The 72089-nt window shown below is 40.2% G+C and overlaps 2 protein-coding genes across 3 annotated transcripts; both read left to right on the forward strand.

Moving 5' to 3' along the window:
* The first annotated feature begins 7027 nt into the window (after window positions 1-7027).
* Window positions 7028-17899, forward strand: LOC125467017 (uncharacterized). 2 transcript variants are annotated; one of them, XM_048562321.2, is made up of 4 exons: window positions 7028-7266; window positions 11185-11362; window positions 12241-12296; window positions 15365-17898. In XM_048562321.2, the coding sequence occupies exons 1-4, from the start codon at window positions 7110-7112 to the stop codon at window positions 16273-16275; spliced, it is 1302 nt and encodes a 433-aa protein (XP_048418278.2). In that variant the 5' UTR covers window positions 7028-7109; the 3' UTR covers window positions 16276-17898. The 2 variants fall into 2 exon arrangements, with proteins under 2 accessions (XP_048418278.2, XP_059494953.1); XM_059638970.1 differs by lacking the exon at window positions 7028-7266 and adding an exon at window positions 7877-7965 and having other exon boundaries at window positions 15365-17899.
* A 14205-nt stretch (window positions 17900-32104) lies between these two features.
* LOC125467035 (placenta-expressed transcript 1 protein-like) lies at window positions 32105-43121 on the forward strand. Its single transcript, XM_048562368.2, has 4 exons — window positions 32105-32332; window positions 37390-37579; window positions 39173-39231; window positions 40850-43121. Exons 1-4 carry the CDS (start codon window positions 32176-32178, stop codon window positions 41095-41097), a joined length of 654 nt encoding a protein of 217 aa, XP_048418325.1. The 5' UTR covers window positions 32105-32175; the 3' UTR covers window positions 41098-43121.
* The last annotated feature ends 28968 nt before the right edge of the window (window positions 43122-72089 follow it).

The following is a 72089-nucleotide window of genomic DNA, read 5'->3' on the forward strand; positions in this document are numbered from 1 at the left end:
TGTAACAGCTATTAATTTTCTGGGAGGAATATCTTGCATGCAGAAATTGTTCCCAATGGAATGGCCCAAAAAGGTTGCAGATATTTTAATGCAGTCCATTTCCAGACGAGGACAAATTTTTGTATATTTGCAGAAAAGGAGGGGGTCACATGACTTCTTACACCACCCCAACATTAACTCATTATGATGCAGAATGCCTATTCTCTACATGTTCTTTTTTTTAAAAATGTCAGGGGCTCACTTTTCATATGGCTGCAAATGTACCTGTTGGGTTGCAACAGGCTTTATGGTTTCATTTTACATTGTTGCAGTGTCATAGCATTCAAGGCTATGGGCCTCATGCAGGAAAATGGGACTAGTGTAGGCAGAGATAACACAGTGCCAAGCTGGAGGAATACAGCAGGCCAGGCAACATCAGAGGATCAGGAAAGTCGGCAGTACTGTATTTCTGGAGGTACAGATTAATTGTCCTAAGGGCCTCTTCAGTATTGTACAATTCCATGATTCCACATTGATATTCAATCTACCACCCCTTACACATTTCACCTAATTTTTATTGTCGGCCTGCAACTCCAATAATACACTCGTACTCAAAGTCAAAATTTACCATAAAGATACTGCCTACTGAATCACACAGTTCCAACCTTCCTGTTACTAGCAGATTGGAATTGTTTGAATAGCTCTGCTGTAAATTAAACTACACTTATCTGTTTTATACATGAAAATAAGCTTATCTTTCATTTTATTTTGATAGTATTTCACAAAAAGTATTAGGAGGTACGTAAATATAGAAAGCAGTATGGGACTTGAAAGGCATTGCAATGCAGTGTTTATTCAAAATGACATCAATGACCTTTTCAAACTAAATACCAAATCATTGGCAACCAGCTTGCACTAAACAATTACATTCAACATATGAGCACTCAATCTCTAAATAACTGTTTTAATTATAAAATGGCAGATTTCTGAACATAATCTCACAAATTAAAATAACAAATTAAACAAACTAAATGCCAGTCGTGTAAAACAACAGTGAACCTAAGGAATCAACAATGCAGAATTTAGGAATTCAGATCATGGTCTATTTATACAACAATATGGCTCAAATAAATTACTTCTCGTGGGTTTAAAACAAATCCAGTCATAAATTCCTCCAACAGAGTCTTCCCATGGGCTCTCACTTTCCTGAGCTGTCTGCCCCAGGGAAACTTATCAAAAGGCTTACTAAAGTCTATACGTACCATATTAAATGCATTAATCTCATCAACACACCTGTTTACTTTACCTCCTCAAAACATTTGATCAAATTTATTTAAATACAACTTTCCTGTAGCAAATCCTTGTGGACTACCCCAATTAATCTGAGTCTTTCTAAGTGTAGATCCATTTTGTCCCTTAGCCATTCTTTCTAATAATTTCTCCACCACCAAAGTTAGACTGACTGCCTTATAACTTCCTGGTCTAGTAATGTCCCTTCCTCCCTTTTGTAATAATGGGAAAACATTAGCAACACTCATATCCTCTGGCCTGTAACCAGAAAAGATTTGGAAATTAATACCAGGGCCCTAGATTGTCTTCATTCACCCCCTCAAGGCTTGGGCTACATTTCATCCAGGCCTGTAGGTTTATCCAATATTAAGACAACCGAACCACAAGTACCTCTCCCTCTCTCTCTTGATTTGTTGTGATATTTCAAAGTTATTTGTTCTGCCTATACCTATATTATAATTTTCCATTGTGAAGACGAAAACATGTGTCTTCTGGATTCACATGCAGATTATTTCAATAGTCTATAATAAGCCCTACTGTTTCCCTAGTGATTCTCTTGTTCTTGACTTATTTTTAAAATATCAAATGGATTTCCCTTTATTCAACACACCAGTGCTTCCTTATGCACTCTCTTAATTTTTTAAATTTCCTTTTTAAATTCCCCAGTACTTTTATATTCCTCTAGGGATTCTTCCATATTAAGTGTTCAGTATATGTTATCGGCTTCTCATTTTCCAAAATCTGAACATTTGACACCCATGGTGCTCCTGTCTGGTCCCATCTTTTGTCTTTACAAGAACATGTTTGGCCTGTACTCCCATTATTTTCTCCACAAATACCTCCTACTGCTGCTAGAGAAGGTGTTGACCTAGTAATTTTATTGCTTAAACTATTAATAACAGGTAATGATCTGGGGTCCCGGGTTTTATTCCACCATGGCAGATGATTGGCAGGAAAAGCCCATCTGCTTCTTTCCTTGAGGGAAAGAAGCTCCTTCCCTTACCCAGGCTGGTCTACATGTGATGCCAGAACCACGGCAATATATTTTACTTTTAACGGCCATTTGGGCAATTAGAAATGTTGGCCTGGCCATTGATGCCCATACCCCATGAATGAATTTAAAAAGAAACTGTTCCCAGTTCACTTGGGCCAAAGTATATCTTAACAAAATCAATCTTTCTCTAGCTTAGAACCTTCATTCCAGATCTATCCTTATCTTTTCCACAGCAATCTCAAAATCTAACTGAATTATCTTCACTATATGCAAAATGTTCCCCTCCTGATATGCCTTCCAACTGCCTGGTGAATCCTTTATCAATCCCTGACTGTCTTGACAGGCTATAGTAAGCACACAACAGCGTGTTTGCCCCTTTTGTGTTTTTTTTTATTTCTACCCTCTGGCCTAATTTAGTGAACCTTCCAAAATACCCATCCTCAAAGTTATAACTCATTCCTTTATCAGTACTGTGATTCTTCTATCCCCTCTTTATTTGTTCTGAATAAAGACAGTCCCAGGGTTAAGAATGGGTTCTGTTCTTGAACGTGTCCATAAGTTGATTTGTACTCAAGGCTGAACACATTACAGTATAATCTAAAATAGCCATTCATATTTACAAGCAAACATTCACACATCAGATCCTTGGAGTGTTTGACATAAAAGGAAAGGCTGAATAGTCTGTGATAACAAGGTGTAGAGCTGGACGAACACAGCAGACCAAGCAGCATCAGAGAAACAGGAAAGCTGATGTTTCAGGTCTGGACCCTTCTTCAGAAAATTTTATCTCAGATTCTCCAACATTTGCAGTTCCTACTATCTCTGAATAGACGGGGACTTTTTTCACTGGACCACAGGATCTTGAGGGTGGCCTTAAGGAGATTTTAAAAATCATGAGGGGCATAGATATGGTGTTTCCCCAGGGTGGGGAATTCAAAATTAGGAGACATATTTTTAAGATGAGAGAAGGAGTTAAAAGGAACCTAAGGGACAACTTTTTCACACAGAGGGTGGTTCATGTGTGGAATGAACTGCCAGAGTAAATGATGGATGTGGGTATAGTAGCAACATTTAAAAGATGTTTGGACAGGTTCATGAATAAAAAGGTTTAGAGGGATGTGGGCCAAATATAGACAACTGGGACAAATTTAGTTTGGGAAACTTTTTTGGCATGGATAGTTGGATGGAAGGGCTTGTTTCTGTACAGCATCACTCTCTCACTCTATATACAATCTCATTCTTATGTATGAGCATTCATAATTTGGGTATTTGTAAACCCATGACAATCTGTGTACTATAACTTGGAATATCGAAATGCCAATCTGCCCATCTTTCAGACAAGTGTTGGTCATAGATATGTTATCATACTCAAGCCGATCTGTGCTGTCATTTCATCTGTCTTATACCTCAGACTGTTTGCATTAAAATACATTAAAATAGCCTTGTTAAACACATTTCTTTCTTACCTGGCCTATTCCAAACTCACTTACTAACATTTTAACCTCTAATTCCATCTTAATTTCTCTCCACTCTGAACTACTTGTCAGGATCCCAATCCCTTACCAAACAAATCTAAAGTTACCTCAACAGCAATAGTAAATCTCCCCATTAGAATGTTGGTTCCAGTCCTGTTCAGATACAATGCATCTAATCTAAACAGAATATACCATCCCCAGAAAAGGTCCCGATGCCTCAGAAATTTAAAGCCCTCCCTTGTGTAACTTTTATCCAGCCGCACCTTCAGCTGCTCTATACTTCTAAACCTACACTCACTACTATGATGACCAGGCGTAATCCTCAGATTGCTATTTTTTTAAAAAACCCTGCTTTTTAATTTTTGACCTAATTCCCTTGCAGGACCTCATTTCTCTTTCTTCTTTAGTCATTGGTTCCAACATTGGCCAAGCTCTCTGGTTGTTCACTATTTCCCCTCAGAAAACCCTGCAGCTGATCTGTAATATCCTTGACCCTGGCATCTGGAGTCAACATATCACCCTGGAGTCATATCTACGAATGCAGAAGCATCAATCAATTCCCCTTGTTAATGAATCCGCCATCATAATTGCCCTTCCACACTTCATCCACCCTCACCCAAGCAGTGGAATCACTCTCAATGTCATGGCTTTGGCTGTGGATGTCCTCCACAGAGGAACCATCACTCTCACTATTCCAAGTCCAGAAAACAGTTTGTCGTTGTAATGGATGTGGGGATTCGCTCATTACCTGCTTGGTCCTCTTCCTCTGTCTGCCAGTCATCCATTCCCACTCTGCCTGCAAATACTTAAGCTGCAGGCTCACACGTCCTGAGATTAGCTCCCCATCAATCTCTCAGCTGCATGAATGCACCATAGTACCCTCTAGCTGCCACTCAAGCTCCAAAATCTGGAGATGTTGCTCCAACTAGAGGCACCTCATGCCAGTCATCCCTACTGCTAGGGGTGTCTAGGATTTCCCAAATAGTTCAGGATGTGCAAATCACAGTACTGAGCTCCCCAGACATATCTTAAATCAATATAATATAGATCCTTGTTTTATTTAAACCCTTGTACCTACTTAAATATAGACAAGAAAAAAATGTATTCGTCTTTCGCTCCTAAATCCGACTCAGATCCATTGTTCTTCTGTTTGATTCGTTGTAAGGATTCTCACCTTACCCATTTCTCTCTGTGATACTGATTGCCCTCACCTCACTCATTCCTCTCTATGATAATGACTGTCTCAGGGTCCCCAATCTGAGCAGCCTTCCCTGTATGACTCAAGGACATTGAAAAAATGCTGAAACTTGTGAGTTCTGTTGTATATATGCATCATGGCAGCTCCCAGGATTTCCGCTGCAGATCTCCAAAATCTGGCATCAATGGTTAGAGGTGAGCTGGACAATGCTAGAGTTGAAGAAATGAGAAATTAATTTGATGAACTTTGCAGGTTGGTGACAGGCATTTACAAAGCAACATAGGTACAGTTTATAATATCCTATTTTGAGGGATGCCAGCAATATTGGAGAAACCCACTGTCCAAGTTTGACACTCCTCATCACAATGGAAGGATATAAAATGGTGTAGATTAAAGAAAATGGTGTATGTTACATCTTGGATGCATTTGTGGGTCAAGGGTTGGGAGATGCCAAAACTTCCCAGTTGCTCTTTGGAAGAAGCTGCTGGCATAACATTTCAGGGTCAATGTAACCTTGATGGGTACTGTGATGGGATGGCATCGCATTTATTCTGAGCATAAATACCACATTAACAAATGACATTGTCAGGTGATGATGGCCTGGACATCCTCATTCACTGCCTGCACTGATTCTGTAAGAGCTGTGGGTGACAGCAAAGCCAGTAGATTCAGAATCTGATCATTCTCCTCTGCCTCCATCAGGGCCTTTCATCTGCTGGTTCTCTCTCAGCAGGCTGTGTGCCAGTCATTGAAGGTTGCTGGGTTTAGTGACATGGTCGTAACTGATATCTTCTTCAACACTGACATTTCATGTTTACCAATGCTTGAGAGAACCCATCCAAGTGAGGCTTCCATCTCAGATATGTGAGCAGAAAATCTTTTAGAAATGTTGGAAATAGAACAGCATATTAGTAACAGTTCTTGTGATCCTGTACCATCATTCCAAATGAAGCGAAATGTCATGTTGCAATTACAGTATGACGTGGAAACTTCACAAACAGACCAATGTCATACCTCACCATGAAGCTCTGAGTTAATACAACCTTATTCAAATGTATGCTGCAGATCCAAAGTGCTAATGCTACATTGGTGGACATATATCACTGTAACAGTAACACCTTCTAAAAGAAAAACCACTTTAAACATTGCAGAGCATGTAATAGTACACATGTAGTTAGGTGTGAGAATGCGGCAGCTTCAAAGCATTATGTTTCAATTTCTAGGTTTGAATAGTGATGCAGAAATGAGAAAGCCAAGTAAAACTTTTAGTTTTTCATCTGCATTGCTTCTGAGCCTGAAGGTATCAGTGAGCCAACTGACGCAAAATATATAGCGTTAATAATTGCCTTAAATCATAATTTTTAATGTTAACTATTGCCAAAAGAATGACTTATGATAGTATCCAATTTGACGGCAGATGGGCAGCATTGCACAATCAGTGGATGTGTGGTTCATGCATTACATATATGCACTTCATTATTTGCTGTCTGTTGTTTCTTAGCTCCATCAAAACAAATTTTCCACCTCTCGGTAAGACCACATTCTTTATTACCAGTACTACTCGTTTCCTTTTCCATTCCTTCCAAAATGACAAATACCCTTTTAACATCCAGGTCTTATCCTTGCTCACCTTGCTACCATGATTTGGTAATCCCAACTACATCATATCTATTTGCATGTATATGTGGCACCAATACATCAACCTGGTTTTGAATGTTGCATGCAATCAGGTAGTGTACCTTGACTGTGCTTATTTAAAATTGTTGCTAACTTGAACCTTGGCTGCAGGAACACTCTTAACTTTGTATCTGTCCTATCCTGTCCCACTCTGAATTAACAACCTGAAACCTGATTTTTAAAAAAATCACAAGCTACAAAAGTACTTCAAACATGATTACCTTTCATTCCACACAGTCACATCATAAAACGTACGCCATCAAACCTATGTCAAACATTTTAGAAAAGTGTGACTGACAACAATGATAGGTGGTATAAAAATATTTACTCAGCGAATTGGGAACGCCACCCTATAATGAAACCTAAAAGTCACAGGTGGCCTTGGAGTAATCACACCCTGATATAATACATATTGCAACTTTTGAGAATGAGTTAGTGCTGAAGCAATAGTTAATACATCACCTCTTTCACTGTCTTAGAGATTTCACCGAAAAAAATGGTTTCAGTTTTACCAGTGCTTCTTTTTTGCCTGTTTCTTCAATGCACACCAACCTACGTTCAAAATCCTTGCATGATTCAGAATGCTACTGTTGGCGGTCCATTCAACCTAATTGTTAATCCACAGTATTACATGGCAAATACAGAATATAATGGTAAGTTACTGTCAGTTTCAGCAAAGGCAATTTTCTTTTCTGTAGGGTCAGCCTTAATCCTTAAGGCAAATGCTATTATATATGTTTTATCTTAAAAATTGAAAATGCAAAAATGATTGAAGTGGAACTTTGTTTTTCTAACAATTGATATATTAGTATTTGCTTCCATGTTCTTTAAGAGCAAAAAGAATTTGGGAGGGAGCAGATAGTTGATGAGTCGTGATGTCCAAAAGCGTCTCATAACTAACCATGTGTAGATATAAATAATTAGATTATTAGATGTAAGATGTGAGATATAGAGATATTTCAGTTGTGTCATAGTAATCCACTTCAGAATTTTGTACAACTCTGTGTTGATCTAAAGTCAACAATTAACCTATTCTAACTAATCAACAATTAATATGAGTGTTTTAAAATATTAACAAAGAAGATTGATGCGGACAGAGTATTGGACGTGACCTATATGGACTTAAGAAAGGTGTTTGACATGGTAGACTGGTTAACAAGGTTAAGTCACTAGAATACAGGGAGAGCTAGCCATTTGGACACAGAACTGGCTTGAAGGTAGAAGACAGGGGGCAGTGGTAGAGAGTTGCTTTTCAGACTGGAGAACTGTGACAAGCTGTGTGCCACAAGGATCGGTGCTGGGCCCACTGTTTTTTGTCATTTATATAAATGATTTGGATGTGAACATGGCAGGTATGGTTAGTAAGTTTGCTGATGACACCAAAACTAGAGGCGCAGTAAACAGTGAAGAAGGTACCTCAGAGTACAGCGGGATTTTGATCAGGTGGGCAATGGGATGAGGAGTGGCAGATGAAATTTAATTTAGATAAATGTGAGGTGCTGCATTTTGGAAAGGCAAATCGGGACAGGACTTATACACTTAATAGTAAGGTCCTGGGGATTGTTGCTGAACAAAGAGGTCTTGGAATGCAGGTTCATGGGTCCTTGAAAGTGGGGTCCCAGTTTGATAGGATAGTGCAGGAAGTATTTGGAATGCTTGCCTTTATTGGTCAGTGCCTTGAGTATAGAAGTTGGGAGATCATGTTGTGGCTGTACACGACATTGGTTAGGCCACTTTTGAAATCTTGTGTGCAGTTCTGGTCTCTCTGCTATAGGAAGGACATTGTGAAACTTGAAAGGATTCAGAAAAAATCGACAAGGATGTTGCCAGGATTGGAGACTTTGAGCCATAGAGAGAGGCTGAATAGGCTGGGGCTATTTTCGCTAGAACTCTAGGGGCCAAGGGGTGACGTTATAAGAGTTTGTAAAATCATAAGGTACATGGATAGGGTAAAGAGACAAGGTCTTTTCTGTAGGGTGAGTAGTCCAAAACTAGAGGGTGTTGTTTTAAGATGAGACAGGAAAGATTCAAAGGGAACTAAGGGGCAACTTTTTCACGCAGAGCGTGGTACATGTACGAAGTGCTGGAGATTCGTACAATTACAACATTTAAAAGGTAGCTGGATGGCTATTTGAATAGGAAGGGTTTAGAGGGAAATGGGCCAAGTGCTGGCAAATGGGAGGAGATTAATTTGGGATATCTATTCAGCATTGAGAAATTTGACTGAAGAGTATACTTCCGTGCTGTATGTCTCTATGGCTCTATCGGGTTAAGGAGCAAGTTTTACATACACTTGAACGTAACATGACCCTGTGATTGTCATGAGGTATTGAATGTTACTCGTAATAAATGACAATAAAAGTTTATGTAAGGTTATGTCATGTCCTTTGTCATCTTTGTTCATACTGCAGTTTTATGTGGAAGAGTTAGCAGCGAGTCTACAGCTTAAAATCTTCTGTGATGTAGTGACTGAACTGCTTTGCCAATGACACAGTTTGCTGCATTTATCAAATCATATCATAGTTTCAACTTTTTTAGTAACTCTCCACTTAACCTTCTCTGGCACTAAGGGGAACAGTATTAGTTTCATTTGCCTGACCAAAGTGTGACTCCAGAACCACAGCAATGTGGTTGACTCTTAACTGCCCTCTGGGCAATTATAGATGAGTAATAAATGCTGACCTAGCCAGTTCAGTCCTAACCCCATTAAAGAATTTTTAAAAAGGGTTTGATTTGACATCGTAACTAACACTTCCAGCTATCTGTGAAATTTTTGTCTGCGTAGAGAGGACAGAAAGAAACTAAAATAGTATCTTGATATTTTGGGGTTATTTTGAATTAAAAACGGAATGATTTCTATGTTACAATAATCTTTCTTAGAACCAAAATGATTTAGAGATATAAATGCAGATTTAGTTAACAATTTTACCCCACCCCTTGTGGAATTTAAAATCCTTCCATACTAAACGATCACCACCTAACCACACCCCATAAGTTTATAATTAATAAATTAAAATGACTCATTTACTGGACATACACATGTTCTGGTGTGATATCAAGTCATGTAGATAACACTGTCCCAAGCTCAATCCAGCCTTTGCTAACTCATGTTTATAGTCAGGATAGCAGAGAAGCCAACCTAACAGATTGCAAGACCTTTCTGCTGGCAAGTGTGAAGGTCAGATAAAGTCAGGCTCATTTATGAAAGCTCCTTCCACCACCTCGATAGAAATATTTACTTTTCATATTCATACAGTTTGTGGGAAGGTGTCAAGAGACAGATATTATCTGCAAAACTGCATTTCAGAATGACAGATGTACTCAGTTGGTCAATCCTGACGAAAGGTCATAGACCTTAAACTCTGAAAGTTTATGCTCTATTATGCTCCCCACCAATGCTGCCAGCTCAGCTGGGTATTTTCAGGGTTTTCTGTTTGTATTTCAGATTCCTGTTGGTGCAATATGTTTTGGTATTTGTAGATGTGATAGTAGAAAAAATAGCATAATATACAATAGATAAATGCAAGTTATTGCATTTTGGTAAATCAAGCAGGGGTAGGACTTATACAATTAATGGTAGGGTCTTGGGTAGTGTTGTAGAACAGAGGGATCTAGGAATTCAGATACTTAATTCTTTGAAGGTTGCATCACAGGAAGCAGGGTGGTTGTAAGGCATTTATCATGCTTACCTTCATTGCTTTTGTGTATAAGAATTTGGAAGTCACGTTGAGGGTGTACAGGACATTGATGAGACATCTTCTGCAATACTGCGTCCAGTTCTGGTCACCCAGCTATAAGAAGGATATAATTAAGCTGGAGAGGGTTCAGAAGAGATTGAACATGTTGCCAGATATGGAACATTTGAGTTATAAAGAAGGGTTGGATAGGCTGGGACTTATTCTACTGGAGCATAGGAGGTAGGGAAGTGACCTTATAGAGGTTTAGAAAGTCATGAGGGGAATAGGGAGGGTTAATGGTACGTGTCTTTTCTCCAGGATGAGGAATTTCAAGACTAGGGATTGCATCTTTAAAGGTGAAAGGAGAGAGGTTTAGAAAAGACATGAGGTGCAAATGTTTTGCACAGAGGGTAGCTCGCACTTGGAGTGAACTTTCGGAGGAAGTGATGGATATCAGCAGAATTACAATACATAAAAGAGCCTTAGATAAGTCTATGAATAGGAAACATTTGTAAGGATATGGGCCAGGAGCAGGCAGGTGGTATTAGTTTAGTTTGAGATTATGTTTGGCATGGATTTGTTGGATTAAAGTTTCTCTTTCCATGCTGTATGACTCTATGATAGAATTCTGATTAGTGATCATGTACAGTGTTTTGGGATGGCGAGGCAAAAGTCATTATCATATTGAATGGAAGAACAATCTCAAAGGTAGGGCTAAATATCCTGTTCTTATGTTCCAATAATCTTCCTTACACCTCTAAATTGCAAGATGTGCTGACCACATTTCACTTACAAAAAAAAAATTCCAATTAGCTGTCATTTTTTACTGTAATGCTATGTTTGTGATTGCCATTATACCAAAATGTGATGTCAGTGTTGCTATTTTATCTCCAGTCACCATTTTGGGAATTGAATCAGACACTAAAGTGGCTTTGTCAGCTGTGAAGAACAATATCAGCTTTGGTTATTGGAAGAACAATTCGCCACATTGTTTGGGTATTTATGCGAGTCAGACTTCACCAAGTGACACCTGGATTTCACCATCAGTTTTGTCAGCTACTGTGATATTTAGGTATATTTTATTTGAATAAATGCATTTTTACTTATGATCTAATTCCCGTTCTGTAGTGAGAAACTGTGACACAGGAATATCATATGCATACTACATGGTGTACTATATAATTGTACAAAGGATATAAACTATTTTACAAAGCAGTCATACCTGTGAAAGGTATTAGACAAATTATTTTATTACCACTTCTATTATCTTAACTATCATCTACCTGACGATGGTCAGATTACCCATTACTGGTCACTGAGTAGGTTACTTGAAAAAGGTCCGAAAGGTGGAGTGTAATTTCAAACTGACAGAGAAATTTTAAAAAGTGGGGTGGTAAAAATCAGAGTCAATAGTTATTCCAATTAAGAAGCAGCATGTTATAAAATTCAGAACAGTCATTCTCACTACATGGCTTCTGAATAACTGAATAATCCTATCCATCAAGAGGCACATAAGCACCGTAATGCAAGACTGGGAGTAGACCATTAAAACTCAGAATTGCAAGAAGAGAAAATAAAATAATATCTACGTTACCTTAACTAGCCCAATTCAGGTCAAATTATGATTTCATTTCAACTTGAACACTTTGCATAAAATTGCAAAAAGTCAGGGTATTTTCACCTTCTTAAGAAGATTTGAAAATGTTGTTTAATTCAATGAGGAATAAAGCAGAAAATTCATTGATACTAAGCTTAATAGTCCAAAGTTAGTTCTCAGGGTTGTTTAGAATTTTTAATTGTGAATTCAGACATTTGGTAGCAAATATTAACCATTGGAAATGGCAACGTTGTATACTTTTCACTATACTCCTGTAACCATGTACTTAAGTACATGGAACAATGAAAATCTAGCACTAATTCTAACTTCTTTTGTTTTCTACTTTGTTTCAGAGCCTATATCAAGACAGTGCACAAAACATATCTTCTAACTAAAATGATCAGCGCAAGTAGGTCTATCTTCAAATACTGCTCATAATGATAGATTGGTGGATCGATTTACCATTCTTTTTATAAGGTTTCATTCTTTAACACATTTCATACAATTGAATACATAATTATTCCCATGAAGGTTAAGATTCTGGCATAAGGTTACTCTCAGTGGAATCTCACACCTCAGGCACAATTTGAGTAAACATCAGATTGCCGAATTTCATTGCAGACATAAATGTTAACTAATTTAGAAATCTTTAGCCACGCTGTGCATAAATATTGTGAGCATATGGCTCATACATTGAGTTCCTCATCTCAGTCATTCATTGGATAATGCAATAATAAGAAAGATTAATCAACTCATATAATGATGAGTCTCTTTGTCTGTCTTAGGCCATAGTGAGCAAGGAACAAATTGTTAATCTTTTCTTCATATCTGAAACATTAGTCAATATAGACGTGCAAATATTATAGGGGCATAAATACCTCAAGGAATTCATTCTCTTTGCAATCTCTCACCAAATGTAACTTGTCAGTGTGTGGGATATGTCTTCAACAATCTTTTATACTCCTGAGATTATTCAGAATAAGATGTTTCTCCTAAAATGACTGCCACATCATTCTCTGTGCACATGGGTCATTCTCAACAAATATTTCAAGGAATTAGGGCATACAGCAGATTTATTTAAAGATGTATATATTTTGGAACGTAAATTCTTCTCTTCTATTTAGAACTTTATACTTTGTTTCCACTCCCTTTTTTTTGCCCTCTCCAAAACCTCTAGGGTCTTCTTCAAAAAATATCAGTAGCAGTTGGGCCATTCAATTTGCCCAATGCAGAGTTAGATAGATTTTTGATAGCCAGGGGTTATAGCGGGTATGAAGGACAGTTGAGTTGAGACAGCAACCAGATCAGCTATAATCTTATTGAAGCTCTTTTTAACCACTTAAACACAAATTAAGCCATGTTAAATCAAATTAAACTGGATTAAAGGGTACCAGACCTTTAAAAGAGCACTGAAATAAAAGTCAAGTGTTCAAAATTTAAAACAACAAAACTTAACCAGAAGCTCAGTTGTGAATTTAATGAGGGGATCACATAGGAAAATTCACTTCAGGCCATTGTCGAGCTGATACCATGAAAGTCATTTACCTTCACACTTTAACTACAAATGGGAAAATTCAGATTCAGCCTGAAGTGTTCAGGGTTCATGCCTCAAACAGAATTCAGCCTCTTATGTACACGAGTAAGAGCTGTATCGCAGGCTGTCTGACACAGGGCTAGCTACACTCAAGATAAACAGGACTTCACAGGAACCTCCCCCTTTTCTGATGAAGTGCCTAGGCCCGAAACATCAGCTTTCCTGCTCCTAAGATGCTGCTTGGCCTGCTGTGTTCATCCAGCTCCACACCTTGTTATCTCAGATTCTCCAGCATCTGCAGTTCCCATTATCTCTTCACAGGACCAAACAGGTATTCCATAAGTGTTCAACTGTAAGCTACAAGTAAGGATAAGTATTTCAAGTGTAGTCTCCGGAATGTGAAGCCAAGGAGGAGAAGAGCATGCTTCTCAGTTCCATACTTGAGTTTTACAAGCTGCTGACTGATCGTGGCTGCCTCGATCCTGCAACACCATATCCCTTTTTGCCACTGCATCCTGTTTACAACCTTTCCTTGCCTCATGGCCTGCCCAAGGACCAGGACTGATCATTGCGACTTCTCTTGTGTCACAGCTCCATGGCAATGAGGCCAAAAATCCAATCTTATGTGCACCTCAGACTTATCTAATCACTTACCATACAGCTTTTGTTATGGTGGTGTCCACAGCTCCAAGCCAGAAGCCCTGGATTCAAGTCCCACCTGCTCCAGAGATGTATAATAAGCGGTCTGGAGAGGTTGATTAGAAAATACCTGCACAGCAAGATACTTAAAGGAATGTCAATTTTACAGCCCCCGCCAGTGATTTGAGCAGGAGGCCCAGATTTGAGTCACACCTGCCACCAGAGGCATGTCATAACATCCCTGGATGGGTTAATGTAAAGAAAAACCTGCCTGAGGGACCTCACAGTGCAGTGTGAGTGTCCCTGCCAATGAACCAGAAGGCCTGGGTTTAAGTCTCACCTGCTCCAGAAATTTGTCCTAACAAATTGGAACAGGCTGGTTAAAGATTTATATTAAAAGGCTTGGTTCTCAGTTGGGCTCTTGTGGCACAGTGGTGTGTCATTTCAATGGACCAGAAGACTTAGGTTCAAGTCCCAGCTACTCCAGATGTATATGATAGCACAACTAAACATTTTCATTAAAAGTAACTGAATGCCCACTTTGTGCAAAGACTTGGGTCCATAATTGATGAGAGAACCCGAGGGTCACCCCAGTGACCATGTCATCTGCCAGCTATCGCAAATGTTATGCACAAATGTTATTTTTTTCTGTGCATGTTAAGATGCTAGCTCTCAAGTTAATAAAATGTTGACTGAGCAATTAATGCTGTTTTCCTTCAGAGACCTGATAATGATTTGAAATTTTAGTCACGATATCCCTGAGAGTATGTCAATGTTTACAGGGACTGTTTGGGGATTTGTTGATATTTCCAAGGAGAGGTCTCAAATGTAAGTATTTAAAGCAATGTTGAACATGGTCCTGATGTGTAGCCATTGAATGATATCACAGAATTTTGAAGAACCACTTCTGATAAATAATATCATATCTATGAAAAGGTTTATATTTGCAATACACAGAAATGTCTTCAGTGCATTGGGACTGATAACTCCTGATTGAATAAATAATGTCAGTCATATATTTCGTCATTTGTAGATTCACAGTCTTAATTTAAACATAGAAACTTCACAGATTTTAAAAAGGCATTTTATAAGTATCTTCTGATTTTTAAGGACTGAGAAGTGTAAATTTGTCTTCTGTACTGTGATCACCAATTTGTCAAGGTGAATGTAAGATAACCAGGAATTAACAAATAAGTGTAGACATGGTACCTCTAGCCATCAGTCTATTGCATTAAATCCTAAGGAAATGTATGTATTGTTAACTACAGAGAAAATATTTATGAAATACAATTGAATTTGCACAGATTCTAATTCTGGAGCTGGGACCACGGCTTCATCCAATACCAGTAGCAACATGACCACCGCTTCACCCAAAGTCAGTGTAACAACTAGCAACATGACCACCGCTTCACCCAAAGTCAGTGCAACAACTAGCAACATGGCAACGGCTTCACCCAAAGTCAGTGTAACAACTAGCAACATGACCACCGCTTCACCCAAAGTCAGTGCAACAACTAGCAACATGACAACCGCTTCACCCAAAGTCAGTGTAACAACTAGCAACATGACCACCGCTTCACCCAAAGTCAGTGCAACAACTAGCAACATGGCAACGGCTTCACCCAAAGTCAGTGTAACAACTAGCAACATGACCACCGCTTCACCCAAAGTCAGTGCAACAACTAGCAACATGACAACCGCTTCACCCAAAGTCAGTGTAACAGCTCGCAACATGGCAACGGCTTCACCCAAAGTCAGTGTAACAACTAGCAACATGACCACCGCTTCACCCAAAGTCAGTGTAACAGCTCGCAACATGGCAACGGCTTCACCCAAAGTCAGTGTAACAACTAGCAACATGACCACCGCTTCACCCAAAGTCAGTGTAACAACTAGCAACATGACCACCGCTTCACCCAAAGTCAGTGTAACAGCTCGCAACATGGCAACGGCTTCACCCAAAGTCAATATGACTACCACTGGTGCAAAGATGAACAGTACCACAAATTCTCCTGTCAGCATTGTGACTGTGAATACCTCCAGCCTTTCTAGTACCAGAACAACCACCATGAAGATGAATGTCATCTCATCAAGCACCATGTCAGCTACTGCCGCTACAGGAAATGCTGTGAGCACCGTCAAAATTTCAGGTGGAATTGTCATTACTTTGACGTTCTTAGTATTTATAGCCATTGAGCACACACTTTCACAATAAAATTAATGTCATATCTGTGTAATTATTTACTTGCAGACATAACTATCCGAACACAATTTATGTGATTTTGCATATTAACTCTCCTTGATGTCATACAGTGGTGGCCTTAGAAATGTTGTTTGGAAGCACCTGGTGCTCTTTACTTTCTTTAATATGCTGTTAAATTCAATCGATAAGTGCTGAACTGTGCTTTGCCCTGTTATAAATTGCAGTTGATGCTGATTTCCTAAACTAACTGGCATAAAGAAATGTGAAACATTTTTTTCTTGTTACACTTCTGATCAGAACTTATTAAATGAATATACTTGTTCTGCATTTGTTAATTCAGAAGTTCAGCCAACAACTGTCAATATGTCAGTGTGGGACTACAAGAATGTCAAGTTACTTTGTTTTGTGGGATTTTTATGGCTGTTTGTTGCCTTTCTTTTGACGTTAGTAAATTGTATATAGGATGTACAAGATACCTGCGCTGTAGTAACACTTCCAAAATATTGAAAACTTATTGGTCAGCTGTTGAATTATGTGACTACATCACTTGGTTTTGATGATGAGTCTCACTTAATCAGGCAGCACGTTAGATGATCCGTTGGCGATGGAAACCAATATTTGGCCTCTGCTAAACAGTGAAGTCAAACAACAAGTTCAGAGGAAGCCTGAAAATTACAAAGGATAGATTCAGCCTTAAAACAAAATTTGTGACTGGCTTGTTTTACTTAGACTTCTTCAAGATCCAGTCCCATCCTGACTAATAGATTAAAGATCAAGTTGTTTGAAATCTTTTAAAATGATCTTTGCATTCAACATATCATTGACTAGTGGAATATTCACATTGATTGGATGTAATGCACTCTGGGTAAAACAGGTTCTGTGGGATGTCATTCTGAGTTATAACAGTTCTGACACTTTAACAATCCACTTTAACAATCACAGTCTAAGAATAAGGAGCAAGCCATTCAGGACTGAGATGAGGAGGAATTTCTTCACTCAGAGAGCTGTGAACCTGTGGAACCCGCTCCCACTGGAAGCTGTTGGGGCTAGTTCATTAGATAAATTCAAGAAGAAGCAGAACATGGCCCTTGTGGCTAAAGGGATCAAGGGGATTGAGGAGAGTCTGGGAATGAGATACTGAGATCAGCCATGATCATATTGAAATGGTGGCACAGGCTTGAAGGCACAAATGGCCTACTTCTACACCTGCTCCTATTTTGTATGTTCCTATGCTTGTTTGCGTATTAAGTGCCACTAATGTAATTACATTTTATTTGACGTCATTTATAAGAGGTAATCCTTTAAAATAATCTTACATTCTCAAATTAATAAGTACCATCATGACACACAGTCCATTCTGATTCCAAAATTCAGACAGTGCCATAGATATCACGTGAAAATCATTCACTATTGATTTATTTTCTCAGCTTTCATTCTTGCTCATTTTCAATGCTCATTTGTTGCTTGAATTGGTTTGCTCATCCCTTGTCAGCGCTATCTTAATTGTTATTTTTATTGTTTTTTGTGCATTTGATTGAACAAAATACTGCACAGCTCAAAATATTCCAAAAGCAGCAATATATTTGAAATTTTATACATGTAATGAAGATTTGTCATATCTGATATCTGTAGTTCCTGCTATTTGCACTTTAAGAGATAAACACTTATCAAATCACTTAAGCTTCCTCTCTCATTAATTGTTAACTTTTTTGGTGAAGCAGCGGTGAGATTTCTGGTATACCTCACATATCTACTTAATTAATACATTAAACTACGTAAGAATTATTGGCCAAATCTTAATCTGTTGCAGCATGTGAATGGGGAGTTGATGGAGTGTTCAAGTTGGGTATGAGGTTGGTTCAAACACAATTTCTTCTACACTTTGCCTGACTATATTGTAACAGCCAGTGTGTCATTCACCATATGCCAATTGTTTAAATAAAGCAATATTTAAGTGTCCATTACAGCTGAATAATAAGGCCATAGATTATTGGGCTTCTACAAATCGTGAGTGCAAACAGAGCATGTATACAGCTGTAAGGAGGAGGCTGAAGCAACTTCAAGGGAATATACTACTTAATATTTAGTAGCACCATTGATTTTCTACCTGCTTGCAGGACTGAGTTTATTCACAACACTTTTACTGAGGGTTTACATTTTGGAGATCAGATGTTTGATCTCTAGCATCACTCTGATGCAGATCTAGCTCCCTTAGATTGGACCCCAGACGAGGACAAGATGACCAGGAAAATCACCAACAACTGTTGCAGCCTGCTGGCCACTGATCTGTAGCTGTGCGGAAGAGAAACGAAAGTTTGCAGAATTAATGATGGCTATTAATGAGTCACAGTATATACTGTTACAGGAAAGGATGGTAAGTCTTGCTCTTCCATGCAGCATCGTGGCAAAATGAAGCTGCAATCAGGTGTTTCTTAATCAAAATTAATGATTTCCTTCTCTCAACAGACTATAAATGCATGCTTCAATAATAGAAGAAGATCAAAATATCAAGAAACAAGAACAGCACTTCCATAACAGCAATCACCAGAAGTATCCTACAGCCAGGGAAATACATTTGAAGTGTGATCACTATGGTGATATAGGAAACATAACAGCCTATTTTGAAAATGGCAAGCTTCCATAAATAGCAATGAACAGATGAGAATGACCAGATCTGTATGTTTTGCATTAATACCATGATTGGGGTCATTGTTAGAAAAGAGCTCAGAACCATGCTGTTTTTATAAAAGACATGAAAAGTTTTCCTTGCTGCCATAACCTGGTAAGTGAAAAGTTTAAATATCTTGAAGCCGCTGAGAGAAGTTAAGTTTGTAAGAGAAGTGGTAGATGGAGCAGCTTGTTAACTGGATATGTTAGGGATTAGGGTGGCAAGTAGATAGGGGGGTTAGTGTGCCAAGTTTGTACAGTTATGGGGTAGGACACGCATGTCAAGCTAGGTTGGCAGGTGGGTGAGGGAGTTGGTTAGCAGCTACCTTAGGAGTAGATGTGTCAGGTAGGTAAGGGGTTTTAAGCATTTTAATCAACCTGTCTGGACATATTATGACAAATTTCCATGGTCATGAGGTACAACTTGAACCCACATCTTCAGGTCTAGAAATGAGCACACTATTGCTGCATCACAAGAAGCTTCTGAGGACCAGTTAATTGTGCATCAAACTTTTAAACTTCCTGGGCAACAACCCAAGCAGTCTTGAGGTATATCCAGTCTCCATCTATCCAGATGTTGATAGATCCAGATTAAGATTCCCAGGGAGCGTGATTTCATCAAGTATCAGGCCAGGCAACCTGGTCTCTTTAGCCTTGGAAGCAAATGTAGAGAATTGCTAAGGGCAAAACTGGCTGCTGACATTCGTCAAGTCCCTGCTCAACACTGGACCGCTAAAATGAACGCCATACCACCATCAGATAGTTGATTGGCCAGGCCATTGGCTTGTTGGGATGCCTTTCCACGGAATGTGCAGAGCTGGAAGCACCATTCAGTGTACAAAAGTTGGTGTCTCCAACAAGGCCTGAGCTTGCTGGCTACTGCCCAACAGTGAAGCTTATGCATGCAGGTGAAATAGGTAAAGTGAAGACTGGAGATCTTCCCTCAAATGATTTAGAGAAGGACGTAGATGATGAGGGCAGTAATACCAGAGGCTCTTATTCATAACAAATACAGCATCTGGCAGACACAGAAAAACTTAAATTAAAAGTAAGAACATTCTGACAATACCAAGCAGATTCGATAACATCTGTGAAGGGTGAAATGAATGTCTCAGGTCAGGGACGTTTGGTCAGAAACCAGCCAAGAGATTGATGATAGCAATAAGCATCAAAGAAGTGGTGTCCTCATGGACCAGGTATTCATTAAAATGTTAGTGAGTGGTAAATATTGAGAAAGATAACTTTTGATTACAGGAGGATCTGGGTGGGCTAATCTGATGGGCTGAGCAGAGGCAAATGGAATTCAATCCAGAGAAGTGTGACATGATACACTTAGGCAGGATAAACAAGGCAAGGGAATATATGATAAATGGTAGGACTCCAGGAAGCGCCAAGCATCAAAGGGACCTTGACATGCATATACTCCGGTCCCTTAAGATAATGGGATAGTCCCAAGGCATTGTTTAGGAGCAGGGAACATTGGTTAGAATACAGCTGGCATATTCTGTGCTGTTCTGGCATTCACATTATGGGAAGGATGTTATAACGCTAGAGAGGGTGCAGAGGAGTTTTACCAGGATGTTGCCTGGGCTGAAAAGTTTCAATTATGAAGAGAGATTGGACGGACTGTGTTTGTGTTCCTTGGAGTGGAGAAAATAGAAAGGGGACATGATTGAAATGTATAAATTGTGAGGGACGCAGATTAGGTAAACAGGAAGAAACTTTTCCCCTTGATAGAGGGATCAATGATCAGGGGCAGAGATTTAAGTAAAGAGGGCAAAAGGTTTTGAAGGAGAGGTAAGGAAAAGCTTTTTGACCCAGAAGATGGTGGGAGTCTGAAACCCACTACCTATAAAGATGGTGAGGCAGAGATCTTCACAAAATTTTAGATTTAGATATGCACTTGTGATGCCAAGGCATACAAGGCTATGAGTCAAGTAATGGGCATAATGGGGCAAAGAGCCTTTTTCTGTGGATTCTGTGAATCTCTATGACTTTATGATACTGCCAACACTGCACTCAGATAGAGGTTGGTGTACACCAGTATGGCTCTTCTTTGGAAGGCCAAAGTCAAGATATATACTCACATATTTAAGGTTGAAATCATGATGGCATAAGGTGACATCAGTTCAAATCCCACCAAGTCGTCTGAGTTGAACCAAATTTAAGTTCAATAAATAAATCTGAAATAGTCTCAGTAATGGTGAGCATGAAACTAGAACATGGAACATAGAACATTACAGCATAGTAGAGGCCCTTCAGCCCATGATGTTGTGCTGAACTTATACCATTATCCTAACGTCTATCTAACTTCCACCGCTACCTTTTACTATCATGCATATGCCTATCTAATAGCCACTTAAATGCCCCTAATGAGGCCAACTCCACTACCCTCTCCAGCAATGCGTTCCACGCTCTTACCACTCTGTGTCTGTGAAAATGCCTTTGGCTAGCTTTAAAACAACCCACCTATTTCACTAATCCCTTTAGCGAAGGAAGTCTGTTACCCTTACCTGGTCTGGCCTATATGTGCTTTCAGAACTATATCAATATGATTGACTTTTAGTTTGTCTCAAAAGCCACTCAGCTCGAGGTCAGTTAGGGGTAGGCAACAGTCTTGGCCAACAATGCCTCTGCCGTCATGGTGAGTCCATTTTGAAACCTTGTTCCAGCTACTCAAGAAGTTCAATATTAGGTGACAGAATATCAAGTTGATCAATTATATCCAGCAGTATAGAGCCTGAGGTGGGTTGCCTCTTCAAAGGCAGACAGTCCGCTGCCACTTTTAGCATCTGTTCCTACTCACTAATGATGTCCTAGATACATATCACATAGCAGAAGGCCAATTGGCCCATTAGCTTTGTCTAACTATGGAGGAGACAAAAAAGCATTCCAGCATTCTCTGTAAATTGAGGAGGAAGGTATTCAATGCGATTGCAATCGTGAGGGAAGTCATACTGAGCAAAATGATGGAGCTATGATCTGACAAGTCTCTGGGTCTTGATGGACTTCAACCTAGGGTCTTAAAAGAAATTTGTATTGAAGGAGTAGATGCATTGATGTTCATTTTCCAAATTCCCATGATTCAGGAGGAGTTCCATCAGATTGAAAAGTAGTAGACATATCTCCTCTAAAAAAGGAGGGGGCAGAAAACAGGTAACATTAGGCCAGTTAGCTTTATGTTTTTACCAAACAAAAACAGAAATTGCCAGAGAAACTCAGCTGGTCTGGCAGCATCTGAAGAAAGAAAGCTGAGTTTTGTGTTAACTAAGGGTGCTGAAGAAGAGTCACTGGATTGAAACATTACCTTTGCTTTCTCTCCACAGATGCTGCCAGTCCTGCTGAGTTTCTCCAGTTTTTACTGTTTTGTTTTCAGATGGACAAGGTAATCTGAAGAGTCAACATTGTTTCAACAAAGGGAAATCAAGTCTAACCAGACTGTTCATGTGCTTTGAAGGAGTGATTTGCACAGTGGATAAAGGGAAGTCAATAAACTTGGTATACTTGGATTTCCAGAAAACTCTTGATAAGGTGCCACGTTAAATTCTGCTATTGCAGAAATCTAAAGCTCATGGTGTAGGGGTTAACATAATAGCATGAATAAAAGAATGGTTGGCTGGCATAAAACAGAGAATATGTAAATGAGTCTTTGTCTGATTAGCAGAATGCAACATGAAATCCTGTAGAGGTCTGTGTTGGAGCTCCACCTTTATACATTTACATCAAGGACTTAGATAAGGGAAGCAAAGATATTGTAGTGAAATTTGCAGATGACATGAAATAGGCAAGCACATTGTGAAGAAGGCATAGGATGCTGCAGACATTTTGTGTTAGTGAATGGGCTCAAATCTGACTTATGGAGTATAATTTTTAAACATGTGAAGTTGTTCACTTTGGCATGTAGTAAAAATAGAGTTCTTTTTTATTCATATTGTAGATGGTGCACACTGCATCTACTGACCATCTGTGACAGAGAGAGGATGTTTGTGGATGTGATGTCAATCAAATGGGCTTCTATGTCCTGGATGCTGACAAGCTTCTTGAGTGTTGTTACAGCTGCCCTCACCCAGGCAAGTGAAGAGTATTTCATCACAGTCCGGAACTGTGCCTTGTAGATGATGGACACATTTTACAGTCAGGAGGCGAATAACTTTAGCCATGATTTCTAAGCTGTAACCTACTCTTGAAGCCATTTTATTTATATGGTTGAGCTAGTTCAGTTTCTGGTAACTTATTCTTTCCAGGATGTTGATAGTGGGCCATTTAGTGATGGTATTGCCATTGAATGTCAAGGGATAATAATTCGATTCTCTTTTGTTAGATATGGTCATTGCCTGGCATTTAACTGGCACAAATGTAACTTGCCAGTGTTGTTGTTCAAGTCTTGCTGCATTTGGTCATGGACTATTACAGTATAGGAGGGGTTGGGAATAGTGCTGAAGATTGTTCAATTATCAGTGACCATCCTCAGAGTTTGAACTTATGATGGTGGAAATGTCATTGATGAAACTGCTGATGATAGTTGGGCCTGGGACACTATCGTAAGGAATGAATAAGGATCATAATGTTAGGTAGAAATGTACAATTTAAAATACAAACAGATCAACCACAATCTTATGGAATATTGGAACATGCTCAAGGGACTTTTTCAGCTTTTTTTTCATAAGTTCTATGTTCAAATGCATAATGAATCAGATACCTCCGTGCCTCTTCAGATTATTACTCTACTCTGCAAACAAAGATGCCCAAGTCTGTGGGCATAATTTTACTCTGATTATCTTTCACCATATTCCACTTCATCTTTTATGGATAATTATGACAAAGTTCAAATAATTCTAAAATGGAACTCACCGACCAAGATCGGTGACAAACAGGTTGCTCAATATCTTCACAATCATGAAGCAATCTTCAAGGGGTGATAGACTCAAATTCCATGAACTCCCTTCACATTAATGACCCCTTACCACCTTCAGACTAAACCAAGAATGAAATAATAGGCCAGACAATGCCACTCTGACCTATTCAAAGGTCACCCCCTCCATGGGCTCCAGTTCCTCCCAGATGCCTATGAGCCCAGGGCTGGGGTTTCTCCCAGGAGCAGTACTTCTGCTCTACTAGAGGATTCCCTTCAAATAAATGTTCCCTACGGAGTGCCCGGAGACCTGACAGAAAGGCTGCTGCTGCCAGTTGCAAACTTATAAAGCCTCTATGATTCTGAACATTTCCATTGAATATCCTCTTAATATTCCCTTCTCCAAGAAGAAGAATCCTGGGACAGGAGGTATGAGGTTGTTAGGCTAAAAAGTCATTTCACATCAAATCATTCAGTTTTTTTCCTGCACTATGTTGTTCATGACAGCATTGCCGCAGTACAAAAAGTACCCACAAGAGGGCATTGGGTCCATTCTTGTGTTCATGATGATTCACAATTCCTAAGTATTTTCCCATTTTTTATCAAAGGCACCAAGATTAGAACAATTTCAGAAATGAGAGCTCATTGGCGTGACTAAAAAGGCCAGTTTCAAATTTGGATATCGCAGAACCTAAAACGACACTTTAAGTCACAAATGACATCCTAAGTGACTGCGACAATGGTGAATCACCTTCTTACACTGTCTGTTGCCTTTCGTGCAGTTAACCACAGCACACGCCTGCCACACTGTATTGTCCTCTGCTTGCAGGGGCTCTGCTCAGCTGGTTCCATCCTTAGCTGTCTTCTCTTTCTCACCAATATGTGTTCTTTGGCGAGGTCATCTGCAGGCATGGGATTAGGTTTCAGGTGGGCACTGATGGCAGAGACACAACCGTTTCAATCCACTCCTCCAATGTTGATAAATTATCAGACAGCTTATCCAACATCTAGAACCAAATAGGCAGAAATATCCTCCCATTAAATATTGGGAAAACTGAAGGTATTGCTTTTAATCTGCGATCCAAACTTTGTTCCCGTTCTGCTGATTCCATCCTCCTCCCTGGCATTATTTAGTACATAGCATTGATATTATAGTTCACACCGTCGTAAGCACCCAATTATATATTTGCAGCTTGCTAAAACTACATCTGGTACAGCATCCAACTTCTGCCTGGCTCAGCAAATCTGCTGCCAAACCTCTCATTCGTTTACCGACAATCTAAATGCTAAACTATTTCTGTGTCACTGTGACTGAGCCTTTCACATTCTCCGCATATTACATTTGAGGATGCTCAAAACTCTGCTGCCTGCTTCTGAACATAATTCCCTTTGATCCCTGAGCTAAATTGGTTCACAGTCTTGTTTCTTGAAATTCTCATCCTTAGTTTCAAATCCTTCCATAGTTTCGCTCCTTCCCATCCACATAATCTCTTCCACTTAATAACCCTCTGGGGATACATGCACTTATCTAATTTTAACCTCTTGAACATCTCCAATTCCTATTTCTTCACCAACAGTATCTGTACCTCAGGTTCTGGACTACCATCCCTATATTTCTCTGCTTGAATTTCAGCCCCACTTTAAGACACTCTTTATTGTCAATTCATGTCAAGTCAGTCAGTGAAACAGGAACCAGGACTTTAGAGCATAGTTTATTAATAAACAGGGAATAGGAGCCTACATAAGGAGTCAGAGAAGGATGGAGCAAAGTCAAAACTAAAAATACAGAAAAGGGAGTAAGAATGTGACAGGCAGAGAAATCAAGGACAAAATTCACATAGGGCTATTCAGAGAAATATGAGTGAGACAACAAATGTAAAGAAAAATAATAAGAACTGCCGATGCTGGAGTCAAAGTTAATAAAGTTTGGAGCTGGAGGAACGCAGCAGGCCAGGCAGCATCGGAGGAGCAGGAAAGCTGACATTTCGGATCAGGGCCTTTCTTCAGAAAAGGGTTGCAGTGGGAGAGAGATCCGCTGAGGTCTTTCCGGAGGGAGGAAGATAACTTCTTCAAGGTAGGCATCCCTCGAAGAGGTTTCACAGTGGAGTTATAAGTCACTCAGAGATAGTAAGAACTGCTGATGCTGGAGTCAGAGATAACGTGGCTGGAGGAACACAGCAGGCCAGGCAGCATCACAGGAGCAGGAAAGCTGTTGTTTCAGGTCAGGAGTAGAACCCCAAACAGAAACGTCAGCTTTCCTGATCCTAAATGTTAAAAAGGCAAGCTTAAAGGCTTTGTGTTTTCATGTGCAGAGCATTTGCAATAAAATGGACAAACTAATCATACTGACAGACATAAATGGATTTGATATAATTCGGATTACATTGACATGGCTGCAGAGTGACCAGGGATAGGAACTGAATGTCCCAGGGTCTTCAATATTGAGGAAGGACAGGCAAAATGGAAAAGTTGACGGAGTGGCATTGTAAGTTAAAGAGGAAATTAACACGATTGTGAGAAAGAATATTAGCTCTGCCAACATGAAGTCTGTATGGGTAGAGTCGAAAAATGGCAAGGGGTAAAAAAAAATAGCGGGCGTCACCAATAGACTCCCAAACTGCAGTAGTGATGTTGGGAACAGCATTAAATAGGAAAGTAGGGATACATGTGACAAGGGAATATCGGTGATCATGGGTGATTTTATTCTGCACATAGTTTGAGCAAATCAAATTAGCCACAATGCAGTAGAAGAAGAATTCCTGGAGTGTATACGGGATGGTTTTCTTGACCAATAATGTGCGAAGGAACCACCCAGAGAGGGGGCCACCTTAGACTGGCTACTGAGTAATGAGAAGTGAACCATTGCCAATCTATCCGTGTGACACCCTTCGGGAATGAGCGAACATAACATGATCGAATTTTTTATCAAGGTGGAGAGTGAGGTTGTTGATTCAGAGACTAGGGTGCTGAATCTTAATAAAGGAAACAATGAAGTTGTGAAGTGTAAATTGACCCTGATAGATTGAGGGGAGTTATTTAAAGGGATGACAGTGGATAGGCAATGGTAAACATTCAAAGAACGCATGGGAGAACTGCAACAACTGTTTATTCCTGTCTGTCACAAAAGCAAAATGGGTAAGAGGGCCAATCCAAAGGAAATTAGAGATAGTATCCAATCCTTGGAAGGATTGGCCAAGAAAAATAATATGCCTGAGGATTGTGAGCAGTTTAGAATCTAGCAAAGAAGGATCAAGGGATTGATTAAGAAGGGGTAAATATAGTACGAAAATAAGCTTGCAGGGAACATAAAAACTGACACTATGAGTTTCTATAGGTACGTGAAGAGAAAGAGATTGGTGATGACAAAAGTTGGCCCCCTACAGATAGAAATGGGGAAATGTATAATAGGGGAAGATGGAATGGCTAAGCACCTGAATACATGCTTTGGTTATGGCTTTACAAAAGACAACATAAATCAGATACCAGAAATGTTGGAGCATGCAGGACTAGTGAGAGTGAAGAATTGAGGGAGATCAATATTGGTAGAGAAATGTTGCTGGGAAAATAGATGGGATTGAAGGTGGATAAATCGCCAGGGCCTGGTAATCTTCATCCCAGAGTACTTAAGGAAGTGACTTTAGAGTTAGTGGATGCATTGGTGGTCATCTTCCAGGATGCTATAGACTCTGAAGCAGTCTCTGCAGACTGGCGGGTGGCTAACGTCACTCCAATATTCGAAAACGGAAATAGAGAGAAAACAGCGAATTGTAGTCCAGTAAGCCTAAATTGGTAGGAGGGAAAATTCTCAAATCTGTTATCAAGAACTTTTTTGTGGAGCATTTAGAAAGCAATGACAGGATCAGATAAAGTCAGCATAGATTTATGAGGGGGAAATCATGCTGAAAAATCTGTTGGAATTCTATGAAGATGTAACTAATAGAGTTGACAACAGGGAGCCAGTTGATGTGGTGTATTTGGACTTTAAGAAAGTATTTGACAAAGTCCCACACAAGAGGCTATTGTGCAAGATTAAAGTGCATGAGATTGGGGAACAGTGTATTGAGATGCATAGAAAACTGGTCAGCAGAGACGAAACAAAGAGTAAGGATTAATAAGCCCTTTTCAAATTGGCAGGCAATAACTCATGGGGTACCACAGGACTGGAGCTGGGACCCCAGCTATTCACAATATATATTAATAATTTAGATAAGGGAACAAAATGTAACATCTCAAAGTTTGCAGATGATACCAGGTTGGGTGGGAAAGTGAACTTTGACAAGAATGCAGAGATGTTTCAGCATGATCTGGTTCACCAAGGTCACAGGTATCTCCGCAATGTTCAACCTTCCACAGAGAGCTGTTCTCACCACATCCTGGTATCCACCCTCAGTGCTGTGTATCGTCACATGCACATACTCAACCTCTCTCTCCAACAGCACCACTTAATGCTAGCTCAGAGCGCACTGCCCACCAGTTCCACTTCATCCTCCGACTCATTCGCTATGATAATAAGAAACTTTTATTTTCTTTGTAGGCATCTAGGAACACAAGATACAACAACTCAGAGATACCCACGACCCTCTGGAACTTTCTTCCTCTTCCATCCCCTCTAACTCCACTTCATCTCCTAAGCCCCACCTCAGAGCAGAAATTGCTTCAGCAGCTCAACAGGTCTGGCAGCATCTATGGAGAGAAATCAGAATTAACACTTCAGGTCAGTGACCCTTCCTTGGAACACAGGCTTCAAAAGATTATTACCTGATTGGGTCATTATAAGACAGCAACTGAGACATGAGTTCAAGTCCCACTTGCTCCAGAAGTGTAAATACCATCTCTGAACAGTTTCTTTAGAAAATATCTACAAAATGGAAATTGAGGGTCCTTGTGATGCATTGGCAGTGTCACTATCTCTGAAGCAGGAAGCTTAGGTTCAAGTCTCACCTGCTCCAGCATCTTGGAGCGGGTTGATTAGAAAATACCTATCAAAGTGGGAATAGAAGGAAATGTAAGACTGAGTCAAGCATAGATTGTAGGAGTAGGAGGAGTCTATTCAGCCCTTCGAGCCTGCTCCACCATTCTTCACGATCTTGGCTGATCATCCAACTCAATGGCCTAATCCTGCTTTCTCCCCATAACCTTTGTTCCCATTCACACCAATGTACCCTCAATACATTGAGGCAGCCCAATGTATTCTAGTTGCCTCTTGAATACATTCAATGTTTTGGCATTGAATACTTTCCTGTGATAGTGAATGCCACAGGCTCACCACTCTCTGGGTGAAGAAATGTCTCCTCATCTCCGTCCTAAATGGTCTACCCCGAATGCTGTGACCCCTGCTTCTGGACACACCCACCATCAGGAACACCCTTCCTGCATCTACCCTCTCTAGACCTGTTAGAAGTGTATAAGTCTCTGTGAGATACCCCCTCATTCACCTGAACTCCAGCAAAAATCTAATCTAGTCAATCTGTCCTCATATGCCAGTCTTGCCATCCCTAGAATCAGCCTGTTAAACCTTCGCTGCACTCCCTTGAGAGCAAGAGCACCCTTCATTAGAAAAGGAGACCAAAACTGCACACAATATTCTAGATGTGGCCTCACCAAGGCCCTGTATAACTGCAACAACACATCCCTGTTCCTGTACTCGAATCGTCTCACAATGAAGGCCAATATATCATTTGCCTTCTTAATCGCCTGCTGCACCTGCATGCTTAACTTCAGCGACTGGTGCACAAGGACACCCAGGTCCCACTGCACTCTCCCCTCTCCCACTTTACAGCCATTCAGGCAGAAATCTGCCTTCTTGTTTTTGCTTCCAAAGTGAATAACCTCATATTTATCCAAATTATATTGCATACTGATGTGCTCACTAAAGATGGAACTCGAGTTTGAATCCACATGGGTGAGTCCACTCCAAAGGCAGTCACTGAGGAATGTGATATGGCTGTGGGAATGAGCTTTCACGAATACCTTGCTCAACACCAAGAGCGATGCAAAAATAACGACAATGGACTAGAAAAATGATTGGAAATGAAATCCTGTCAGAGAATCAGAACTTCTTCAAGGTGGGCATGCTGGGAGAGATGTGATAGTGAGTTAAATATTAAATAAAAAGCGAAAGAACTGCACATGATGGAAATCAGAAACAAAGCAGAAATTGCTGGAAAAGCTCAACAGGTCTGGCTGATCTTATTAATGTTGATCTCGCCTTGCACATGTCCTGTGTGGTGTATGCTGTATGTATACTCCATCCAAGTTTTCTCACCTAATGATCTGTATGTCCTTGCTTATTAAGATGTACCTGTATTGCCCACAAACAAAACTTTTCACTGTGCTCGTGTACGTGTGACAAAAAATTGAATCAAAGTGTCCGTGGAGAGAAATCAGAGTTAACGTTCCATTGGGTCTCCTTGCAGTTGCCATGTAATAGTTAAATTGTATATTTTCTTGGTTTATGAACATTAGCACTAAAAGTCTGAAAAAACATCATTTCTCTTCTTAAAAAAATGAAGCTCCACTCATTTGTGCTGCTACAGTAGAGTGTAAGAAAATTAAATCAGTGGACAAAAATGAGCGTGGGGTTTTGAGGAAGTGAAAGGGATTTGTGTTTGTTGCTTCAGTACATCTGATTATAAATGGAGGGGAGATGAAGGATATTCCCTAATATCAGCAAAGTGAGAGATACAAGTGTGATCCACTCCCTTCCCTCTCTGCTGCTGCAGTCATTCCCAATACTCCAGAGGGAGAGGTCATGGCGTTGTGGTATTATCACTGGACTGTTAATCCAGAGGCCCAGATAACATTCTTGCAATCATGTTCAAATCCTGCCATGGCAAATGGCAGAATTTGAATTCAAAAAATATCTTGAATTAAGAATGGAATGATGACCATGAATCCATTGTCAATTGTTAGAAAAACCCATTTGGCTCATCAATGCCCTTTAAGGAAGGAATCTGCCATCCTTCCCCGGCTTGGCCTGTATGTGACTCTAGACTCACAGAAATGTGGTTGACTCTTAACTGTCCTCTGGGCAACTAGGGATGGGCAATAAATGCTGCCTAGCCAGCGACGCCCTCATCCTGTGAATGAATAATGAAAAAGATATGTAACTCACTGCTGCCTCCTTGGGCAGGATGGAGCTCAAAGATATAATTGGAATCAGATGTGCCTTTAAGGAAATTAAACCAATACTATGGCTCTCTTAATTCTCCATGACTCACCTGCTACTTACCTAAACCTTTCTTCAACTTTAAGGCGATATACGTGGCTTTATTGCTGTATGATCCAAATAGCTACTTGGCAAGGAATTAAAGCCAACATACAAAACAATTCTCTACGAAAATCTTAGGGACCTGTGTTCACTAACAGTGGCAATTTAAAACAAAACAAAAAGTTAGATTTGTATTTATGTAGTACCTTCATAATGTCTAAATGTTTTTCAATTAATGGCTTTCTTGTTGAAGTGAATTGTAATGAAGGAAATAGATGGTTCTCCCATCATGGAAGAAACACAGGAAATTAACGTTTCTGCCACTAGTGGAGTCTGAGAATATTTTGTTTAGTGCAGTGTTTCTTAGGAAAGGGACTAAATTTCACTGGAGTTTTTAGCCAAAAAGCACTTTGAGACCTATGGCAGTGAAAACTTCCGTACAGGCACATGTCAATTTTGCTTTGGTTTTAACTTTTCTACTTCCTGTGTTTCTTAACTTTCTACTCTTCTTTTATTTCTGATTTTTTTTCTTACTTTCTAATCTTTTCTTCCCTTCTTCTTTTCTGTCTTTCATTTTCTTTCTTTGATTCTTTCAATCTTTCTTTCTACTTTGTGTTCCCAATTGCTTCATTCTTTCCTTCTTTCTTTCTTTCTCCCTGTCCTAAGATTTTCTTGTAAATTCTTGTATTGTCCTCAGCAATTCACTGAGAACGATATTTAAATTCACTACTTTGGGATCCTAGTGTTCATACCATAAAGGTAAGTATTCCCAAATCATATCAAGTCTTAAATATCAGTGGGGAAAATGTATGTTTTGTACAATACAGTGCTGCAGGTGACAGTAAGTTAAGCCAATGGAAATGAAACTTGGGTGAAACATAAAATGGCTTAACAACAATTTGACAATTGTTGAAGTCAAATTTGACCCTAGTTTATCCAGAATTTGTGAAAGAAGTGGAGTTATTACAGGAAACAAGGAAGCTTGTTTCAAAAAAAAAGGTCTCAGGGCGGGAAAATGCCATCAGTTAGAGTCATTATTATTCAGGTTACCTGTGGTTTCAGTAACCTGGGGGGAGGTGCTTCCTCTGCAGTATAACTGCACCTGACTCTCCAGAGTCATCAGAATTCAAGCTGCTGCTGACTCTTCTCTGAATCAATCCAGAGGAGCCTCTAGAAGAGAGAAATGGCTTCAGTTTTGTCAGCCCTACTTCTTTGCCTCTTTCTTCAGTATGCAGCATCTGACTTGCACAACCTTTGCATGATTGAAAATGCAACAATGGGAGGCTCATTCAGTTTAATGATTTATCCAAAATACCTCATGCCAAACACAACATACAGAGGTGAGTTGCTGATCGACTTTGCAATATACATAATTTGTTCTTTTGTTCAACTATTCTGAAAACTTTTCCAGATTTTCATTGAAGACTGAAGTTTGGATTATTAAGTGCACTTCCTGTTCCAATGGATTTCAAATAACTGACTGTGGCTTTATGGGGATGATTATTTTAATTGGTTTTCAACCTACTTTGTTTGTGAGCCAAGGCTTTCTTTGTGAGCAAAGGCGACTTCACTCAGAGTAAAGGGCTTATACATCTAGAGTAAGATTTTTTATACTGAAATCATGAACAGGTGAAGAGTTTATAAATGTACTACACTGAGTGACAGAGGGAATGTTCCATCATGGATGTATAGTTGTAACTTTTTTCCCATGTTTAAGGAACATTCCAGCTGTTATAAAATCTGAGTTTAAATAGTTCATTTTGATTGACTCCTGAGCAGACGACCTGAATTAATCACTGTACTACCTGCCTGCCGGTGCTGGTTCAGGTGTGGTGCACATTGCAATAGCTTCTGCTTGGCACCAATACAGAAAGATAATAAGAAGCTCTGAGACAATAAACTATTTAGCATGATGAAACATAGAGTACAATTTTGTTTGAGTCCTTTCAGATTTAAGTACCTGACAAGATGCTAACTGGACTTTGTAGTCATGTTGTAATAAATAGTTACAGAGAACACATATTGTTAAAAACTGAACTTCATACACTTAACTGTGTGACCACTAAATGTGTGCACTTTACAGAGAAATTAAAAAAGAAAGATAGATGATAGATTTTGTAACATATATGGAGAGCTTGTTTATATCTTCAACATTCTAGAACAGAGAGCAGTGAAGTTTGTGAGAGAATTTTCACCACATCCAATCACTAGGAAAGAAGCATTAAAAGAAAAGGTTAAAGTGCAGTAGTTTAAATCCCTGTTTTGTTCATACCGATCTACAACTTTAATGTCCCAGGTTTCAGCCAGAGATGAGGCTCCCACCGAACTCACAGAGTTAACTATCCAGTGTGGATTGCTGAGCGGGATCGATCTGAGTTAAAATGCTGTCTACAAAAGCAACAAATTGCATTTATATAGCATGTTGGTTCGAGAAATATGCTTTAAAAGCATTTCACAGATGCACGGTCAGACAAAAACAAACTGCAGTGGGGAAGAAAACCAAGTGATTGATCGTTGGGCCACAAGAAAACAACCAATATCTCCATAATCATTGATTACTTTGCAAAACTACCTTTAGTAGAGAAAAAGTGAAAGGAATTTCCAATTTATCATGTTAACTCATGCAGTATAGGTGTTAGCAATTGGGAACCAATGTCCCTACATTCTTTTCTTTTCCATTTAAAAACAACAGGTGGAGTTGTGAATTGAAAAATGGACCCGAGGTTGAATTATTTCACCTTGTCTTCTGACAGTGACAGTGACGTGACATTTTTCAGTCTAAGTTGGTTTCTTCATACTTACGGAGCCACACCTCAATCTGGAACAACAACTTGTACACTTTGTGTCTCTAATACTTACCTCTTGCTTGGGAATTTACTAGATTGAAAGGTAGAATAAACTTCAGGGAAGTGACTGAGGCCACAATTGTAAAAGTCAATTCTAAGGCTTTCCAGGGAATGAGGAATAGGCCAAGCCCACTGGGTGTTAATTCCAGGAAGTTTGGGATAAGTAACGAAATGCCTCCCAATATTGAAGAGAAGGGTTTTGGGAGATAACTTAGAGCAAAAAATTGGATTAGCTGAGGATGAAAAAATGTGGAATGGCTTAGGGTGTTGGCGAGGATTTGAAAATGGAGAATCAAAACAGCATGGCAAAGCCAAGGCTGATGTGTGAGTGGAAACAAACAGAGCGAATGTTGGAAAATCTCAGCAGGTTGGGAAGCATGTGTGGCGAGAGAAACAGAGTTAATGCTTCAAGTCTGAGATGACTCTTCGTCAGAAGAGGTCAAGCATTAATGTGTAGAAGTCGAGTTCTAAACAAAAGTCAAATTGATTTGAAATGTTACGGCAGGGGAATTGAGTTTAAGAGCTGTGAGGTTGTGCTGCAGGTCTATAAAACTCTGATTAGACCACACTTGGAATATTGTGTTCAGTTCTCGTCACCTCATTATAGGAAAGATGTGTAAGTTTGAGAGAGGGGGCAGAGGAGATTTACCAGGATGCTGCCTGGACTGGAGGGCAGGTCCGATGAGGAAAGGTTGAGGGAGCTAGGGCTTTTTCCATTGGAACGAAAAAGGATGAGAGGTGACTTGAAAGGGGTGTACAAGATGATGAGAGGCATAGATAGATAGATTGGATACCCAGAGACATTTTCCCAGGGCGGAAATAACTATTACCAAAACTGCCAAAAGTGGTAGTGGAGCCAGATACTTTAGAGACATTCAGGCGACTCTTGGATAGGCACATGGAGGGTAGTAAAATGTAGGGTATACAGGCTAGTTTGATCTAAGTAGGAAAATAGGTCGGCACAACATCGTGGGCCGAAGGGCCTGTACTGTGCTATACTGTTCTATGTTCTATGTTACCTCTCTTCCTCAGTCCACAGATACAGTCCAATTTCTCCAGCAATCACAGTATTTTGCTCTGTGAGCAGACTAATCTTTGTACCACTGTGGCAGTAATATTTTAAAATTCATTCGGCAGGTGCAGATTTCACAGGCTTAGCCGGCTTTTATTCCTTATCCCTAATTGCTCAGAGAACAGTCAGGAGTCGATCACATTCCATTGGGCCAGGTGTCACTCGTAGGCCAGTGCACATAAGAATTAGCAAGCTTTTTTACTTTGTTCGCACTGTCACCTTTAGAACAATACAGCGCAGAACAGACCCTTCGGCCCTCGTTAAAAACTAACTTTAGGTTAGTTTTTAAATCTAGATTGTTATTGAATTCCAACTTCAACATGTGCAATACTGGATTTGGCACCCGTGTCCACAGAGTGTTTAGCCTGGAGTTCTGGATTGCTAGCCCACGGATATTACCTCTGTGCTACCACATCTCTGCAGTAGAAGTTGGCAAAGATAAAAATTAAGATGAAGATATGCTGAAGCTGGGCAATGTTGTAGAAGTGGAAATAGATTTCTGTTTCTTCAACTGACTAGATTCTACAATTTGGAAACTCTTCTCTTTAGTCTTATGTTCTTTTCTAGAAAAGCTACCTCCTCGATTGAGCTTTAATCCATGCTTTATAGTCTTTTACATTTTTGGACAAGTGCCCATTTTCCTTATCTCTTTGTGAGACTCTCTGTGTGCAATGCTGCCGTTGTCTAGGAGATTGGTTGGATGCGGAGTTGGAAGCTCAGCTGAGAGTCAACAGATTCTAACTCACAATACTCAGCACCATCTTAAGTGGGGAGCTGGATGACATAGGGAAATATTCCAAATTGTTGATGAAAGCTGATGAAGTTGGTCTTGCAAACATTGCAAAAGACATCTTTAATAACTTGATGTTTGACAAGAGGCCAGGCAGGAAAGCAGTTGACATTTTGTGTGGAGGTGAAAGCATAAAAATAGATAAATTATGACATATACATGGAAACTTGCACATAATTCAGTAAATGAGGATTTGAAGACTCCCACGAATGCAAACGTGGGCGCATTGATGTGACAGTGGGCATTTGCAGGAGAACACGTGCTGCTCATTTTGAGGTCATAGAGGAAAGAACTATATTATCGTGTTGCCCTGGAATTGGATCACAAAACTAAGGCATTGGTTTAAAATAACACAGCATTAGTCCTGCAAGCTTTGGAAAGGTTGAAATTAATGAAACCTTTTAAACATGATATTTCAGTCACCTGAGCTACAACAAATAATCTTGAGCAAGGTGTTCTTGCTCTGTGTTTGCAGTGGAAACTAAAATTATTTGTACAAGATAATAGAAAAAACGTATTTAACAGCGAGTATAAAAGCTTCATTTCACGGTGGTTCAGAAGTTAGCACTGCTGCTTCACGGCCTCAGGGACACAGGTTAAATTTCATACTCAGATGTGTTTAGTTTGTACATTCTCCCTGTGTCTCCCTGGGTTTCCTCTGAGCGCTCTGGTTTCCTCCTCAAGTTCAAAGATCTGCCAATTAGACAGATTAGCCATGGGAAATGCAGGGTTGCAGGGCTAGGAAAAGGACGTAGGTCTGGGTGGGATGCTCTTCAGAGGGTTGGTGTGGACTCAATGGATCAAGTGGCCTGCTTCCACATCGTGGGGATTCTATGATGGGCCTAAAAATAAAAATTGTTGTTGTTAGAGATACCAATTCATTACATTAGTATTTGAAGAGAAAATACATGCTAGGAATGTTTAATATGATAAGTATTTGCATTTAGTAGTAAACACTGTGCACACACAAACCATACTGCATGCCATACATTTTTGAGGCAATGTGCTATCACTGAGCTGACTACCTGACAATGTTTAGTTAAGAGTTCCCTCTGAAAGAAAGATCAGCTATCTAGTCAAGATTTATACTGAAACAAGAGATTTCTAAGAAATTATAACTATTAAGCTTCCCTTTGGTCTTATTCCCCACTTTATCCTACAGCTAGCCTAGTTCATGACTTTTATAGCAAGTAAATGTGAAAATCTAAGCAGTGGAGGAAATTCTGACTCCCATCAGCACTTATTGGGAAATGATAAGCATGCTGCCCACTTGTTTGAGTTGCTGGTAACAAGCAAGTTGCTTCACTTGTAACTTACACAACAGGAAATGACAAGAAATATTCAGGAAATCAATCAGCATCAACAAAGATAGTGTGAATTAGTGTTTTCAAGACAAGTAGTTATCCCCAGGCGCCTGTCATGCTATTGTTTTCCTGAGCAGTAAAATCTCCAGCTGAATTCTGAAGAAAATTTTGAGAGAAAATTCTGCTAAGTTTCTGTACCAGGCCACATCCCAACACTACAATGTAGTGTTGATACTGACACTTACACGAGCAACACAAATGAAGTTAGCATTTCTTCCAAATTTAAACAAAATGGCTTCACTCCTAAGTAAAACTAAACAGATACATTTTTGTTTGTTATGTTCCACACAAGTAATAACACAATGTGTTTACCTCCTGTTCCCAGTTACTGTGAATGGAACTGGAGCCATGGTAATGGTAGCTCTCTCAGCTTCGTATAATGGCAGCAGTGTTGGGACCTGGACAAATGATGCTGAAAACTGTGCAGGAGTTTACGGCAGCAAGAACCTCTCATTCACTGAAAAGTGGATGTCACCCAAAAGCATGATGAACATGCATAGCTATGTTTTATTCAAGTAAGGTTTCATTTTGTTTCTGTCATAGATTCATTCCCCACTTCTCTTTGATGTTTGGAACAAAAACAGAAGTTGCTGGAAAAGCTCAGCAGATCTGGCAGCATCTGCGAAGAAAAAATTCAGAGTTAACATTTCAGGTCCGGTGACCTGAATGGTTCTGAGGAAGGGTCACCAGACCTGAAACATTAACTCTGATTTTTTTCTTCACAGATCAAACAGGCCTGCTTAGCTTTTCCAGCAACTTCTGTTTTTATTCCTGATTTACAGCGTCCACAGTTCTTTCAGTTTTCCTTGATGTTTGCTCAGTGTGCTGATACTGTTACTAGCATGGGTGCTGCATATATAATACATAACGATCATACACAGAAATTATTCTATGCCCGTGGATGTTTCACGTGTGCAAAATACAATAAATCCTGATTTGGTCTTTTACATCTGGCATCTGGAGTAGTACGTATACAATTTAATTGATGTTAAGCCAGTACAGGTTTTCAAGCAAAATACGAAAACAAGTCACATAGGGAGATATTACGTTAGATCATCAAAAGGTCAGTCAAAGGGAGGTAGTGCGGTGGAGATGCTTAGTATTGGATCTCTATGTTCAGGGTCATCAACGTTGGAGAAATTAAATGCTCAAGTGACCAGCATTAAAGCAGCACAAGTATCTTAAGAGGGTTGGTGGAGGAAACTACAGAAATAGGTAGCATTAAGGCCATGGAAGCATTTACAAACAAGGATTAGAATTTTAAAATTGAGATGTTGATTAACCAAGAGCTGTTATAAATCAGCAAGGTGGGGAGTCTGTTAAAGTACAATTATCCATTTATCTTTCACAAATCATTACAATGGCTGCAATTACTAAGCAAATAAATATCCTCCAATCTCTGAGTCATGAAAAGGCATCATATCAATAAGACTACTTTGGGCCGATAGAGAATATATGGAAAAGCCACTAGAAATAAACAAAATACGGGAAAAGTCAGCCGGAACCATTAACCATACTTCACCCACTACTCATCCCTTCCAAACCCACATTGACTAGTGAACCAAAAACAAGTTAAACTTGACTGCGTGCGTTCTCAGCTCCTCTTATGCCAAAAGATTTGCTGTTCCATTTTGGGATTGAACAATACTTCAAAAGTATTTCATTGTCTATAAAACAGGTAGTTGTGAAAGGCAAAACACAAATACAAGACCTTTGTTATGAATTGAATTAAGGAAATAGGCTGCGTACGGATCTGTGCTACAACATATCAGTAGCTACTTATTTTACTGTTAAACGTCACAGTGAAAAAACTTTGATTACCATTGAAGATAAAGAAATGAACTTCTGTCCTTTAGGACAATCCTCATTTATTAAAGGACAAATGCCTCACAAATAATTAGAATGTGGAAAAGTCAAATTTTGCATTTGCAAATAAATCTATCAAGTTGTTTTTGATTTCTGTTGAAATATAAATAGTCATAGAGGACTTTCAGGATTTTTCCTGTATCAGGTAATTGCCTGAGTAAATATTGATATAATTTAAAACATTTCTTGACATATAATTATAAATATGAATGTCTGGCTTTTTTTTTCCATCTTTCATCCAGAGCCTTTGTCAAAATGTCTGAAAACATGACATACGTCATGAACAAAACTCTCAGAATGGGTAAGATTTATTTTGATGTTTAATAATGCATAGAGATTTACAACAAAGAGCTTTTCTATTTTTTTTTATTCTGATGATTTTTCAGCTTCCTCTGCTGTATTATTTGTTCGGTATGAATACTTAAGGAAATGTCTTGAATTCAACCTACTCCAACTCCCAAAAGACCTAATAATAACCTAATCAGTAATTGAGTATGGCAATAACAAGACATATGAACCAAAGGAGTTCCATTCCTGAACTATTCTCAACTGGCACAAACTATTTATGAAAGGTACAATCAGCCTTAACAGCCCCAAAACTCAATTAGTTAGTACTTTCTATTTCTAGCCATATAGTCTGAAAGCCTCTGATGTCATTTGATCTTGGAAGCAAAGCAAACTCTGACTTGGATGGGAGACCACCTGTGAAAGCCAGGTGCAGTTGACAAAGGTCCTTCTGTGATAGTGTCCATACCCCTGGGCCAGGATGTACTGGTTCAAGCCCCACCTGCCCCAGAGGTGCGTAATAACATCACTGAACAGGTTGATTAGAAAAATAAATTCAATTTTAAAAATTACAATCAATCTGCTCTTTTATTCTGAAAATTGTTCCAAAAATCTTGAAGGCGTTCAAATGAAACAGAATGTTTTATTTGTCTGTCATACCCTGCATTTATAACTTTCTATATCTCACTTAATTCTGATTAAATAAGACAGCAGAGAGATTTTAGGGCATATGCAATTATACCTAAGAACATTTTAAGATGAGCTCAATTCATGAGAAGGAGAAACTCTGGCTGATACATGTAGCTCAAGATTTTGAGAGTATTTACAAAACAGCAGCAATTGTTTGAATTCAGAGTATATTTATCAAGGGGTATGAATCTGAGTAAATCCTTGGTTGTATTTAGGAAGACAATTATATGCTGCGAGTGTGATAAACCAAATGTGTACATTTGAAACCTGTTCAGACTGAAAAGTGCCTTCACAGCAAACATTTAAAGTTGTTAGCCCAATCAATGTAAGCAATTTCCTGAAGAAATATGATTAGTCATTGAGTTAATTTACAGTACAGAAGGCAGTTTGGGGTCTCCTCATAGCCCCATACTACATATATTTCCTTCTATTGACCATCCAGTTTCATCTTGAAAGCATTCACCGTTTCTGTTTTCACAACTCTCAGGGCAATAGATCCCAGCAACAACAATTGCTGCTTTAAAAATTTGTTCCTCACATCCTCTGCATCTCTAGCCCTAAATCTTAAATCTTTGTCCCTTAGTATCATCACCTAATGAGAAGAATACTTCCTTGCATACGTTATCTAGCTGCCATAAATTTAAAACACTGCTATCAAATTTCCCCTTGATCTCCTTTGGCCCAAGAGGAACAACGTCAGGTTTTCTGACTTAAACTAGTAACTAAAACATCTCAGCTCTGAAAACCATCCAGTAAATCTGAAAGGATTTTCACATCTTTCCTCAAAGGTGATGACCAGAGCTAGAAGCAATGTTTTTGTTTGGGTCTGAGCTTCTCGTAAGATTCAATATAGATCCACTGTTTTGGGTACTCAATGCTTCTAATTGTGAAGACCATAATTCTACATGCTTTACTAATTTGGTAAATATGACCTTTTTTCACAGCTCCTACAATGACTGCCATGCCAATTACGCAAACTACAGCTGCGTACAACAAAACTACAACTGTATACATGAGCACAACTCCATACAACATGACCACAACTCCATACAACATGACCACAACTCCATACAACATGACCACAAATTTCAAAACTACCACCACTTCAACAGGTGCCATTATCTTCAAGCCACTGAGTGGAATTATTAGCATGTCCTTGCTCTTTGTTACAGTGCGAGAACTGCTGTCATAACAGGTTTGAAATGCTAACCTTCACAATTCCTAACAATTTGGCATATCAATTACATTGCAGCCAGAAAGACTATCAATCCATTCTTAGCACTCTTTCTAGATAAAAAAACTGAAGCTATTATCTTTGCCGTATCAATCATGAGCCACCAAAATTGGGAAATATATTTTGTAGGAACACCTGTTTTCTTTAATAAAACGACATTTGAATGTTTACTGCAATCCCAAATATTGTCCTTTGTTTCTCACTATCTCAAATTCCAGGCAAGCCTGAATCAATTAAGTCTACTCTTTACTATACATCTGTACAAGGGTGTAAAAAGTACTCTTGTTCTATGTAGAGATGAATTCTATTGGAAATATAAACCTGTTTAGAATACATGGCCAGTTCTTCCAAATTATCATGAGTTGGCTAATAATCGTTAGGTTTTTGTCCATTTTCATTCGTTATTAAATTGCTATTTTTTTCTGATTCTTTTTTATTGGATTTTCTTTTGTATTTTAGGCTTTTGTGCCTATCATGTCAGAATTTGAATATTTAGCACCTTCATTGTGAAGGTGATGTCAAAATATCTCAGATATTTTGGTGTCACCGTTCAATTGCTTTCTGTAATGTAGCTTTGACAATCGGTTGCACTGACGGCCTTGACCAACTATCTAGACAAATGTCTCAACAACGGAATATTTACAATTCTAAGTTAAGCATGTAATTGGTTTCATTTTCTTTACGATCTTATTCCATCCTGCAGATTATTAACAAATGTATATTGTATTCACTGTGCAATAATGCTCTATAGCCTATCAGATACCTTCATAATGTCAGAGATTGCATGGATGGTAATTATAATTGTAATGTCACTGTTGTTTAATGGGTATCAATAATGATCATCTCATTTCTATCCATTTTTCAAATATGAATATCAAAATTCATCAAAATGTTCAATAAAGGCACAGCACAATTTTGTTTCCTGACAATTAAAATATCACATGAAAATTTCATGGAAAGAAAATCCAAAAACTGTGCAATGGACAATCATTTAGTTTCATTTTGTTCCACTTAATCTTACATATTCTAAAGTACAAATCCTTTAGATAAACGCCAGAAGCCAACTTATTTAGTGGACCTGCTCATATTGTGCTTGCTGAAGCATGGTGTCACTCGTAGTGTAAGCTTAAAAATCAAATCACCATACAAAGCTTTAACATATACCTTCTAAATTCCATCATTTGTTACTTTAAGTCAGTTCTCAGTCCACTTAGTTCGAGTGGGCTCATGGCACCATTAAAATAGCGCAGAGAAGATTTTGATACCTATGGGATAAAAGTTCATCTGAATTTGTTTTTCTTTATAACCTCCAGTCTAATCACTCACTGTCGTCACCAAATCATCATCCTACTTACAGTTATAAGACATAGGAGTGGAAGTAAGGCCATTCAACCCATCAAGTACATTCCGCCATTTAAATCATGGCTGATGGGCATTTCAACTCCACTTCCCTGCACTCTCCCCGTAGCCCTTGATTCCTTCTGAATCTTATTCAGAATCTAATTCTTATTCAAAGTAACAATTCTCGCACTTCATTCCCTGAATCTACAATTAAATGGTTTTCAATCACCAAAAGAGTAATTGATCCCAAATCTTAATTATTAATTATTGGTTTCACATTTATAAAATTTAACCTCACTTCATACCTCCATTCAATTGCTTTACTTTAATGAAACATTTATTGATCCTTTGTTGGTATTTTATATAAGAAGTAAATGGCACATTTCCAGACAATTCAGACATGATACCAAAGGCAAAAGTCTTTTGAATCACTGTCCATTTTATGAAGACCTGCAAGCACTAGCCTGCAAGTCTGATAATGCCCTAAAATGAAGTATGTTTTCACTAGTATGGTGTCCAAAGATAATGCCTAGGTAGAAAACCATTGTTTAGAAATGTGCTGAGCTGTTTATAAAAACACTGAAATTATTTACAAAAGTAATGTTACTTTCTTTAATAAAAGTTTAACTTGGTTTATATAAGTATGCAATTAGTTTTTTCTGTGTGTCTAAGTTATTCAATGGTGCAGTCAGAAAAACTGCACTTCATCTCTGAGATATGAAAAAAAAATGAGCTGGGGATCTAGGACAATTTACTAGCATTGACTTAAGAACATAAGAAATAGGCCATTTGACCCATCGAGCCTGCTCTGCCATTCAATAAGATCAGGTCTGATCTATTCGTGGGCTCAGTTCCATTTGCTCGCCAACTCACCATGCCCATAATTCCTTTACTGTTCAAAAACCTATCTATCTTTGTCTTAAAAACATTCAACGAAGCAGCCTCAACTGCTTCACTGAGCAGGGAATTCCACAGATTCACAATACTTTGGGCAAACAAGTTCCTTCTCGACTCATTCCTAAATCTGCTCTCCCTTATTTTGCAGCTCTGCCCTCTCATTCTAATATCATCCACCAATGGAAACAGCCTCCCTACTTCTATTTTATCTATTCCCTTCATAATTTTATTTTTTCCATAAAAGGCCCCCTCATTCCCTGAGGAAGAAGAGTGAGCATGACTTTTAAGAAATTTTGAAAACAAAACTTTGGAGTTCATGAAAACAAATTATGTGGCTTAATTAACGATAACAAAGTGTGGAGCTGGATGAACACAGCAGGCCAAGCAGCATCTCAGTAGCACAAAAGCTGACGTTTCGGTCCTAGACCCTTCATCAGAGAGGTGACACTTCTCTGAGAGACCCTCTCTGATGAAGAGTCTAGGCCCGAAACGTCAGCTTTTGTGCTTCTGAGATGCTGCTTGGCCTGCTGTGTTCATCCAGCTCCACACTTTGTTACCTTGGATTCTCCAGCATCTGCAGTTCCCATTATCACATGGCTTAATTAGATGTTTCCACCATTGAGTTGATTGAGGTGCAGTAACCAGAAGTCTAGGATATTTGTTTAGGTTACTCATTGGGATCCTTCAAAATTCAGTCTACCACCTCTTCACTCACCCTCACCACTTCTGAGGTACTGGATTGTACTTTTAAACAGAGGGTCATTTATATCAGCTCAAGTCGGTGTAAAGGAGTATCTGGTACTACATTGAAGACCAGCAAGAGAACTTTCTCCAGCAACATCTCTTAACCAGATTGTTTGGTCACATTGTTCTTTATTAGATATGGTTATATTGCTGTGTATTCTTGCAACAAAGAAGGAAAGTACCTCACTGGTTGTAGAGCACACTGAGAAATGTGAGGTTGTAATGTGTGCTATACAAATGCAAGCCTTTTTCTTCTTTTGCACTTCACTCTCCCAAATATTGGGCAATTTATATTAAATCTGCCCAGATAACATAGAATGTATGGCACAGTAATTATACCCCAAACTGCTGTATATTAACAACTGCTCTCTCTCCCATCAAGAATTAAATAGAAATCTTCAGGTCTAGCTAATTGGTGACCCTGCACTTGCTCAGTCAGTTCCTTGTCATCTGTTCCAGGATGAAGAGTGGAATATAGAGGGTGTTGTGTCTAAGTGCAGTTGAGGTGGTCGTCAGTTTACATAGTTGTCAGACAATACTATACCTCTAAGCCAGGGTTGCTTTAATCAGAGAATGCAAAATATCACCAAAACAATATTGCATGAAGGAATTGAAGAGTTAAAAGTTTAAAGATAGCATTTCAAGCAACAATCTAACCATGCAAATAATTCCCTATTAATATCCTTGGTCCCAGTCAAATTTTCTTCAATGTTTTGCATAGTAAGTGACCTAAAACCCCACACGTGGTACAATTTAAATAATTTAGCATAGAATTTAAATTTAATTGACAATATACAACAGAGTATAAATAGCAACTTCATAATATTTAACATAGTTTTGTAGCAATAGTGCTGAGATTTAAGACTAGTACGGATCTTGGTGCCTCAGAATCAAAAGTTCAGCAAAAACTTTACATTCAGAATCATAGAACTGTTACTACATTGAAGGAAACCATTGATCCACTGTGCCTACAATGGCTCTCTGAATGAGCAATTCACTTTGTTCCATTCTCCAGCCTTCTCCCATAACCCTGCACAATCTTCATCCTCTGATAACAATCTAATTCCCTTTGTAATTGTTTGATGAACCTGCTGTCATCACATTCTCAGGTACATGTATTCCACCCTCTGACCACTCATGGGCCGATGACCGTTTTGCGTTGACAACTTTTCTGAAGAAGGGTCTAGGCCCAAAACATCAGATTTCCTGCTCCTCTGATGCTGCTTGGCCTGCTGTGTTCATCCAGCTCGACACCTTTTTATCTCTTGACTATTTTGCATGTTGCTTTTGCTTCTTTTGCCAATTACTTTAAAACTGCACCCTCTTGCCTTTGGCTCATTTTTGAGTGAGAACAATTTGTCCCTATCCACCCGATATATATCCCACATGATTTTGAATACCTCTATCAATTTTCCACTGAAGAGAGTTTCAGTGCAGAATCTTAAAGGGGCCTAAATGGCATGGGTTTTGCCAAGATTGTGGTGGGATCAGACAAGACCTCTGCTGAGACTTATCGATGACAGGAGCAACATGTTTTTGACTCTTATGCACTTACAGGGTGGTGATATGAGACTATTATCAGGCAGTGGCAAGTTAAGGAGGATTATAGCTTTTCAAACACTTTATTAATACCAAAGTTTGCCTCATTAAGAATCAGTTTCTTATTTTACCAAAAGCTTGAAACAAACCAGACATCACGACCAGGGACCAGGTTTCGATTCTAGCCTCGGGCGACTGTCTGTGTGAAGTTTGCACATTCTCCCTGTGTCTGCATGGGTTTCCTCCGGGTGCTCCGGTTTCCTCCCACAGTCCAAAGATGTGCAGGCTAGGTGAATCGGCCATGCTAAATTGCCCATAGTGTTCAGGGGTGTGTGGGTTATAGGGGGATGGGTCTGGGTGGGATGCTTCAAGGGGCAGTGTGGACTTGTGGGGCCGAAGGGCCTGTTTCCACACTGTAGGGAGTCTAATCTAATCTAATCTAATCTAAACTCTTGGCAGGAAAGTCAGAGCATTTGGTAAAATGTGGAATTGAATGTGAGGGAATGCCAAAAGGTCAGGCTGAGTAAGTAAGGACATGGGTTTGAGGACATAAAAACTCAATGTAACTGGTACTTCGAAAAAAAAGTAAAATTGAGCTCTATATTCTTCTAACAATCTTCATAAATGAAGCTTTTCATTTTTAAGCCATTGCATAACTTAAGCAATCCTGTTCATCCTTACTAAGCTTCCACACTTCACTCTCCTCCAACAGTCTAAGCCTGCGACAGTGATGGGTCTAAATTGGATAATACACAAAAGCAGTAGCACAAGTTGCAAAGATAGACAACACCCCAACTTCATTCCACAAGCTCATTTGAAAGATATTTGCATCCAGCCAGTGCTAACCTTTCAGAACGTTGTTCAGATACTTCAGCAGGAGCCAATGTCATGAGCGCTCAGCACCACTTAAAGCCAATCTGCATTTCTTAAAGGAACAATGCACTCTGACGTTCTGCAGTGGGCCTTCTAGATGTGGAACTGCTCATGGCGTTCCTCCAAGGCCTGAAAGTAAACAGCTTCCATCAAACTTGCAGCGGACTGTGGTACCAGAAAATCCCTACAGTGTGGAAACAAGCCATTCTGCTCAACAAGTCCACACCACCCCACCAAAGAGCATCCCAGCCAGATCCAGCCCCTACCCCTGCATTTCCCATGCCTAACACAAACATCCCTGGGCACAACAGGCATACTTGTCATGGTTAATCCACCTAACCTGCACGTCTTTGGACTGTGGGAGGAAACCGGAGTGCCCAGATTAAACCCACGCAGTTACGAGGAGAATTTGCAAATTCCACATTGACAGTCACCTGAGGCCGAAATTGAACCCGGGTCCCTGGTGCTGTGAGGCAGCAGTGCTAACCACTGAGCCACCGTGTCACCCCTAGTGCTGCATTGAATTGGAGAGACTATAAAAGGTAAGGTCACATGCAGTCGGTGGGTCTTAATTTGGGTGTTATGCAAAAATATGGCATGATGTAAAAATTTGGATTTCAATTATTATTTTCAAGTGGCTTTTGTAACTGCAGCTCACCATACATAGAGACAGTGAAGGGCAAGGACAGGTAAGGTTTGGAATTATTGGTGGATAGGGTATTGAGAATCTTTATTTTGGATAAACCCAGAAAAAGAAGGCTCCTCCCTCTTCTTTCTCTTCCTAGGTCTGTTTCTTCTTCTCATCTTGTCTTTCTCATGTTTTTGCTTGATATTCAGATGCTTGTTGTTTGACTCATGGCAAGGTTAACCCCTCATCCAACTGAATATACAAGAACTACGAGATGCTCATTTTACCTAATATTTCAGAGCAACGCCAAAGTAGTCCAGCAGGAGAAATGTTACCTCAGCTGATGGTCTGCTCAAGCATATTTTGAATAACAGCAAAGTTTTCAGTATATGGCTGCAGAGTAGAGAATGGGATCTATACCAAACCCTTAAACCACACCTTCAGCAGATTGAAACAAATGCAGAGATGCTGGAGAAACTCAGCAGATCCCTAGCAGCATCTATAAAGAGAGAAACAGAGTTTAGGTTTCAAGTCCAATGATCCTTCATCAGAACTGGAGAGTGCCTTGTCAACCATTAGGAGGGAAAGCCAAAATAATGACAGTGAGCAAGAAGAAAGATTCAAATGGAAACACTCTCTCAGAGACCAGAGCAAAACTTCTTCAAGACATATGGAAGTGAATTAATCATAAACACAATGAACAGTGGATGCTGGAAATGTGAAACAAAAACAGAGTGTGCTGGAGAAATTCAGCAGGTATTGGCTTCAGCTGTAAAGAGAAAATGGAGTTATTGTTTCAAGTCCACTGCCCCTTTTTCAGAATAGCTCCATCAACAGCATCATGCACCAAAGATATCCTGCAATTCCAGAACAACCTATTTGCTTCTTCAGAATTAGAAGCAGGTCCCTTCAAATAAGGAGGCTCCCTTTAGTCCCTTATGCAAGCCTGTAAGACAATCTTGAGACATTTTAAATATTAAATAGAGAACTGTAGATGCTGGAAATCTGAAACCAAAGTGGAAATTGCTGGAGAAACTCAGCGGATCTGGCAGCATCTGCAGATAGATAGCAAAGTCTATGCTTTAGGTCAATAGAACCTTTCTTCAGAACTAGTTTTCAAAAAGGGTCAGCGGGCCCAAAATATTAACTCTGCTTTCTCTCCACAGATCCACTGAGTTTCTCCAGCAGTTTCTGATGTTATTAATATCTGTAACTCCAACGTGGAAGGAGTTAGGCCAAAAAAATGCATGACCACAGTTACATCACAGTCACTAGCAAACCAATCCTTCCTCTGGCTTAATGGTACATTGGTATCCATGGCTGGTGGCAGATTTCCATAGAGATATCCACACTGAAGTGCAGATATCTGATACTTCTCACTGTGAGTCCTGTGTGAGAATTACTCCCTGGCCACGCTGAAGGCTTCAGATAGAAATTGTTGCAAATGCTTCTGCCTTATCTTTTGCACTGGTGTGCTGGACTCTTCCATCATTGAGGATGGGGATATTTGTCGAGGGTCCTCCTCCAGCGAGTTGTTTAATGGCACTCCACCATTCACAACTGGATGTAGCAAGGCTGCAGATTTTGATTGACTGATTTGATTGATTTGATTTATTGTCACATGTGCCTAAGTGTAGTGAAAAACTTGGTTGATGAGCAATACGGGTAGATCATAGTAAGCAAGAACATATAGATCATAGGGTGAAAAAACGCTTGGACAGAAACATACAAGCTACGTCATACAGGATGTGCACTAGACTAGATCAACATTAGCAAGGTCAAAATTATTTGAAGTTACAGAGTCCATTCATTAGTTGAATAAGGTCAAAAATCACACAACACCAGGTTATAGTCCAACGGGTTTTTTTGAAAACACAAGGTTTTGGAGATTCGGTCTTTCTTCAGGTATTAGTAAAAGAGGTGGCAACAGACACAGAATTTATAAGTAAAAGATCAAAGGGCCACAGAAATGATGTGAATGTATTGACTATAATGTTGGCCTATAAGCTGGCGTTGTATGATTTTCGGCTTTGTTCTCCCCAGTGCAATACTGGCACCTCCACATCACTCCAGCCATGGCAGGGAAGAAGCTGTTCTTGAACCTGCTGGTGTGTGTGTTCAAGCTTCTGTATCTTCTGCCTGATGGAAAAGTTTGTAGGAGAGCATTGCTGAGATGTGTTGGGTCTTTGATGACGTTGGCAGCATTTCTGTAGTAACAGGCTGTGTAAATTGAGTCTGTGGATGGAAAGTTGTTTTCCGTGATGGCCTGGGCAGTGCACAGAAATGTAGATCTGATTCTTTGGTCATGGGATTGCATGCTCTGTCTATCACTTTCTGATTATGCTGTTTGGCATGCAAGCAAGAGCTGCACCAGATTGACACTTCAGCTTTTGGCATGCCTGGTGCTGCTGCTGATATGTCCTCCTGCAATCTCTGTCCACACCTTTCAAACAAATGAAAGGAAGGACTTCTGATAAGGACAGCATTCCTTGAAGTGATTGCATCTCCTTTATATTAGAAGTTAAAAAGATTTGCAAGCCTATGAATATTTAAAAGGAAATAGGTCTGTGCCCAATGGTCCATATTTAGACAGAAATTACGTTTCACATTTATTATTTAACACATATGGAATGTGGAGAAACACTTTTCACTCTGTTATACTGAGCACCACTCTACTTATCTGTTTTATAAAAAGAAAACTATAAGTAAGAGCCTGTGATTAGATAAGAGGCTCAATCTTCCTTTGATAAAGAGAATTCATGCAGTTGATAAGTGCAGTAGCCAATGCACAGATTACAGTTCTCTGTTATTGTCCCTATAATAGATTGTTCTATTAATTAGCCGAGTTAAGCTGTAATCTACATTGATTGATCAAAGGTTTTCTTTTAATATGTCTCTGATTTAATGTGCATGTTAGATACATGAGCAGGAAACATTTGGATGATACAGTCACCTGATATCCTTCACTTTTGGTTTTTATTCAAGACTAATATATATATATCAGCTGATCATTTTACATTTACATTTGAATGAGCACAATACGACAGGGGCAGAAACAAAAATGGAGAGTGCTGGAGAAAAATAGCAGGCCTGGCAGGATCCATAAAGAGACAACAGGTAATGTGTTGAATTCAGTGACCTTTTGTCAGAAGTGCAGCGCCCGCGGCATTGTCGTTTCTAAGCTGTTTTCTTTCAGTGGAGGTGGGCCTATTCACCTACATTGCTTCCACACTGAACTGGCACCAACATGAACACAAGCCCAAATGGCTGATGGAACCAGTTTGGCACTATTGAGGGGAAGATGGAAATGTGAAAGAAGCAGAAGGCAAAAATGTGTTATTACCCTCGATGCTTTCTTTGACTTGGGACATTATGGGTCCGAGCCAGCTACACGATACATAGAGCTGTATGACTGGGTACAACGCCCTTGTACCATTAGAAGTGCCCTACTCCCAACTGTTTTGCATAACCTTATCCTGCAACAGGGACAGCTGAAAGTCAGTGATTGTTTATCGCTGTGTCTGGGTTATAGATAACTGAACGACTGTGGGAGGTGGGTGTAAAGTGGCACCATCAATAAGTGTGAAAGAATAAGGTAGAGTTAGGTGTGAGGTCTAAGTGCTAAGTGCCAAGGAGAGCAAGTGAGAAGGTTTTGGAACATTGTGCAGTGTGAGATTGTGGGTGTAGTAATGGGAGTGAAACATCATGTGAGGTGTAAGATAGCAGCGGTGGCAGCGGGTTCTTGAATCTAGAATCTCATTCATTCTGCCCGCGTTCCTTTTCTCTTTCCTTTTTCCTTCTTTTCTTTAGTTTTGAGCAGGGGTAGAGGCAGAGCACAGCAGTGCAAGTCCAAACTGGCAACAGTGACGGGACAGCGGCTGAGGCCAAAGTTTTGCAAGCAGCAGTGAAGCCTAGTGCACCTGAACAGGTCGGAGTCCAGTGCCAGACAATGACCTTGGCAGGGAAGTCCAACTTGGAGCATCTGTAGGCCCATGTCTCAAGAATGGCAGTAGTGATTAACTTTTTAACTTTATTTCTTTATTTTTCTACCTTTATGCTAAGAAGACTGTGGTGCTAAACTTCTAAACTCATTCCTTTATTTTTCTATTTCTGTAACTAAGATTTTGTACCAAGCTACTTTTGGGGCCTAAGATGGCATCATATGTGGCAACATTGTACATTTTTCACTGGACTTTTGTACCACGTAATTGAGCACAGATGGCAATAAAGCAAAAATCTAAAATCATGTGAACATATATTCACTGTAATTGGCCTTTATTGACAACAATAACATCTGACACTGGGAAAGTGCTTAAGTTTATCTTAAGGATATAATAGCAGAACATTTAGAAAGATGTAATGAAATTAAGCAGAGTCTGCAAGGTTTCATGAAGGAGTAAACATGCCAGACAAATATATTTGAATTCTTTGAGGACGTAACCAGCCAGGATAGACAAATTAGGAATGATTAGATAATATAAATTTGAGTTTTCAACATGTTTAATAAGGTACCACATGTAAGGCTGTTCAATAAGAAAGGAGCCGAAGGTTTTGGGTGTAGTATGTTAGCACCAATAGAGGATTTGCCAACTAATGGAAGGCAGAGAGTTAGGATAAAGAGGCCATTTTCGGAATGGCAACCAGTAACTCTAGGAGTGTCACAGGAATTAGTACGAGGGCCCAATTATTTCCAATATATATTATTGACTTGGATGAGGAGTTAAGTTTATTATCACCAAGTTTGTGGACGGCATAAAAATAAGTGGGAACGCAAGTGATGATAATGACTTGAAGAGTCTTTCGTGGAATATGTACGCGTTAACTGAGTGGTCAATATCTTGGCAAATGGAACGTAATGTTGGAAAATGTGAGGTTATGCGCTTTGGCTGGTATAATAGAGGAGTTGAATATTATTTAAATAGGAAAAAGCTACTGAAAGCTTCAGCACAGGGGTCCTTGCGCATGAATCCCAAAATAAAATTACTACTCGGGTTCAGCAGATAGTTAGGAAGTTAAAAAAAAGATTGATTTTATTTCAAATGGAATGGAATATAAAAATAGGGCAGTCTTACTGAAACTATAAATAGCACTAGCTAGACTGCTTCTAGAATACTGTGAACAAATTTAACGAAAGAAAGATGTACTGACACTGGAGGCTGTCCAGAGAATTTGGTTTATCATGTGCATGAAAGATTGTTCTAATGAAGAAAGTTGGAATACTCATTGGAGTTTGGACAAATGAGAAGAGATTTTATTGATGCATTAGATTCTGGACGTGCTTGACAGTATAGATGGAGAGAGATGGTTTCATCTTATGGGAGACCCTGGAACCAAAAGGCATAGTCTCAGAATAAGGGATCGCCTAGTGAGATGGAGATGTAGAGGAATTTCTTCCCACAGAGACGAATCAAATGGTGGTATTCCTTGAAGCAGAGAACTATAGAAGTTAGTCTTTGAATGTACTCAAGGCTGTGATGGGCAGATTTTTAATCAGTAAATGGAATGAAGGGTATGGGAAAAAGTCTGGAAAATGGGGTTGAGAAGGTTATCAAATCAGCCACAATCTCATTAAATAATTGTTGGGTCAAAAGCCTACTTATCTCTTACTTCTTGTGGCCTCACCTGCATGAGATTTTCAGACTGGCTGAGGAACTGGGTTCGGATACAGCCTCCTGTTATTGACCAAGAAGCAAAAAGCAGCAATATAAGCAGTGCCAGGATCATTCTGATGAGATGGGTACACAAACCTTGCATGTGGCACATCTCAATCTGAACAGGGGAAGCACATCACAAATTGCACCCAGCAGTCAAAAATGTGAGTAAATACATTTCTAGGCAAATTTATTGTGTTTCTTATTGGAATGTAACAGGCGGTATTTAATAAAGGCCTGAGTGACATGGGCTACAGCGGGATTTGTGGCAGAATTGGGTAGAAGTCCAGCGAGGGTTTTCTGAATATTGGGACCATCTCATTGCATCATTTATGTATTTGCCAAGCGAGATTATTGCCAGGCAGCAGCAAGTTGCCAACTATGGTGGATTTTATCTTGCTAAAAGCTTTGTTGATGCCACGTCACATCTCATCAATATTCACCAAACACAATGAACAAGCCAGGTGTTGAGAATACTTGACTTGGAAATCAGAGCAGGAACCTGGTAACTTCAGCTCAACATTGGACTTGAGTGCATTTCCATGGCCAATACAGTGTGGAATTGGAGGAACACAGCAGGTCAGGCAGCATCAAAGGAGCAGGAGGGTCGATGAAGGGTTTGGGTCTGGAACATCGACACTGCTGCTCCTTTGATGCTGCCTGACCTGCTGTGTTCCTCCAATTCCACACTGTATTGGCCATGGAAATGCACTCAAGTCCAATGTTGAGCTGAAGTTACCAGGTTCCTGCTCTGATTTCCAAGTCAAGCATTCTCAACACCTGGCTTGTTCATTGTGTTTGGTGAATATTGATGAGATGTGACGTGGCATCAACAAAGCTTTTAGCAAGATAAAATCCACCATAGTTGGCAACTTGCTGCTGCCTGGCAATAATCTCGCTTGGCAAATACATAAATGATGCAATGAGATGGTCCCAATATTCAGAAAACCCTCGCTGGACTTCTACCCAATTCTGCCACAAATCCCGCTGTAGCCCATGTCACTCAGGCCTTTATTAAATACCGCCTGTTACATTCCAATAAGAAACACAATAAATTTGCCTAGAAATGTATTTACTCACATTTTTGACTGCTGGGTACAATTTGTGATGTGCTTCCCCTGTTCAGATTGAGATGTGCCACATGCAAGGTTTGTGTACCCATCTCATCAGAATGATCCTGGCACTGCTTATATTGCTGCTTTTTGCTTCTTGGCCAATAACAGGAGGCTGTATCCGAACCCAGTTCCTCAGCCAGTCTGAAAATCTCATGCAGGTGAGGCCACAAGAAGTAAGAGATAAATAGGCTTTTGACCCAACAATTATTCAATGAGATTGTGGCTGATTTGATAACCTTCTCAACCCCATTTTCCAGACTTTTTCCCATACCCTTCATTCCATTTACTGATTAAAAATCTGCCCATCACAGCCTTGAGTACACTCAAAGCACACTGATTGCAGCATCTGCAGTTTTTGCTATCTTTGAGTGCATTTTCACGACAGCTGCCTTGCTCTGTTAGAGCTACTCACCTTATTGCTCACAGCATCCCTGCCTTGCCTTGCATTACAGGGGCAGCTTATCCTACTGGGCAGTCTAGGGAATAGAGATGTTGCTTTATGGCAGTGTGCCATGTCATTCTCACACTGAACCATGTGTCAGCAGCTTATGTGCAGCAAGAAGGAAGCAACATCGCAAAGTCTTATGGGACTAGTCCTCACCAAAGCCCATAGAAGCACCCATCAAACCGAACTGCTCACAAGGTAAGTCATGGGTTGCCTCCCATACCACTCCGAGAGGTTGACTACAGTCAGACATCTGGTCAGGACATATGTGCCTTTGCAGTCTGGGTTCCATAATGGTCAACCCAAGGGATGGGGCTAATGCTGTGAGGGAGACATACAGACATCGATCAGAGATCTGGACACTTCTTGTTTGGGCCTATCCAGTTAGAATGTGGTCCACAGTTAGTCTGTCAGTTTCGTTCACAGACACTGAAGGCAAAGCAGTGTGCGGATGTTGGGGGCTAGGCCATGACAAAGGGGGCGATTGCAGTGAGAAGGAGCCTTGTGAACCTATCCTTTCGGGTTGAGGCTGCAGGCTTGGGGAGGAAGGGAGGTGGCATTTGAGAAGAAGGGCAACAGTGTTTCATAGAATCATAGAATCACAGAATTCCTATAGTGTGGAAAGACCCATTCAGCCCATCAAAACCACACCAACACCCCGAAGAGAACCCCACTCAGGTGCAGCCTTGTACGCTATCCTAGTAATCCTGCATTTCCCATTGACTAACTCACCTAACTTACATATCCCTGGACACTACAGACAACTTAGCATGGCCAATCCATTTAACCTACACATCTTTGGACTGTGGAAAGAAATCAGAGTCACTGGAGGAAAGCCAAGCAGACACAGGGAGAATGTACAAACTCCACATGGGTAATCGCCTGAGGGTGGAATCAAACCTGGGTTCTGGTGCTGTGAGGCTGCAGTGCTAACCACTGAGCCCTTTTATTCAGGGGAAATAGGCTAAACCATGGATGAGGACGGGGATATGCAGAGTCAGGAGCACTGTCTTCAAGGAGGGAGGAGGGGACAGTCAATGGATTTGTCACTTCATTTTTCGGAGCGGGATGTTAGGGGGTGAAGTGGGGTTGTGTATGTTCTTGTAGACAAGTTGGTTGGAGACCTGAGGAAATGTGAAACTTATTAGGGTGATGGAAAAGCCTATCAGGAGGGTGATCTAGATGCCTGGGGGTCTAATTGTCACGTGGAGGCAAATGCTGGAAGGTACTGGCCAAAGAGAACTCACTGTCTCTCGTCGTTGTGCCAGGGATGGAAAGTGTGCAGTGGCAAAGAAAATGGCTGTGACCACACTCAAACAGTATAGGGTAAGTGACTCAACCTGTGAGGCAAGAGGCTGTGGGATCCAGTGATGTGAGGCCCTTTAAAGAAAAACAACATTGCAAAGTTAGACTACTGCATTGCACATGACACAGACCATAGGTCTTCCTAATCCCTGGTGCTCCTGATACATTGGCCCCCTGAGTGTTGCCCTCCTCCCTGTCCTAGACAACACCGGCCACTTCAATCACATTTGGACAGGGAGACCAGGGAACTAATCAGGGTGTTGTTGGATGAGGGCCAATGGTATAAGCTGGCCCCATTTTGCTATATAGGTCTTGCTCCCACATGCTACAGCAGCCTCTCGATGCACATCAATCTATAGTAGATCCTGTGTAGGGATGAAATGAGGCATCAGGCTGACGCAATATCAATTGAGACTGCACAGAGACAATCAAACAGATGGCGAGACAAAGCAATGACATTTATGCAAATATAAAACCTTGGATACAACGAGGTGTCTCCAGTGCCACCAAAGTGTCCGCTCTAGGCTTTCTACTGTGGGTCAGGTGACCCCAGTCCACAACGATGCCACCCGAAGGTTGCAGGAACAGCAACTCATATTCCGCTTGGGAACCCTGCAGCCTAATGGTATCAATGTGGACTTTGCAAGCTTCAAAATCTCCCCTCCCCCTACCCCATTCCAAAACCAGCCCAGCTCGTCCCCACCTCCCCAACCTGCCCTTCCTCCGACCTATCCATTCCTCCCACCTCAAGAACCACCCCCCTCTCCTACCTCCTAACCTCATCCCGCCCCCTTGACCTGTCCGTCCTCCCTGGACTATCTCCTCCCTACCTCCCCACCTACACTCACCTTTACTGGCTCCATCCCTGCCTCTTTGATTTGCCTGTTTCCTTTCCACCTATCTTCTCCTCTATCCATCTTCTATCTGCCTTCCCGCCTCTTCCTATTTATTTCAGAACCTCCTTCCCCTCCACTAGGATCTCCTGTTGGAGAATCATAATGCCACCTTTCCCCTCTCCAGCACATTCAAATTCTGCTCTTAATTGCGCAGGGCAGCTTTGGAATGCCAGTGCTCCTCCAGGTACACAGAGGCCTTCAAACTATAGTGCCAGCCTTACTGCAAATACCCACTGAGCGGGTACCTTGTTGGCCTTACCCCTCTATAAAAAGACAAGCACAAGTCACACTTAGACAAAAATATCCGAGTTTCAGCACAATGTGTTTTCTCGACCCCGTGTGTCACTAAATTTAACAAAAGAAATATTTCCAGGGCTGCAATGAAAGAACAGGTGTTCAGCAGAATTGGACGACTCATTCAGAGAGTCTCTGTCGGCACAATGCTGTGCTTCTGAGCTGCTCTCTGATCCTCTGCTCACTGGGTCTCTGTCCCTCAGAGCTTTCTGAAGGTGACAGGAAGCTGACTGCTGCATTGGAAAAGGATTGATATTTTGCAATATTTATTGTGTTCACAAAAAACCTTGCATACAAAACAGTGAAATGTCCACGTGGCTGCCGTGAGCGAGATCACGAGTTCAGGAAAGTACTGGTGAGAGACAGCTGGTACAATTAACTCTGACAAAGCAGATAAACCAGTTCCACAGAAACTACAGCAACATTTGCTGAGGATTAACAAAGTATTTTTCTCAGAATTTAATGTGCAGTCCTGGCAGAGCAGGTTCACGGAGAGTCAAAGAAAAAAGCCACCATTGTATGAAAGAAGCTGTAAAGGCTGTAAAGTCTTAATTTTACATCGAATCATTTGTTTATTGTTAAACAAAATCCAAAAGCCTGAACTGCTAAATATAATTCAGTGAAAGATAACAGCTTGCCTTAACATTAAGGCCTTTCATGTTCCTCAGGATACCTCAAAACACTTCTTGATCAATTAAATACTTTGAATGTGTCCGTTGACTGTTGTATTGGAAAACAGCAGCTCAAATTGAAAACAGCAAGATTCCACAAACATCAATATGTGGAATGAGCAGTTAGTGTGTTTTGCGGAAGTTGTGAAGCATAACTGTTGCCCAGAAATGTACCCCAACTCTTTTCAAATGTTACAAAAGGATCATTTGGATCCATCTAAGGGAGCAGAAAGAGCCTTGGATTACACTCTCAAACAAAAGACTGTGTGTTGAAGTTTGATCTGGAAGAGCTCTGAGTTTGGGCACAGATCAGAGATTAAAAAGGGAAGAAGTCAGCCCATCAGATAGACAGCTCCAATCACTTTTCATGTTAGGCGATATTAAAGGCTTCAGATGCTGGAAGTTAGAGTCTATAAAAAGTGGATCAGGAGGAACTCAGCAGATCAGGCAGCGTCAGAGGAGCAGAAAATCAATGTTTTGGGTCTGGAGCCTCCATCAGGACCTTCCATGTTTAGCTGCTCTGTATCCCTTAAACGACAGTGAAAAATACAACCATCTGCTTTGTTGATTCCACCATAGTGAGCATCTGAATCAGTGCAGGGTTCTTAGAGAGTGCACCATCAGAAGGACTCAGTTCCTCAGGGGCTCACCACTCATCACACCTACTGATGGCTGCTACACACATGAAGACCCTGTGGGAGGTAAAGACATGACACACAAGGTAACATAGAATCGCACAAAACTAAAGAGGCCCTTCGGCCCATCAAGTCTCCATCAAGAAAAAAGAAGGGTTCTAAATCTATACTACTCCCATTTTCTAGAACTTGTTCCATAGTCTTGTATGTTATGACACCTCAAGTGCTCATCCAAGGACTTTTTAAAGATTGTGAATTCTCCCACCTCAGGTACCCGCCCAGGCAGTGCATTCCACACTGCACCCCCAGGTGAAAATGTTTTTCCCCAAATCTCCTCAAACCTCCTCCTTTCCACTTCAAAATTACACCCTCTTGTTATTGACCCTTCAACTAAGGGGAGCACTGCCTTCTCTTCACCCTGTCCAAGCCCTTCACAAACATATACACATCTGTCAGGTCCCCCATCAAGTTTCTCTGCTCCAAAGATAACACCCTGAACTTGTCCAGCCCCTCTTCATTGCTGAAATTCTCCATCCCAGGTGATACCCTGATGAATCCCCTCTGCGCTCTCTCCAATGCAATCACATCATTCCTAGTGTACTGTGACCAGAGCTGTACCCAGTACTCCAGCTGTGATCTAACTCAATTTTGTTAAGCCCAAACATGACCTTCCTGCTCTTATAATCTATGTGACGACTGATAAAGACAAGCTTTCTGCATACCTTCTCACCCATGCTATTACCCTGTCCTGCCACTTCCATGGATCTGTGGTCAAACCCTAAGATTGCTTTGATTCTCTGAGCTTCCTAGTGCCCTGTCATCCATCGAGTACGCTGTTGGTCTTGTTACTTTTTCCAAATTGCATCAGCTCACACTTGACTGCGAAGCGAACTGAAACCTGTGATTAGGAAGTATATTAAAATAAAATCATGTTAGGTTTCACCGTTTCCCAAAATGTTCCAATCATTTGTCACTCATAATTATTAAAATTCACAGAACAGGTACCAATGGGTATTGCTCTTTTTCACATTAAATTCCATTTGTCACTGATCTGTCCATCTGACCAACCTGTGTATACCCTCCTGTAACCTAAGACCATCTTCTACACTGTCAATCGCCTGGCCAATCTTCGTGTCATCTGCAAGATTACTTATCATGCCTCTTCCCAATCCCCCGAGTCACATGTTCTTCTGTATTGTTTGCACATGTCAGGAACAATAAGGGGCCCTGCACTGATTCTTGTGGTATATAAAGAACAAAGAAACATACAGCACAGGAACAGGCCCTTCAGCCCTCCAAGCCTGCGCCGATCAAGATCCTCTGTCTAACCTGTCATTTATTTTCTAACGGTCTGTGTCCATTTGCTCCCTGCCCGTCCATGTACCTGTCCAAATATATCTTAAAAGACACTAACGTGTCTGCGTCTAACACCTCCGCTGGCAACATGTTCCAGGTACCCACCACCCTCTGCGTAAAGAACTTTCCACGCATATCTCCCTTAAACTTTCCTCCTCTCACTTGTCTGAACACTGGCGTCCAGGCACACAAAAGCCTCCGATCACCACTTTCTGTCTGATAACACTAAGCCAAGTTTTCATTCATCTTTCAAAGTTACCAAGTTACTCTTGGTATGTTGCAAATAATGCTGATCATCTTACACTCATTGTTTAAATGCAACCTCATACCATGTAGGTTGCTCTCATCTACTTAACTTCTACCACCAACCAGAAAGGCACCAGGAATGGGTGCGCGAGCACTGATGCTATTGGTGCATGCATGACTCATCCCAATGTCCTTCCAGGCATTGGCAGAAGCAACAGTTATGCAAATACCTATTCATGCACAGTTTAGTTAGTTCATTTGATAGTTAATTGTGCTCCAAATCATAGAGTTAATCATTTTAAAGCTTGAAATTTGCTTGGGTATTAAAAATCAATTTTAATACTTCATCTTTTTACATTCAAAATCTGAAGGGCTTTTCTCAGGTACATGAGTCAGGAGAGACCAGCTAATGCATCTATTAATATGTAATGCAGAATGATGTAAACACACACTCTACAATGCTTCAAGATAGCATTTGCTAAAATTCCTATTAAAAAAGAGCAATACCCATTGGTACCTGTTATGTGAATTTTAATAATTATGAGTGACAAATGATTGGAACATTTTGGGAAACGGTGAAACTTAACATGATTTTATTTTAATATACTTCCTAATCGCAGGTTTCAGTTCGCTTCACAAAACATAAATTAATCTGCCTGTCTGTTGTAACTGGTAACTACTGCACTTAAAAGCATCTCTCATTCTCTATGACTGACACTTGCAGGATATTGCTCCCCCTCATTGTGTATTTAATTGTTTGCTATGTTTCTTCATGCATGTTCGAGGGTAGTGAGAAGCATTGATTAACAACTAACTGAGCTACATCACATATGCTCCTTCTGTAGCCTGGAGGGGAACTTGAACACAAAACCTTAATTTCAGAAGAGTAAAACATCTGAGTGATCCAAATGAAATTAACTGGAATGTTCCCATTTTAAATTAGAGAATATGGTGAGCGGGTTACATGGTATAATTTCCTCCATGTTCAGGTGCAACTATTCTACTTAATTATCTTCTCTTTGGTCCCTCACATTCACAGAGCCATTCACTTTACTACTTGACAACATGCTTTCCTGAGGCTGATGGACCATAATCCACAGCATCATGCAAGGGCTCACACTCAGCTCACCTATTGATCCTTCCTGCCCTAAGTGCTTCTTACTCACTCACTGTGGGCACCTTACATGCATCATGCATGAGCAGTAACTGCTTTTCCATCCACTTTCATCGTATCCAATCCTTCAGCTCACTTATGAGAGGAAGGAATCTCTTAAAACTGGGCCAAGAGGCCCAAGGAAGTTCATGATTCCATTGACATCAAGCTCCTTCCTCCCTATGAGGAAAAGATAATGAGATGTCTGGAGAAGGCCAGTAGCGCTCACGTGGTGTTGGGAAGGCATCACGGACAACAGTGTTCCCTCTAAGCTGGGCAGCCGTTCTGCTTCTCTTAGTTCCATAAACAGAATGATGACATCGGTGTGTTAATATGTTAGTTTAAGCGATCCTCTGCAAGGAGAAAAAATACAGCCTGGACTCCTCAGCAACTGCGCCATCTCTCAGACAGTGCATCAGCAGAACATCCACCAGCACCCTCAAGTGGCTCAGGGGCTTCCACCTCAGCAGTTTAAATACACAGTCCGCAGAGCACATCACTGACGAATCTCCACAGGAAATGGAGAAATGAGCACCCAAGTTTCCAACATGTAAGCATTTGGTTGTGTATTTAGAAAGAGTAACATCTAGCTTAGAGACCTAGTCCAGCATAATGCTTAATGCTGCCAGATTTACACTCAGACCTACACTTCATTGCTTTAGCCTTGAGTGCTCAACATCTATGGCAAAACAATAGTTGGCTGAGGGATGTGGGCCTCAATCCAAGTGCCTCTGCCTTTCAAGGAGTTAGGGTAATGGCAAAAGGCACCCACTGAGAGGAGCAGCAACACAAAGCGCCCAAGAAGGTAATTCTCAGGATGTTTTAGATGTGCCCTGCCTCTCCATGTCACCCATGTCTATGATGCTAAAGCCTACAACAGTAGAAGTCAAGTAGAGTGAGCTTGCTTCTAGGCGTGAGTCTCTCAGCCAACTTGGGCTATATAAGTCACAAGATATCAGGTAAGACTGCTCAAAAGGACCAAACACAAAGGAGGCTCACTCTACACTTAGGCAAAAATCAGGTCTTCACATCTACAGAGCGTGAGAAGTAGGGGAGAAGAAGAGGAACACAGGCTGAGGGGCACTTATGCATCTTCAGGGCTAAATGTGAAACTAAAACATGGATAGTTGTTCCAATCAGTAACAAATGTTCTGTATAAAGCTGTCCCTTGGTGCAAAGCAACTTGGCAGAGACATGTAAGCTTTGGCAGTCACTCAGCTTGTAAGTAGCTCTGAAGTCATTGAGCTGAGCGCAAGCATAACAGTGTTGGAAGGCTGGTGCTCTGCCATTTCCCATTTGTGTCAATGATGGCTCCAAGAAAAGTATGCCCATTGACCATGGAAGCACCTTGTGTAGGGGAAGTGATTCCACATAAAGGGAAACAAGGTGACCTGGTCAGCCATTCCCTGAGCTGATGGAAGTTGATGTGACAAATCCTCAGACCCCAGCTCTGATCCAGTGTTTGGGCTTTTACATTATTGCATGTTTCTTGAATGCCGAGATGTATGTTAGAGGTGTGATGTTAATGTGGTAAGTTTGGGTAATAATGAGATGCACACACATGGAAACAACAAGATTCTGATCTCGCCATCGAAGTAGTGATTTGATTGGGTGAGTTTTCTCAAAGTTGAGAATCTGATTTCTGAATTCATGCCCAATGAAGTCAATTCATTCATGATCATTCTCATTAATTCTGAGAGGGAAATACTCTGTCCAATCTTTTATGTAAATACATCAGCAACCCACATTCTGGAGTTGCCTCCCTAAAATATCCTATCTCTTTCTTCTCTTTCTCTCAACCCTCTTTGAGAACCATCTATTTGACCAGGCTTTGGTCATCCACTTAATACTCTCTTCCTTGCTTCAGCCTGACTTTCATTCTGATGATGTCACCTCCCACATCATTTGAAATGCATTGGTGATTTTTCCATATGTCAAAGACTACAAGCAAATAAAATTTGTTATTGTAATAAACAATGTATGTATGGACATAGCCAAATAGTCCTTTAGCATAAATAGAGGCAATGAGTACAAAAGCAGGAAAGATAAGCTGTTCCTTTATAATGCTCTGGTTAGGCTGCAGCTAGAGTAAAGCATCCAGTTTGGGTCACCACTTTTAAGCAAAGATGTGTGGAAAGAAGTTGAGAATTTTACACCGAGTAACTCACTTCCAGTCTCACCAAATCTTGCCTATCATCTACAAGTCAGGAATGTGATGAAGTATTCTCTATTTGTCTGTTGTAGCTACAACAACGGTCAAGAAGTTTGACATGATCCAGGAGAAGGCAGCCCACTTACTTGGCACCCCATCAACACCTTCAGCATTTGCTCCCTTCACCACTGATGCACAGTGGCAGCAATGTTCACCAGTTACAAGATGCACTGCAGTAACTCACCAAAGTTCCTTCAACATCACTGTCCAAACTGCTAACCCCATGACCTGGAAGGACAAGATCAGCAGATGCCACAGATTTATAGGATTTGTACGCATTTGGAGTGGCAAAGAATGATTAGGGATGGCATTGTTTCGTGCAATGGAAATCATGTCTCACAAACTTGATCAAGTATTTTGAGGAAATAATCAAGAGGATTAATGACAGCAGCGTGGTAGACATTGTTTGCTTGGCAAAGCCTTTGATAAAGTCCCTGCTATCCTTTCCACACACAACAAAAGGGGCAGCACAGTGCTGCAGTGCCAGGGATTGGGTTCAGTTCTAGCCTCGGACGACTGTCTGTGTGGACTTTGCACATTCTCCTCATGTCTGTGTGGGTTTCCGGCAGGTGCTCTGGTTTCCTCCTTCAGTCCAAAGTTGTGCATGTTAGGTGAGTTGCCATGCTAAATCTCCTACAGTGCCCAGGGATATGTAGGTTAGATTACAGGGATATGATAGGAGAATGAGTCTGGTTGGGATGCTCTCCAGAGAGCTGTTGTGGATTTGTTGGGTCAAATGGTTTTTTTCCACACTTTAGGGATTCTAGGTTTTACATAATGGATTTATTATTAGTAAAGTTAGATCACTTTAGATTAAGGGTGAGCTTACCAATTGGATACAAAATTAGTTTAACAGGCGGAGACAGAGGGTGGTGGTGGAAGTTTGGTTTTTGGACAGGAAGTTTGTTTTACAGTACTGTTCCACAGGAACTGGTGCTGTGTGCATTATTGTTTGTCATTAATGTAAATGGTTTAGATGAAAATATCGAAGGCATCGTTACTAAATTTGCAGATGGTACCAAAAATGGTGGTAAAGTGGACAGTGAAGAAGGCTATCCGAGATTTAGAAAGAGATCTTGATCAATTAGGTCAAAAGGCAGAGGAGAGATAGATGGACTTTTAGTTAAACAAATGCAAGATATTGCGCTTTAGTGAAACAAATTGGGGCAGGCCTCATTTAGGGCCCTGTGTAGTGTTGTAGAACAGAGAGAATTAAAGATTCAGGTAAATAATTCTTTGAAGTTTGTGCCACATATAGACCAGGGTGGTTAGGGAGGTTTGGCATGTTTGCCTTCATTGCTCAGACATTTGAATGTAGGAATTGGCATGTTGTGGTGAGATTGCTCAGGGCATTGGTAAGGCCTCTTCTGGAGTATCACGTCCAGTTCTGGTTGCCCTTTTATAGGAAAGATTTATTAAGCTGGAGCGGGTTCAGAAAAGATTTTTCCAGGACATTCCTCAGAACGGAGAGCTTGAGTCATAAGGAGCGGTTGGATAGGCTGGGACTTTTTTCACAGGAGTGTAGGGGTTGAGGGGTGTCGTTAATGAGTTTTGTAAGATCATGAGCGGTATTGGTAAGGCAAATGGCAGTTGTCTATCCCCAAGGGTGGGGGATTTCAAGATGAGGGAGCATATGTTTAAAGTGAGAGGAGGAATAATTTTAAAAAGGTAACTTTAAATACAGAGAGTGTTAAATGTGTGGAATGAATTTCCAGAGGAAGTAATGGATGCAGGTACAGTTACAAATTCCAAAAGGCTTTTGAATAAGTGGGTGAATAAGAAATGTTGGGAGAAATATGAGCCAAGCGCAGGCAGTTGGTAATAGTTTAATTTGGGATTATGGTTGGCATGGATTTGTTGGGCTAAAGGGTCTATTTCCATACTGTATGACTCTACCATGCTCCGGCCTTTGCCAAATTTGTTGACATGCATTTGAAGATCATGTCATGTCATTGACTGTGATGCATCATGAGATCAAGTTCTGGAAATTATCCAGGGAGTAGGTTCCCAGTGCCGTCTCTTAAACTCCAGCTCCATTTGTCAAAATGAATCAATCATAAATGAAGCTCTCTGACACATTGCTTAATAGCATTCACTCCCGGGGGTTCAGTCATCCTTGCTTTGATTTCCCTGAGAAGTGATTGGTAATAAATTAGTGACAGCACTTTTCTTCCTGGGATTGATGCCATAGTCTCCAACTCCAGATGCTGTCTACAAATTAGTTTTAAAATCAACCTGCTGGACATGGGACTTAAGCCCAGATCTTCTAGTCCAGAAATAAGGACATTTCCACTGCGCCACAAAGTCTCTCAGATGATGTTTATGCAATGACAATTTGACACAAGTTAAATAAATGTACCGCAATAATAAATTGAGGTGAAGTGACCAGCGCTTCTCCTGTGTCCCACTTCACTGCCAACCTGTGGGCCCTGAAATGTTATTAACTCAGCTGCCAACATCGATTCTACATTTGCTTTTATGCCAACATACCACCGGGAATGCAAATGTCACTGCCTTGGAACCTTCTGGGTGACTCTCAGAAAATAAATCCAGGTATAACAGTTTATTTTTAAGGCAAGGTCTATTTGACCCGTAAGGACATAAGACATAGGAGCAGAGCTAAGGTCTCAGCCATTTGCTCCATATAATCGACCATGGCCAAATGTTTCTCAACCCTAATGCCCTGTCTTCTCCCTATAACTCTTCATTCCCTTGCCAATCAAGAGCCTACCTCATTCTCTCTTAAATAACCTAATAACATGGCCACAACAGACCTCTGCAGCAATGAGTTCTACAGATTAACTACCCTCTGCCTGAAGAAATTCCTAATTATCTCAGTTATAAATGATCATTCCTTTCACTCTGATCCTGCGGCCTCGAGACCTACTATCTCCTAAGAATGGAAACATCTTCTCCACACAAATTCTATCCAGGCCTCTCAGTATTCGAAAAGTTTCAATCGGATTCTCTCCTCATCCTTCTAAACTCCATTGAGTATAGATTAAGAGTTGTCAAATGCAGCTCATAGAACAATCCCTTCATACCCCAGACCAATCTTGTAAACCTCCTCCGGAAACCAACCCCCTATCCACATCCCAACAGACCCCACCTCACCCCACCAAGGCCAGCACATCCTTCTTTAGATACAGTGCCAAAAACTGCTCACAATGTTCCAAACATCAGTGACTTACACAGCCTCAGCAGTACATTTCTGCCATTGTATTTTAGAACTCTTGTAATGAATGCTCACATCTCATTTGCCTTCCTAACTGCCAAGTGAACTTGCAAATTAACCTTAAGAGAATTCTGGATAAGGACTCCCAAGCCCCTTTATGCTTCAGAGTTCTGAAGCTTTTTCTCGTTCAGAAAATAGTCTGCGTCTCTATTCTTCCTACCAAAGTGTGTAACCTCACAGCCACACACATTGTGTTGCACGTGCTATTTATTTGCACACCCCCCTCTCCTAGCCTGTCCAAGTTCTTCTGCAGCATGCCTATTTTCTCAAGAATACCTGCCCTTCCACCTATCTTTGTGTCATCTCAAAACTTACCAACAATGCCCATAGTTCCTTCATCTAGATTATTTATTTATAGCGTGAATAGTTGTGTCTCCAACACAGACCCTTGCTGAACTCAACTAGTCACCAGCTGCCACTCTGAAGAAGATCTCTTTATCCCCACTCTCTGCCTTCTGCCAATCAGCCAATCCTCTATCCATGCCACTACCTTGCCACTAACACTATGGGCTCTTGCCTTATTTAGCAGCTTCCTGTGCAACACCTTGCCAAACGTCTCCTGGAAATCCAAATAAATCCTTGCTCAATACATCCATGAAGAATTCTAACAGATTTGTCAGGCAAGATACTGCCTTGATAAAGCTTTCTTGGCTCTATTTTATCTTGGACTTCTAAGTGCTCTGCGACCTCATCCTTAACAATGGGCTCTAAAAGTATCTTTTGTCTGCCTCCCTTTCCTCTTAAACAGGAGTGTTACATCGTCCATTTTCCAGTCCTGTGAGACCCTCCTTGATTCAATATTTGATTCTTGAAAGTTCATCTCAAATGTATAACCTGTACAATCTCCTCAGCTATCTCCTTCAGAATTCTGGAGTGTAGTCCATCTGGCCCAGATGAATTGTCCACCTTTATACATTTCTGCTTCCATAGCACCTTTTCCTTAGTAATGTCCAATACATTCACTTCTGCTCTCTATCTCTCTTGAAATTCTTATGTGCTGCTGGTGGTTTCCACTGTGAAAACTGGTGCAAGGTACCTATTCAGTCCCTCCACCATTTCTTTCTTCCCCAGTACGACTTCTCCAGCCTCATTTTGCAGTGGTCCAATGTCCACTATTAGAATCATAGATTCATAGAATCCCTACAGAGTGGAAGTAGGCTATTTGGTCTATGGAGTCTACACTGACCTTCTGAAGAGCTTCCCAACCACACCCATCCTGCTACCCTATCCCTGTAACTCTGTATTTTCCATGGCTAGTCCCCTAGCCTATACATGCCTAGGCACGATGAGCAATTTATCATGGCTAGCCACCTAAGCAACAAATTTTTGGACTGTGGGAGGAAACCAGAGCACCCAGACAAAGCCCACACAAGAGAAAATGCACAAACGGCACACAGACAGTAGCCTAAAGGTAGAATTGAACCCAGGCCCCTAACACAGTGAGGCAGCGACACTAACCACTGAGACATCATGCCACTCTCCTTATAAACAATTATAAAAATACTCATGAAATTTTTTTCTCGTATGAACTAGCTTACTCTCATATTTCATCTTTTCCCACCTTTTTTTTAGTAATCTTCTGCTGGTTTTTAAAACTTCTCAATCTTCTGGCTTCCCACTAATCTTCACTGCATTATATGCTTTTTCTTTTGCTTTTTTGCTGCGCCTGACTTCCCTTGTCAACCTTGGTTGCCTCATCCTCCCCTTAATATGATTCTTCTTCAGGATTAATTACTGCTGTGTATCCAGAATTATCCCCAGAAATCTTTGCCATTGCTACTCCATCATCTTCCCTGCTTGTTCCCCTTGTAATTTGTACTAGCCAACCTTTCCCTCCTGTCTTTGTTGTTAACTTTACTCAGTTATAATACCATTACATTAATTCCAGCTTCTCCTTCTCAAACTGCAGGGAGACTTCTGTTACATTATGACCACTGTCCCCAAGGGGTTCCTTCACCTTAAGCTCCCTAATCAGGTTTGCCTCATTATACGTCACATAATCCAGAATTGCCTGCTCTCTATAGGAGTCCACTACAAGCCACTCCAAAGGACCATCTTGTAGAAGTTCTATGAATTTGTTTTCTTGAGATCCACTGCCAACCTCATTCTCTCAGTCTACCTGTGCACTGAAGCCCTAATTCCACCTAAATGTAAGATCCTATTGTTGTATTGTTCATATTTTACAGACATGCTTAGCTTCAAGTCCACAAAAGCTCCTAGGTTTCTTTCACTTTCAACTATATCTATGTCAATATTGCTCCTGAAATATATGGACTGGCTGTTACAGACCTTAGTATGCCCTTCTCCCTTTATCTCAACTAATGAGCAGTGTTACAAAGTTGACAGAGAAAGGGCTTCCTGACTGAGAATTAGCAGGTAGAATGCAGAGCATTTCGAAAGATGTATCCTAGCTGTAATTTTGAGAGATTAAGTTTTTTTTTATTAATTTGGTTTATACAAATTAGACTTTTATTTCTTGGAACAACATGCCATTAAAATTTTGTGTTATTCGGGATTAGTAGTTGAGGGGGAATTGCTTGGTATGTTAGTAGTTCTGTAATTTTGATCACTGTTAGTGTTAGATAAATAACTTGTTATTTGTTGATGATAGAGTGAGTGAAAGGATTTTACTTTATTTAACCACTCCTTTATAACAAACTGGGAGGTGAGAGGCAGCTTGTACCACTTTTCACATTTGCTTTCACAGATTGTGAGGTGAGGCGAGCTTCTCGTGATTCAGTTTTAGTTATCGATGGGGGGTGTGGGGGGGTGCGGTGGGGGCGTGGAGGGGGGTGGAGTTGACTCTTGCTTCATGACAGACTGGGGGCTCGATTCCAGGATCTGGCTGGTTCATGTACAGGATCTGAATGGATTTGGACAGATTTGGGGTACAAAAGCAATGTAGGAGTTGGAGCTGTGTTGTTACAGAAGGATTGCTGTAGAATGGAAAGGCCAATCAGTTATTTTTCAAAGAAACTCAATATCCACCAGAGAAAATATTCAACCATTGAGAAAGAATTATTGAGTTTGGTACTGGCCTTACAACACTTTAATATTTATGTTGCAAACAATGTGTCGGAGACTGTTATATACGCTGATCACAATCTGTTGACATTTTTAGATAGATTAAGGACAAGAACACCAGACTACTTCATTGAAGCCTTATACTACAAGCATTTAATTTGCAGATTGTACATGTTGCAGGTCATGAAGATAATATTGTGAATGTGTTATCACATGTAAAAAGGAAAATCTGTATATAAGATTGAACATGGCCGTTTCTGCATTATATGTGCATATAGAAATAGAATGAAATAAGTCACGTTAAATTAATGTCCTTGGTATCTAGTAATAATGTTGTTAAGATTTAGGAAGAAAATAAAGCTATCTTTTCATAATGATAGTTCTTTTTTTTTCTTAAGGAGGAGATGTTGCAAAGTTGGGTAGAGTATTTGGATTGGAATGCAAGACATCAGAATTTGATGTTTTTAAAATGATAGAGGGGAAGGAATGTGTAGTTGCTTTAAAAGGTGATATGTTTTTGCTAGGCTGCATTTAAAAAGAAAATGTGTAGGTACATAGTGAGCTCCTGAAATTGAAAATTTGAGACAAAAGATTGATGGTTAGAAACCCAGGCAGTTGTCTTGTTCTGTTAGCAAGGCAATCAATTTGAATATCAAACAACCAATTTAAACCAGACACTTCGTGGCTAAAAACCAATTAAGTTTAATAATCTGATAGTTTTGACAACCTAGGGCCAATCATATTGTGTGGTTGGGAAGGCAGTAAACAGGGCATGCGCTGCATTTTATGAACTCCCACATACTGCCTTCAAGCATGTGAGTAAAAGGCTATAAAACCCAGCCTGTACCTCAACAGTTTTTCCTCTTATGAGTCATGTTTCATACATGTCAGCATTAAGTGTCATCTGCCATTATTGTGCATCTATACCAATCTTATCTCATCAATTTCATCATTTCTGATCTCCTGTTGGTCTTTCTAGTTCAGCCATATCTGACCAAAAGTTATTGGATCATATAAACAATTGAGAAGCAGCTCCTGATCACATAACCACCTGACTGAATCAGCACTAATTTGTTTTGCCACTTTTAGTCAACTTCTTCATTATTTCCACAGGTTTAGGTTTAATCAGTATATGTTCGTACAGGGAATCTTAGCAGAAGCTGCTTGAACAATAAGGCCCAATTGCACTTAACACAATCCTCTGAAGTTACCTCTGCCTCAAGTGGTGAAGAGTTTGATTGACTAGGTTCATATACAACATCTCATGGATTAGTGACACACAGATAAACCTCTATATTCCTCTTGACAGTGAATTCTATTGTTTTAATAATTTTACTCATGTGTCTGTAATTTTCCGTGTTTCCTTTTTGTTTCAGTATGGGCAGCATAGTGACCCATTCCCAAACTATTGATAGCTCATTGGCAATGCCTCACAAGTCTTCTCCTTCATCATTCACAGGCTATCTTTCCATTGGGATTTAGTTGCTTTGCGTACTTCGGCTGGTCTTGGACTGCCATCCCATTTTTAACATTACTATTAATTTTGCATGTAATATGCTCATTCCCAATATTATAATTTTAAAGGTATTCTGTTTGTTTTTAACTAAAATATTGTTGAACATAAAACTCCTCTAGTACTTGTGTATTTGGTTAAGGTACTCATTTAATTTGATAAAGTCAACTTTTAAACATTACAAATTTACAAGTTTTGCAATGGTTGAACAGCATATTACACATTTTACATGTGACATGTTACACATATCTGGTGAATGAGGAAGTAGCTATTCAAGATTTTATCCATTTGTGCTCATTGTTGGATTTGATCCTATTCATATCCTTCATGCTTTTCACATTGTTTCTAATTGTCTTCTTGCTGAAGCATTACAGATATTTTCTGTTGCTATCCTGTTTAGCACAGTTGTTGTGGTCTTTTCTAGGTCCAGCTTTACGAATTCAGGTCATTATTTCAATGTGTTTCAACACTTCCTTCTAGTCGTCCCTTGTCATTTCTGTGCCTGGTGTTCATGTGGGTAGTTCTTTCCTCTATACATCATTTTCAAATTCATGCATCAATCAATATTGAAAGCACACTTGTTTTGGATGCGTTAGTTAGTTTTGAAGATGCAATTTGTCGCCAGCTTTATCAATAAATTGCTCCACTCACAGTTGATTAAATTTTGCTACACAATATTCCCCACATTATTTGTTTTCACTTCTTTCATCAAGCTTATCCCTTACAATACGGTACACTGAACCTCAAACTCGTTTCATTATTTATTTATGGGACGTGGATATTGCTGGTTGGCCAGCATTTATTGCCATCCCCAATTGCCCTCGAGAACATGATGGTGAGCTGCCTTCTTGAATCGCTACAGTCTACCTGCTGTGGATTGACCCACAACGCTATTAGGGAGGAAATTTCAGGATTTTGACCTAGCGACGTGAAGAAACGCTGATATATTTCTAAGTCAGGATAGTAAGTGGCTTGGAGGGGTACTTAAAGGTGCTCATGTTCCCATATATCTGCTGCCTTTGTTCTTCTGTGATTTATATGCTTCCAATTCTTAATTATAAATTACGCTAAGTTATATTATTCTCTGGTCTGTTTCATAGGGACACTGTAACTTCCATATTCTGTGTTTTACATAATATCAGATCCAGGATCAACATTGTATTTCAATGTTTCCTTA

This window comes from Stegostoma tigrinum, chromosome 32, assembly GCF_030684315.1.
Source record: "Stegostoma tigrinum isolate sSteTig4 chromosome 32, sSteTig4.hap1, whole genome shotgun sequence".
Lineage (NCBI taxonomy): Eukaryota > Metazoa > Chordata > Chondrichthyes > Orectolobiformes > Stegostomatidae > Stegostoma > Stegostoma tigrinum.

Bases quoted from the DNA above. Each gene is read 5' to 3' on its own strand.
- LOC125467017 (XM_048562321.2), top strand. From the start codon at position 7,110: ATGGTTTCAGTTTTACCAGTGCTTCTTTTTTGCCTGTTTCTTCAATGC. The intron at 11,363-12,240 runs GTATATTTTATT...ACTTTGTTTCAG, and splicing joins TCAGCTACTGTGATATTTAG to AGCCTATATCAAGACAGTGC. The intron at 12,297-15,364 runs GTAGGTCTATCT...GAATTTGCACAG, and splicing joins AACTAAAATGATCAGCGCAA to ATTCTAATTCTGGAGCTGGG.
- LOC125467035 (XM_048562368.2), top strand. From the start codon at position 32,176: ATGGCTTCAGTTTTGTCAGCCCTACTTCTTTGCCTCTTTCTTCAGTAT. The intron at 32,333-37,389 runs GTGAGTTGCTGA...TCCTGTTCCCAG, and splicing joins GCCAAACACAACATACAGAG to TTACTGTGAATGGAACTGGA. The intron at 39,232-40,849 runs GTAAGATTTATT...CTTTTTTCACAG, and splicing joins GAACAAAACTCTCAGAATGG to CTCCTACAATGACTGCCATG.